This window comes from Oryza sativa, chromosome 6 (assembly GCF_034140825.1).
Source record: "Oryza sativa Japonica Group chromosome 6, ASM3414082v1".
Classification (NCBI taxonomy): Eukaryota; Viridiplantae; Streptophyta; class Magnoliopsida; order Poales; family Poaceae; genus Oryza; species Oryza sativa.
The window spans coordinates 28,215,441-28,284,415 of NC_089040.1; the positions used below are offsets into that span (position 1 = coordinate 28,215,441).

Consider the following 68,975-nt stretch of genomic DNA (forward strand, 5'->3'; position numbering starts at 1 on the left):
TAGGTATAGATTTGACAAATTTCCTTTCCTACATGTGTCGGTCAGTGTATTTCCCTGCATGGTTTCCTATCAAAAAAAGACCAAGAAAACAGGTGTTTGGTTGTGATTAGTTCACGCTAAAATTAGAAGTTTGATTGAAATTGGAATGATGTGACGGAAAAGTTAAAAGTTTATGTGTGTAGGAAAATTTTGATGTGATGGTGACGGAGCTCGTGGCTCCTCACCGGGAGACCGCGCAGGCCCCCCTTTGCCGGTTCGGCCGGGGGCTTAGGGTGAAATCTCAAGCTCTCGCTCTCCCTCTGTATCTGGAAAGATCGTCTGCCCGCAAGACACACGAGACACGACGATGTATACAGGTTCGGGCCGCTGCGAAGCGTAATACCCTACTCCTGTGTTTTTGTGGATTTGTGTATGGACAAGTTACAAAGGATCGACTTCCTTTCCTCTCAGCCTTCCGAAAGGACCAAAAATCCCCCGTTCTAAGCTCTAAATCTCGAAAAGAATCCCCCCCTCTCTATGGGCAAGGTCCTCCTTTTATACTTCAAGGGGATACCACATGCACCCTTCCCTTTCCAAACTGGACTTTTCTTCTCTTTATGGACGGAGATTGGTATGGTTGCTGTCCGAATGACACTCCGATGGGACAGCCCACACCTACCTCCACTCCCGGCGGAGACAGGCGCAACGTGGGATCGTGGCTGCCCGTTGCTGACGCGACCAGTGCCAGACCGGTCATTCTTGTCCACCACGCGTCAGCTTAACAACGTGCATGTTTGCCCTTCTTCGTGTAACACCTTGCCTGTAATGGTTAGGATGAAGCCTGGTATAAATCTGACCAGGGCTAACGTGCCATCTCTAAGAGATAACACGCTAGCTCCAGCTTGAGACGAGTGCCTAGAGGCTTTCGTCTTGACGGGATGGGGCAAGGCGTGCGTCAGACCGCCAGTCGCCACCTAACCCGTGATCTGACCGGTCTGTGACTGGTCACAGACCGGATAAAGAAACGCGCTGTACTGCGTTGCATGCAGCGTGACACGCTTGACCAGACTGCAATAAATGCTGTTAGGTGAGCACAGCTGTGATCACTTATCCCATGTATGTGGCGCAGACTTCCTTAAGGGGTCGGGGTGCCTCGGCCCTCGGGGCCGGGGCAAGCGCAACCAGACCCCCCCCCCTCGGGGGAAATCAGGAGGAGGGCGGACACCTCACCCTCGGGCCCGACGTCCCCGAAGGTGCCAGGCCACGTGGGCGATTGCGTCTGCCTCAAGCCTCTGGTCATGATACTCCCGGTCCCATATCACCGACAGTAGCCCCCGGCGTTATGCCAGAGCAATTTCCCTTCCCAAGGGAAGCGGTCAGGTGTGACGCCACCCCTAAAGCCTGGTGACAGGTGGGACCGGTCTCCGTAGTTGGGCAAAATACCCAACGGTCTCAATCCATGCACATTGGTATTGGTAACTTTGGTTGTCCATAATGGGCGGTCTATTCAAGACTGCCACGCCACTTGAGCAGCGCGCGAATCTGGGTGAGCAGATTTGTCTCGCCCGGAGATATGGTAACGCCGCTTCGGTCGGCGAGCGTAATTAACGCGCGCACGATACAATCCATTTCGATTGCCACAACCGCATATCCACTCAATGCGCCGCAAGCGGGCGAATGGGATTAGTGGAAGCGTGGGCACGGGAAACGAGGGAGCGAGATAGCGAGATACGAGGGAGCGAGGTAGTGGGCGCGAGAAACGAGGAGTCAGGCCCAGCGATGGCAAGGGTATAAAAGCATCGAGAAAAGGATTTGCTTCCTTCCTTTCGCCATTGTTCCTCTTGCCTTCGCCACCTGAGCTCTAACTCTTTCTCTGCTACGCCCTACTTTCGCCACACGCGCTCGTTCTCAATCATCTCTTCCTCCGCCGCCATGGCACGGGGCTCTGCTCTGCTCGACGGCAGTGTACTACCGCCTTCCCGCATCGTGAATGAGAGGCACGCCGGACTGCCGCGCCGCTTCATGCCGGAGTCCGCCACCGGTCGGGAGATAGTGATGCTGGGCGAGGGGCGCCCGGCACCAGACTACCCGGGGCGGTCCATCTTCTTCCTCCCCTTTGCGATGGCTGGGCTGGTCCCGCCATTTTCTCATTTCTTCATGGATGTCCTGGAGTTCTATGACCTCCAGATGGCGCACCTCACCCCTAATGCGGTGATGACATTGGCCATCTTCGCGCATCTGTGCGAGATGTTCATCGGGGTGCGCCCCTCTCTTCAGCTGTTCCGGTGGTTCTTCACCGTGCAGTCGGTGTCACCGCCGTCGGTGGTTGGCGGCTGCTACTTCCAGCCGCGGGGGCCGGTGTTGAACCGCTACATCCCCTGCGTCCTTCGCAAGAAGTGGGACGACTGGAAGAGCGACTGGTTCTACACCCCCCTCGCCAACGAAGCGCGCCTCCGACTTCCAAGCCAGCCCCCGGCGCAGGTCTCCAGCTGGCGGGCACCGGTAGATCTGGGGGAGGACTACGACGCCGTCCTCGACCGCCTGGCGGGCCTGCGATCCCAGGGGCTCACCGGGGCCATGGTGTACGGCGATTACCTCCGTCGCCGGATTGCGCCGCTCCAACGGCGCGCCCGGAACGCCTGGGAGTACACTGGGCCTGAAGACTACATGCGGACCCACCAGGGAGCCAGATGGGATTGGGCTCCCGAGGACTTCAAGATCGTGGTCCAAAGGGTGCTGAATCTTAGCTCCGCGGAGGCGTCTCGCATTCCTCAGGAGATCCTCCCCCTCTGCAGCGATCCCGACCGCGCCTCCATTCTAACCATTATGATGGGGGTCGGGGCCTCAGAGGAGAGAGCCCCTAAGGGCCACGACGGCGCGGGCGAGCGCCGCCGAGGGGAACAATCTGCCCCAGGAGGGGGTCGTGCTTCTGGGCCCCGCGCCGGGGGCTCGGGGAGCAGCCGCCCTGCCGACGCCCAGGGGAAGAGGAAGCTGGGAGGAACACCTCCCCCATCTCCTCCCCGAGGGGGCGGGGCGGCGCGTGCCAGCAGTCGGCGCCCGGAGGGGGCCGCGCCGACGTCGCAGCCCGAGGGGGAGCGCAAGAAGAAACGGCTCCGCAAGACGGGGGAGACGGAACCATGCCGGGGGAACCTGATTTCTCCTCCAAGGTGGTCATTCAACCGACCCCCTCGCAGGTTCGTCTCACTCTCATTGCAACCACCTTTCTCCCAAAGAGAAGTTTTTTCTTACTCATTTTGTTCGTCTTTTGGTTTTTTCTTCTGCTTCAGCGATGTCCCGTCGCATTCCTCCCGCCACCCCAAATCCGGCCAGTCCGAGGCCGAAGATCCAGCGGCCGCAGAGGAGCGGAGGCGAGAGTCTGACCGGCGTGAAGCCGCAGCCCGCCTTCGGGAAGCTGAAGAGGCCGCCCGGGTTCGCCAAGCGGAGGAAGCTGCTCGGGAGGAGGCCGCCCGGGCTCGCCAAGCCGAAGAAGCTGCCCGGGAGGAGGCCGCCCGGGCTCGCCAGGCTGAGGCGACAGCTGCTGCTGGCGCGTCACTTGGGCCTACTCCCTTGGGCGGCCCTCAGGCGACATCCTCCGAGGCGGCTCGCGACGAGGCCGCGGGCGCATCGCCTGGGCCTACCTCACCGGGCGACGCCCAGGACCAAACGGGCCCGGGGGACATCCCCGAGCCCAGCGCATCCTCCGGGGGGCCAAGCCGCGTCGCCTTTTCTCCAAGGCGGCTCTTCTCCTCATCTTCTGTCGCCCCGCTGAGCGCCGAGCCCCTTCTGCAGGCCCTGGCCGCCGCAAACACCGCAGTGCTGGATGGGTTCAACACCCAAGTGGAGGCCCTGCGTGCAGAACGAGCGGAGCTCGAGGCCGCATGGGCGCGTGTTGAGGAGGGGCGGCGCTCGGTGGACGCCATGGTGGAGGTGGGCCGTAAGGCTCACCGCCGTCATGTCTCGGAGCTTGAAGCCCGGAAAGCGGCGCTGGCGGAGATCGCCCGTGAGGTGGAGGAGGAGCGGGCGGCCGCCCTCATCTCCACCACCGCGATGATCGAGGCGCAAGACACTCTCCGCCTTCAGCACGCAAGCTGGGAGGCGGAGCTGAAGAAAAAGCTCGACGCCGCCCAAGGGGTCCTTGACTCCGCCGCTGCCCGAGAGCGGCGGGTAACGGAGACTGAAGCGGCGTTTCAGCGGCGCGAGGAGGCCCTTGAGGCCCGTGCCATGGCGCTGGAAGAACACGCCGGCGCCGTGGAGAGGGGCTTGACGGACCGCGAGGCCGCCGCTGGTCTCCGAGAGGCGACGCTGGCGGCGCATGAGGCCGCCTGCGCCGAGGAGGAGTGCGCGCTCCGCCTCCGCGAGGACGCACTCGCTGAGTGGGAGCGAGCTCTCGAGGAGGCTGAGGCCACGACCAAACGGCTGGCGGACAGCCTGTCCCTTCGCGAGGCGGCGCAGGAGGAGCAGGCGCGCCGCAATCTCGAATGCGTCCGCGCCGAGAGAGCCACACTGGAGCAGCGGGCTGCTGACCTCGAGGCGCGGGAAAAGGAGCTGGACGCAAGGGCGCCTATCGGCGGGGCGGCCGCGGGCGAAAGCGACTTAGCCGCCCGCCTCGCAGCTGCCGAACACACCGTCGCGGAAATGCAGCGAGCGCTGGACTCCTCCACCGGGGAGGCCGAGGCCCTTCGCTTGGCGGGCGAGATTGGGCCCGACATGCTTTGGGATGCGGTCTCCCGCATGAAGCGCGCCGGTCGTCAAGCAGGCCTCTGGAGAGGCCAGACGACGGTGCCCCCCACCAATCTGGAAGGCCTCGCTCCGCACCTCAACAGGATGGCCTGGGTCCTCGAACGACTCCCCGAGGAGCTCGAGAAGACCATCAAGTCATCCTCGAGGGACCTCGCCCGGGGGGCGGTTGAACTCGTGCTAGCGAGTTACCAGGCCCGGGACCCCAATTTCTCTCCCTGGATGGCGCTGGAGGAGTTCCCTCCCGGGACCGAGGACGACGCGCGCGCGCGCGTCGGGGATGCTGCTGACCACATCGTCAACGGCTTCGAGGGCTCGGCCCCTCGGCTCGCGTTCGCCCCCAGCTCCGACGAGGAGGGCGACGCCAGCGGCGAGGACGACGGTGGCGACGAGGCCGGCGACCCGGGCGCATTTGAATGAGCCCCCAGGCCCCCGCCAATCTTAACTTTTTTCTTGTTCTTTCTTCTAAGGCCTTCATGCCTCTTTTTTGTACAATTTAACTTAATCTGCAATGAGAAATGATGAAAAAATTTTTGTGTTAGTTTTATTTTGCTATATGTGAGATGAGGATGATCTGTGCCGTGGTCTTTTTGCGTCTTAGCTTGAAATAAGGGCCCATGCCCAAGTCCCAGTCCTCGAAAAGCGCGGGTCGGGGCTAGTGCCTGGGGAGATCCGCATGTCGAGACTGGCCAGGCCGGGAACGTGGTGACCGAGGGTTATGGGTGACCCAATTGTGGGTTTTTGCCGATTCCCCCCCGGAGTTCACCACGCCCCGGGGCACGGCTCGGTTCTGGGCCCCGTTTGGCGATTTTAGCTGACCGAACCGAGCCCCCGAGGGCAAGGTTGAGCACGAGTGACATTATTTCAAGTCAAGATTCTTCAAAAGGAAAAAACGGCACAGACACAACCTTTAGAAAATTGAAACTGCTTTTATTGAAATGCTGAAATAAAGGAAAAAGGGATATATGTGCATGTGTGGTAGCCCCCGGCCAATCCTGCACACCCGAGGGGGGTGCGGGGTTGGCCCGAGCCAAAACCTGACACCCGACCCCCCCCCTTTCAGGGGTAGAAGCGACGAAGGTGTTCGATGTTCCACGGGTTTGGCAGCTCCGTGCCGTCGCCCGTGGCCAGCCGTACCGAGCCCGGCCGGGGGACACCGATCACTCGATACGGACCCTCCCACATTGGTGAGAGCTTGCTCAATCCAGCACGCGTTTGGACGCGGCGTAGGACGAGGTCGTCGACGCAGAGTGATCGGGCCCGGACGTGGCGCTGATGGTAGCGCCGCAAGCTCTGCTGGTAGCGCGCGGCTCGGAGGGCCGCGCGCCGCCTTCGCTCTTCTAAGTAGTAGAGGTCATCTCTGCGAAGCTGATCTTGATCAGCCTCGCAGTACATGGTGGCCCGAGGAGACCTCAGGGTGAGCTCGGATGGGAGAACCGCTTCTGCGCCGTAGACGAGGAAGAAAGGCGTTTCCCCGGTCGCTCGGCTTGGTGTGGTTCGGTTTGCCCAGAGCACCGCTGGCAACTCCTCGATCCATGAATCGCCGTGCTTCTTGAGAATATTGAAGGTCTTGGTTTTAAGGCCTTTGAGGATTTCTGCATTGGCGCGCTCCACTTGGCCATTGCTTCTGGGGTGGGCAGGTGAGGCGAAGCAGAGCTTGATGCCCATGTCTTCGCAGTAGTCGCCGAAGAGTTCACTAGTGAATTGGGTGCCATTATCCGTAATAATACGGTTAGGTACTCCAAAACGGGCCGTGATGCCCTTAATGAATTTGAGAGCAGAGTGCTTATCGATCTTGACAACCGGATAAGCCTCGGGCCACTTAGTGAACTTGTCGATCGCAACATACAGATACTCAAACCCGCCCGGGGCCCGTTTGAACGGTCCCAGGATATCAAGCCCCCAGACAGCAAATGGCCATGACAGTGGTATGATCTGCAGGGCCTGGGCCGGCTGATGGATTTGCTTGGCGTGGAACTGACACGCTCTGCATCGCCGGACCAGATCGACTGCGTCATTGAGAGCTGTCGGCCAATAAAATCCTTGACGAAAGGCCTTGCCAACCAGGGTACGCGAGGCGGAATGGGCTCCGCACTCGCCCTCATGGATGTCAGCAAGAAGCTCAACGCCTTGTTCCTGAGGAATGCATTTCAGGAGGATTCCGTTAGCCGCGCGCCGATAGAGGGTCCCTTCTACCAGCACGTAGCGTTTGGAAATGCGTTGTACACGTTCACTCCCTTCGCGGTCCTCAGGTAGAGTCTTATCTGTGAGGTATGTTTGGATCTCAGAGATCCAGGCAATCAATCTAAGGGAGCTTGGAGCGCTCCCTTCGGGTCCCGAGGCCTGGACTCCGACGGGCCTCGGGGGCCGGTCAGGCGCATCCGTCTCCCCTAAGGGGTCGGGTCGCGCCGACGGCTGGGTAAGCCTTTCTTCAAAGGCGCCCGGTGGGGTCTGGGCTCGCGAGGACGCGAGCCTTGAGAGTTCATCGGCAACTATGTTATCCCTTCTGGGTACATGCCGAAGTTCTATCCCATCGAAATGGCGCTCCATACGCCGCACTTGGCGTACGTAGGCGTCCATCTGTGGGTCAGAGCACCGGTACTCCTTACAGACCTGGTTAACGACTAGCTGGGAGTCGCCTAATACCAAGAGGCGGCGGATCCCCAGTCCAGCTGCCACTCTGAGTCCGGCAAGGAGTCCCTCGTACTCTGTCATATTGTTAGTCGCTCGAAAGTCGAGACGGACCAAGTATCTGAGGACGTCTCCGTTCGGAGAGGTCAACGTGACCCCCGCACCGGCACCCTGGAGGGACAGAGAACCATCGAACTGCATCACCCAGTAGGTGGTGTGAGGCAGCTGCGAGGGGTTCGTGCTGGCCTCGGGGATTGAGACGGTCTCTGGAGCCGGGGTCCACTCTACCACAAAATCGGCGAGGGCCTGGCTCTTGATAGCGTGGCGTGGTTCAAAGTGCAGATCGAATTCAGAAAGCTCGATTGCCCATTTTACCACCCGTCCTGTACCCTCTCGATTATGCAAGATTTGCCCGAGGGGGTAAGACGTAACCACAGTGACCCGATGCGCCTGGAAATAATGGCGCAGTTTCCTCGAGGCCATCAGAATAGCGTAAAGCATCTTCTGGGCCTGAGGGTATCGGGTCTTGGCGTCCCGGAGGGCCTCACTAACAAAGTAGACGGGCCGCTGCACCTTTCGGCGGGGCCGATCCCCTTCGCTAGGGGCCGTATCCCCGGGGCGTTCTTCATCCAAGTGGCCTCTCGGGGTGCACTCGTCTTCTGTGCCGATGACCTCGGGGTCGGAGGACGACAGGAGCGGCCTTCCCACAGTGGCCTCGGGGCCGTCCTGGGGGTCGGGGGCTCCTGGCGTCATCGGACAAGCGGGCAAGGGGCCAGCTCCGGTCGTCAGGGGCCTCAGGCCTCCTTTCGGCTCGGGGGCCTCTTCTCCCTGCTCTCTCCCGGGTCGAGTCAGCACAGGGTTAGCCTCGGGGCCAAAGGGCGATAAGTGCGGCCTTCCCTCAGTGGCCTCGGGGCCTTCCTGAGGGTCGGGGGCACCCAGCACCGTCTGACAAGCGGGCAGAGGGCCGACTCCGGTCGTCGGGGGCCTTAGGCCACCGTTCGACTCGGGGGCCTCTCCTCCCTGCCTGCTCCCGGGCCAAGTCGGCACAGAGTGGGGGTGCGCAGAATGAGGATTGTCCTCATCGCGCTCCACAACCAACGCTGCACTAACTACTTGGGGGGTCGCTGCTAAGTAAAGTAACAGGGACTCATTTGGCTCCGGGGCGACTAGAACCGGGGGAGAGCTAAGATACGCCTTTAACTGAGTAAGGGCATGTTCAGCTTCCTCCGTCCAAGTGAACGGCCCGGAGCGCTTGAGGAGCTTAAACAAGGGTAGCGCCTTCTCTCCCAGCCTTGATATGAAACGACTTAGGGCGGCCATGCAACCGGTGACGCATTGCACATCCCTAAGTTTGCTGGGGGGGCGCATCCGCTCGATAGCTCGAATCTTCTCGGGGTTGGCCTCAATGCCTCGGGCAGAGACCAAGAACCCGAGAAGCTTGCCCGCAGGTACACCAAACACACACTTATCAGGGTTCAGCTTTATGCGGGCGGAGCGGAGGTTCTCAAAAGTTTCCGCTAGATCTGAAAGTAAAGTTTCTTGGTTGCGCGTTTTTACAACCAAGTCATCAACATAAGCCTCAACATTACGTCCTATTTGGCTACCCAAAGAAATTCGAGTAGTACGTTGAAAAGTAGGACCTGCATTCTTTAACCCGAAGGGCATTGATGTATAACAATAGGTTCCTACGGGGGTAATGAACGCAGTTTTCTCCTCATCCTCCCTAGCCATGCGAATCTGATGGTAACCAGAGTATGCATCTAGAAAACACAAAAGGTCGCACCCCGCAGTGGAGTCGACGATCTGATCTATGCGAGGCAGGGGGTAAGGATCCTTAGGACATGCCTTGTTAAGGTCGGTGTAGTCGATGCACATCCGAAGCTTGCCGTTCGCCTTGGGAACGACCACCGGGTTCGCCAGCCACTCCGGATGGATGACTTCACGGATGAATCCGGCCTCCAGAAGTCTCGCCACCTCCTCGCGGATGAAGGCTTGACGTTCCGGGGCCTGCCGCCGCACTTTCTGCCGGACCGGCCTTGCGCCCGGCCGCACGGCGAGACGGTGCTCAATCACCTCCCTGGGGACCCCGGGCATGTCCGCTGGTCTCCATGCGAAGACGTCAGCGTTTGCCCGCAGGAAGGAGACGAGCGCGTCTTCCTATTTGCCATCCAGAAGACCACCAATCCGTGTGGTCTTGGATGGGCCGTCGCCCAAGGCAACCTCCTTGACCGGGACCTCGTCGCATGTGGCAATCCGCTGCCTCGGGGCGGTGGGGGCGGAGGTGCCAAGCCTCTCGTCACCACCCTCGGGCTTGGTCGCAGCAGCGAGGTGGTCCGCGCGCTGCTCCATGCAAGCGAGCGCGACTTTAAGGTCGCCACGGACAGAGATGGGGCCCCCGGGGCCCGGCATCTTCATCTGGAGGTAGGCGTAGTGGACCGCCGCCATGAACTTCACCAACGCGGGTCTCCCCAGGACCGCGTTGTAGGGCAGACTGAGGTCCGCCACATCGAAGTTCACCCGCTCCGTGCGGAAGTTGGCTGATCCACCAAAGGTGACCGGTAGGTCGATGTGACCTAACGGCCATGTGTGCCCCGGCGTCACACCGATGATCGGTTGAGACGGCTGGAGCACCATCCCCGGGGCCTTGATAGCATCAAAGGCCGTGGGGGAAAGGATGTTGAGAGCCGCTCCTCCATCTATGAGGACACGCCCCAACTTCACGTTGCAGATAGTGGGGGAAACCACCATCGCAATCTGCCCTCCCCGGGCAACGCACGGTGGGTGGTCGGTCTGATCAAAGGTGAGGGCCACCTCCGACCACCGCGCCCGACGCGTCGCCTCATGAGTAGGGGCCGCGGCTAGAAGCTCTCGCTTCATAGCCTTGAAGCTCCGGCGAGAAACGTGAGCACACGCTCCCCCGTCGACAGTGGCAATGGTGGCCCCAGGTTCTTGGAAACCTAGGTCATCATCACCGTCATCGGGGTCAACGGCGGGGGCCTTCTGTCTGGCCTCACTTCGCCGTCTACCGGAGGGAACTGCCGCGGACTTGCCCTCACGGCGTTCCTGCCTCCTGTCCTCCTCCCACTTCCTCGTTCGCTCAGCCAAATTTTTGACTGCACGACAGTCCGCGAGATCGTGGAGGGAGGTGTTGTGGACGGAGCACCACTTGCTGGCTGGGCGCTCCCGGTTGGGAGTACCAGCCTCTTTCTTTTTGTCGCTCGCAGGCCTCCCCTTTCGGGTGGCCCGCGGAGCGCCCTCGACGGCGAGGACGTGCCCCTCGTCGCCGGAATGGGCCGACCTTTTCTTCCTCCTCCTGTCACGCCGCCCTGTCTGAGCGGCGGATCCGGGGGCGGCCGAAGCTGCCACACCGGAACCGGAGGGGTTCCAGGTCCAGGCCTCCTCCTTACGAGCCACTCGGTCCGCGAGCTGAAAAAGCTCTGCGGTAGTCTGGGGCTCTTTGGAGGCAATCTTTTCGAGCATGCGGTTGTGCCGCACACCCCCCCTGAACGCGTAGATCACCGCGTGTGCAGGGATGCATGGTATAGTATTGCGGACTTGGCAAAACCGCTGAATGTACGAGCGAAGCGACTCATCATCGCCTCGCTGTACTGCATGCAAGTCCGCTTCTTCGCCTGGGCGCGGATATGTGCCTTGGAAGTTCATGGTGAACTGTTGGCACAAATCTTCCCAGGAGTGGACCGACGCGGGTGGCAGGTTCATTAGCCAACCCCGCGCCTGTCCTTTTAGGGCCATGGGAAAGAAGTTCGCCATGACCCTGTCGTCACCCCCAGCGGCCTCGATCCCGGTCGTATAGACCTGGAGAAACTCGGTGGGGTTGACGCTCCCATCGTACTTCTCGGTGATGGTGGGCCGGAACCTTGGGGGCCAACGGACATTCCGAAGACTCGCCACAAAGGCTCTACAGCCAACACCACCGGCCGGGGGCACGGAGGGCTGATCTTCACGTCCGTGTCGAGGTGACATTCTGGACGAGGAGGCGCCCTCCGTTGCACGGGGAGTACGCCGGCTATTACGCCTGCGCTCGATGTTGAGGCGGGCATCCGGCTCCCCATGCTGATCCTCCCGAGTCGACGGTGTCGACGAGGGAGTGGCAGCCGAATGACGTGCAGCCGCCGCCGCTCGCCGCGCCCTCCGCCTTGATGACACGGAGCCGGTGGTAGCGGCGCCGGAGGTCTTGGTGGTGGCGGACCGTCCACCAGCACCCAGGCGCTGCTGTGCCGTCATGACCAAGTTGGCCACGTCTTCCAGCCATCGTTGGGCTGGAGACTCCGGGTCATGGACGACAGGCGGGTGTCGTAGGAGCGCGCCAGCAGCCTGAAGCGCACCCTGAGGCGTGCTGCCGTCGCCGTAGACGAGGAGGCGACGCTCCCCATCTCGCCGTTCTCCTGCATCACCTGCGACTGGTGATGCCACGGATTTGTCGACCCTCTCAAGCGCCTCCCCCTGCTTAGGGCTTTGGCGCGGAGGAGGTGGGGGAGTACGAGCTCGACGGCGTGGATTCGGCTCCCCGTCGTCGCCGCTCACACTCGGAGAGAGGTCGTGCGCTTTTCCCTGCTCGGCCATTAGGCTGAACAAGAAAAACTTGGCGCACACGGAAGAGTCTGAGAGCTCAGAAAACACACGCTGAGCCCCCTACCTGGCGCGCCAGATGACGGAGCTCGTGGCTCCTCACCGGGAGACCGCGCAGGCCCCCCTTTGCCGGTTCGGCCGGGGGCTTAGGGTGAAATCTCAAGCTCTCGCTCTCCCTCTGTATCTGGAAAGATCGTCTGCCCGCAAGACACACGAGACACGACGATGTATACAGGTTCGGGCCGCTGCGAAGCGTAATACCCTACTCCTGTGTTTTTGTGGATTTGTGTATGGACAAGTTACAAAGGATCGACTTCCTTTCCTCTCAGCCTTCCGAAAGGACCAAAAATCCCCCGTTCTAAGCTCTAAATCTCGAAAAGAATCCCCCCCCTCTCTATGGGCAAGGTCCTCCTTTTATACTTCAAGGGGATACCACATGCACCCTTCCCTTTCCAAACTGGACTTTTCTTCTCTTTATGGACGGAGATTGGTATGGTTGCTGTCCGAATGACACTCCGATGGGACAGCCCACACCTACCTCCACTCCCGGCGGAGACAGGCGCAACGTGGGATCGTGGCTGCCCGTTGCTGACGCGACCAGTGCCAGACCGGTCATTCTTGTCCACCACGCGTCAGCTTAACAACGTGCATGTTTGCCCTTCTTCGTGTAACACCTTGCCTGTAATGGTTAGGATGAAGCCTGGTATAAATCTGACCAGGGCTAACGTGCCATCTCTAAGAGATAACACGCTAGCTCCAGCTTGAGACGAGTGCCTAGAGGCTTTCGTCTTGACGGGATGGGGCAAGGCGTGCGTCAGACCGCCAGTCGCCACCTAACCCGTGATCTGACCGGTCTGTGACTGGTCACAGACCGGATAAAGAAACGCGCTGTACTGCGTTGCATGCAGCGTGACACGCTTGACCAGACTGCAATAAATGCTGTTAGGTGAGCACAGCTGTGATCACTTATCCCATGTATGTGGCGCAGACTTCCTTAAGGGGTCGGGGTGCCTCGGCCCTCGGGGCCGGGGCAAGCGCAACCCGACCCCCCCCCCTCGGGGGAAATCAGGAGGAGGGCGGACACCTCACCCTCGGGCCCGACGTCCCCGAAGGTGCCAGGCCACGTGGGCGATTGCGTCTGCCTCAAGCCTCTGGTCATGATACTCCCGGTCCCATATCACCGACAGATGGAAAAGTTGAAAGTTTGAAGAAAAAGTTGGAAACTAAACCAGCCCATTGAAGTGAAAGTCTGGGTTCTTATACAACTTCAAATTATTTTTTTCTTAGGTCTTAACCTACAGTGTATTTAGTAGTACTCGTAAAACTAAGAGGCTTGAATCAGTGTTTGTTCAGTTTTCTTTTTTACTTTAATTACGTGTGGTTGCAGTTAGAAGCTAACAATGAAGGTTTCGTGACTGCAGCTGCGCCGCAGCAACATTACCCTACCAAATAGTCTCAGTAAAAATTTAAGGAATTTAAGTTGCATTGGAGTTATACAATTCTTAGCTTCTATTTTCATATTTTGTGTAATAAAATTTTATTCTATGTGATAATTTATAGGCCGTCAATGTAGTGATTTTTTTTTTTAACTATCCTTATTATAATATAATAAATAGATGTAAAGTGAGCTACCTCAACTGGTTATATTCGTTAGATTCTTTTTTTAGTGGAATTAACTCACTAGGGGATGCTCGCATTTACATTTACTTATTGTTTCAGTGGTAGATGATATATCCTCGATAGTGATGTGTCATTCAAGCATACTCTTGTATCTCACATTCCTAATAATTTCCAGATGGGCAGTGAAAACAAAACCATACTCCAAAAACAAACTGTCAACAAACGGACACTGATTCATCTTATATTTTTCCATCTTCTTGTTGATTTCCTGTAGAACTGTACCAAGTTTGCAAGGACATCATCATCTATACAGAAAAGTCAAAAACACTCGAGCAACAACAACACTGACACATCGATTATGATGTGGATCTTCCTCTTCCCAGAGAATGGTTTCAAGTTTACAACACGAACTTTTCGTCGCGGCAGGCATCTCACATTACAAATGCTTTCCACAACGCTCCTCTCTACATACAATTGCTAGTCGGAACAGCAAGAAACCTAACGAGGTAGAGTTCTTCCGCCATCAGAAAAAATTTTAACACCAACTTTGACTCTGATCGATCTTGACAACAAGATGGATGGATGGCAATGCGAAATCGCCGGTAGCGAAAACTTGAATCGTCATAAAAAACTTCTGTGTGACTTTTATATCTTGTACAAATCCTCGTCCGGTGGATCCTTTATGCTTCCATCTCTGGAAGGGGATGACAATGCCTCCAGGCCTGGCTGCTGGCCATCAGAGTCTGGAGATGGGATGTACAGCTTGCATTCCAAAGACGGCTCGCTCTTGCTCCGGCCATTCCCTGGCCGTGTTCTCCTGCTCTGAGGCACGGGTTTTCCATTTACCGGTGCCGGTGCCACGGTGACCGTTTTTGCTGCTGGTTGTTCTTGTTTTATCTTCTCCGGCTCGACGCTCTCCGTAGGGTCCTTTGCAACCTCGTAGAGTGTCACTGCACCCGTCATGCAGTTCTGCAAGAGTATGTCTTGGCATTCAGGCATGTTTTGCACAGCCTCAAAGGTCTCAACAACCTGGCTCATGGTGGGTCGTCCTTTGGGATTCTGGCTCAAGCATCGGTACGCAAGGCCTGCCACCTCAATGGCAGCCTTGGTGGAGTACTGCCCTTCCATTCTTGGATCGATAATCCTGAACAGCTTCCGATTGTGCACGAGGAGGGGACGTGCCCACTCAACTAGGTTGTGCTCACGGCTAGGCCGGCTCTTGTCCACAGCCCTCCTGCCTATGATCATCTCGAGAAGGACGACACCAAAGCCATAGACATCACTTCGTGCTGTCAGATGGCCTGTAACAGATCAAACTGGTTAGAGTAACAATTTAACATACATGATGTCAGCTACAATGATATGCATATTCATACTTAAGAACATTAAATGCACTCAAGAATGAACGGGTTGGCATTCTAAAAATACAGGGAGATTCCATTGCTCACCTGTCATGACATATTCAGGAGCTGCATAGCCATAAGTACCCATGACCCGAGTTGATACATGGGTTTGGTCTCCACTAGGTCCAGTTCGTGCTAGGCCAAAGTCTGACAGCTTGGCATTATAATCCTGCAGAGGTGACACAGAGTGAGACTGCGGCAGTATCATAAGATAATCGTCAACATATAACATCCCAAGATCTGAAATAAGATATTTAGATCAGTATTCCTTGTGCAGAGTTGCATGGTTTAATTGGATGGATGAGGGCACACATAATATCTACTATTTAAAGTGGAACCATGGAGGAGGACCAGGGACAAATAAATGATTGATCAAGTGTTTCATTTGTAATCGTCCTTACATACTTTTTGCTGTGTCACACTAATAAATTGAGAATATTAAAAAGATTTCAGTCGAAATATCAGTGGTAAACAGGACTGTGTTGAAGAGCAAGCGGGACCAGATCCAAACTGGTACGTTATTGAGATCGCTGATGTTTAGAATCTTACTGCTGAAAGAATTGAATCATTCATTCATCAGAAGATTTAGTAGCTTTGACCATGCTGGCAGCAACTGAAACCACCATGACGGTTTGGAGGGCAAGCACACTATTCTATCACTACTTCAGAATCTTGGATTCTGTAAAGACAGTTATGGGCCTTATGGCTAGCATGTAGGCTAAGTTATCCGGTTAACTGTTAGTTCTGTCATTCCAAGAGTTCAGAACAATGTAGGAAATGGAATCTTGTCTGGGTTGGAAAGAACAAAGTTGCTAGAGCCTGATGAGATGGAATTCCTATAACAAGTGATTGAAAAAGGGTAATGATATCAAAGTATTCAGATAGTAGATGAAGTACAAACCGCATCTAACAAGATGTTTGATGTTTTGAAATCTCGATATATAATTGATCTCTCAGCTCCGTGAAGATATTCCAGCCCCCTTGCAGCACCTAGAGCAATCTTCATTCGAGTAGACCATGGCATATTAAGGCAAACCCCTGTTATCAATTATCATACGAGCAAGAAGATAAATCAACAAAAGTGTCCTTTAGCATGGAAAAATACATGTTCTCTCAATAGATCAATCAAAGGTGAGCAAGCCATGCAGCAAGAAAATCGTTTCTTCTTTTTTCACTAGTAGCGTAGTTAGCATGTGCATGCAGATTGTAGAATCAACTAAACAGTTCAACTCAGACAAAATCAACTGGCCAACTTGATGATACGGCCGGTAAATTAAATACTTCCTCCGTTTCACAATGTAAGTCATTCTAGCATTTCCCACATACATATTGATGTTAATGAATCTAGATAGATATACATGTCTAGATTCATTAACATCAATATGAATGTGGGAAATGCTAGAATGACTTACATTGTGAAACGGAGGGAGTAGCTAGTTGGGACTTGGGAGAACTTCAAAACATATGCTAACCATTATCGTTTCAAAAGAAAATCCTTTATTTTTGAAAATTACATGGAGGGAACGGGTACACAGATACAACTAAATTGTATATAGTGGTCACTACTCATTAGATTAAATTGCACCAGTAAATCGAGCACTGAAAGAAATATAAGTGTGAATGCATTTATATTAATTCTACTGATAGATCTGCTCATCTTGTTGAAAATAAATTAGTGTTTTTGTTCATGCAGCGTGCACCAAACTGACCATTTTCCTTTTTACTTTTGAAAATGCAAAAACAATAAACATGTTGCAGGTTCTGCTGCCATGGACAACGGCCATTCAGTAGGTGGGAGTGATAACTGTCAAGAAGGAAAGGGTCAGCTTACGGCGAAAAAGATGCTTTTCAAGGCTGCCGCAAGCCATGTACTCGTAAACAAGCAGTCTATGAGAGCCTTCACAGCAATACCCAATCAGTTCGACTAGATTTGGATGGCTAAGTTGCCCAAGGTAGTTGACTTCTGCCTGGAAACAAATAATAAAACTATAAGTATCTGATATATGCTGTTTAATCAAACACTAATCAGTATAAAAGTACTCTTTCAATGTCCTTGCTTAAAATCATAAAATGTAAATAAGTCAGGTAATATAGAAACTACAATAACAAACAACTATTATGATCATTAAATTGAATCGTAAAATCTAATTAGCTGATGAAGGCTGATAGACTTGTGTATAGTTCATCATGGTTTCAAAAAAAATGAAATAAAGCAAGGATACTTACCAACCATTCCTTGTCACCCTGAAATCCCTCTGGGTTTAATTCTTTCACAGCAACTTGTGTGGATGGAAAGCCCGCTCTAACATTTTCATCAATTACACCTTTGTAAACAACACCAAACCCACCCTCTCCAAGAATTTGGTCAGGCCGGAAGTTTTTTGTGGCTGCTCTTAGTTCATTATATGTGAAAATATTAACATTTCCGTATCCTTCGATTTGCAGGTCCTCCACATCTTTTGGAGGGGCAAGGACACTTGCTGTAGCTTTAGAATCAGATTTGCATTTCCTTAACCCATCTGGCCCACCAGCTTCTGCTTATAGAATTAATAGAAAAGAAAAAACATCAGGGAATAATCAATTACATACGAACATTAAGAGCTACAATGTGGCGTGATTATTTTGCCTTAGTACTTTAGTTTTTTAATTCATATAACACCCCCCATACAGCTCCTGCTGTGCAGTCTCTGTAATGTTGTTGTGCATTATGTCAAAATGATAATCTGATAAGCATAACATCTTAGTTTGTAAATACCACTAACCTACCCAAAATGGTGTTCATCTTCTAACTTAAGAAACATGTGTTCCATTGTGTCAAGCTACAATGTCATTTTGCAATAGCTCTACAGCAACAAAAGTATTCATTGATCATCCTCCACGTTCAAGTGGCAGGTTAATGTGCAGCTAAAGGCCATGACATGACAAAGGAAGGTCCCAATTTAATTTGGTATCTCAATAAAATTCTAGAATAGCTCCAAACACGCATTTGCTGCTCATGGTCCTATATGCAGGACAACATTTGTCATCTCTTCCAGTCTCTGAACAAGAATCTTCTATGCAGAACAGACCATTTGCATCTAAGTTATAGGGTTACTCGATACTTCCATCCAACCAACTTAAAATCTTCTAGCAGCTTTGCCAATGTAGTTCAAACCAAGTTATGAGCTAAATTTGACTTGCTGCAGTTTGACTTTTCAGGAACCGTGACTGCAAATTTCATAGACAACATACCAGTACATCATAATATCGTGTCCTCTACCAGCCATCAAAGAGCAAAGTTTGTACCATGCAAGTTTCGTCTTTGTCAAAGAAAAAAGAGAAACTAAGCTACAGATAGAGGCCTGAATGTAACGATGTCCAATAAGATAAAACTTTTAGCACTTAGAGAATGGCATTCCTCACACTCGACACTCAGTCACAGAAGAATCAAACATCAACCACGCGATGCCTAAAAAACCCGAATTTGCAACACGAGTTACTACATGATATAGCCCCAGAGACAAAATTGATCCTGTCGGAACTCTGACATAAACGAGACAGCAATTCTCGCTCAAAAACCAAATCTTCTGAAGCTGAATATACGCTGAAAATCCATAGCCCCCAATACGCCCAAAAACCCAACCGCACGACTAAATTCACAACCAAATTACAACAAAAACTTCACTTCCATGCAACATGCACACAGCTACTACTACTACTACAAGCAAAAACACACATCAGAGACTAAGTAAGATATATATAGCTCGAGGCAAGAAAGAACACGGACGAACCTGTCTTGCCCTGGAGCCGGTGCTCCTCCAGCGAGAAGCATCCGCCCATGGGAGCCCCCAACACCGCGCCTCCCACTCCAATCCGCCGCTCCCCCTACTCCCGCCTCCCCATCGCCAGCCTCCTGCCAGATCCACTCCCAAGAACACACACCACCACCAGTCCACCACCACCAACCCAAGCCCCGCGCACCAACCCGGAAATTTCGCCCGCACCGACTCCGCCGCTTGGTTGGGCGGAATTGCTCCGCCGCCGCCGCCCTCCGACCGCCGGTGGATGGATGGATTCGCGCGCAACCGTCGCCGAAATTTCTGGTGCGTTCTTGGATGCGGCTTTTCTTTTTTCCTTTGTTTTACTTTGGGCGTTGGAGAAGACGAAGAAAGAAAAAAAAAACAAGAAAAAGAGGAGGATTTGGATTAGCTGTGCCAGAGGGAAGCGAGAGTAAAAGGAAGCTGCTTTGGATTAATAAATGCAGCAGGGGAAGCAACTGGGGAGCTGAGCTGAGGCTTGGTTTTTTTTTTCCTTTCTTTTTCTTTTCTCTCTTGTTGCTTTATGGTTGGATTGGAGAGGCTTGGAGTTTATGGGGGTTTGATTAATGTGCTGCATGGTTGAAAAGAGGATTTGGCCGTGACAGTGGTTTAGTTTGGGTTTTAGTTAGGATGGTTTTTTTTTCTTTTTTTGACTGATGGCATCATGGTTAATTGGTTATTAAGTGATATATGGCCATATGAGTTTATTTGGTAAAAATATAGCATCATATTTTTCACTTAATTTTACTCATTTTTTTCTTTATGTGATTGATTCAAATATGCGCATGTTTATGTTTTTGACAGATTGTTTCAAATGCTTAAATTTAATTAGCCAAGGAAATATCATATACGTGACACGTCTGGCTAAAATTAGGGTTTGTTTAGATCCCATGACAAAATTTTTCATTATGTCATATTGAATGTTTGGACACATATATAGAGTATTAAATATTAAAAAAATACATAGATTACGTGTAAATTGCGAGACGAATCTTTTAAGCCTAATTGCTTAATGATTTGACAATGTAGTGCTACAGTAAATATTTGCTGATGACAGATTAATTAGACTTAATAAATTCGTCTCACAGTTTACAGACGGAATCTTAATTTGTTTTCTTATTAATCTATATTTAATACTTCAAATGTGTGTATGTATATTCGATGTGACACGTCAAAACTTTACACCCATAGATTTAAACACCTCATTTGACACGATTAAAAGACACAAGAACAAAACAAAGCTAGGTCTTTGTAATAAATTTATCAATGAGTTTCCGAGGGACAGAAATCCCTGTGCTGTGCCTGTGATGCCCTTTTGAGTTTTTTGACAATGGCACCTGAAATGGAAGACTAGCAACACCACCAGACCAGACCGTCGGTTGCATTTTGCATTGCGAATTCGCAACACGGCCGGAGAGAGGTTTGTCTCCTTTAGCTGTTGAACCTACTGCCCAAAGACTCCAAGAAACGGCAGAAAAATACCCCAACACGGCAACAGCAAACAGCAACTCCACACGAACTCTACAACTACAAGTTCGCAAAACAAGGGGCTGTTTCCTTGTCCCGGTTCAGCGCATGTCCCCGATTCCAGGTGCTCCTCGGATTTGTTTTTCTTTTCATCATCAAACCAATCGATCGATCGCCACCAATCCATCCATCCATCCACCGTGCGTATCAATCATTTTCTTGGCCACCATATGTTTGGTGTTCTGGGAGACGCAATTTGGCGTGGAAAAACAATGTGATTGGCATGGACTCGGTACGCCTAAATCCGAACCAAATCCAAGACACCACATGGGGGCGCGAGGCGTACGTCCACATGGGAGCAGAGCCATCTGTATTGTAGTACTACTAGTACTCCCCGAACCATTTTAAATGCAGTGACCGTATATCTTATTTTAAAAAATTATTAAAAAAATAAAGATAATAAGTTATGCATAAAATATTATTCATGTTTTATCATCAAATAGCAACAAAAATATTAATTATAAAAAAAATAAATAAGATGGATGGTTAAACGTTAGACACGGAAATTTGTAGATGCACTTCAAATGGAACGGAGGGAGTAGCATTGCATTTGCTATGCTTTGGGAACGAGTTGTTTTGTGGTTGCCCAAAGTTGCGAGATCCAGGTTTGGAAGGTTCCATGGAATGATTTAAGAAATGGCATTAGCGAGGAGAGGGGATGCTTTTGAGTGGGCGGCAGCATGGCATGAATCAATCAACCACCGTGTCAAAGTGCTCGCCACCACCCCCGTTTCTCCACTCGGTTTTGTTTGTGCTTAGCGGAATCCATTTCTGTACGCCTTCCAATCACATCCTCTGCCCACTAACTCCAGCAGGAGTACACAACTTGTTATTACAAGTGTGACAGCTTCATCATCATCATTGCAATAACTCGAAATCTTAGAAAATACTGGTAATTGCGGTGGTAGAGTAGATAGATACGAAACCAATCTGGAGTTGTACTTTGGTGAGGACGCGGGAACGGAGGATTTTCGGGGCGGAAAACGCCCAAAAAAGAGGTCGCCATCCACTCCACCACCACGCGCGCGCGCACGCGGTTTGTCTCTCGCCCTTCTTCTCCCGGTCCCCCGCGTGCCGACCCCTCCTCCTCGCCTCGTCTCGCCACGCGCGCTCGTTCTGCCTCGCACGACGACGTACGCCACCTGCCAAAGCGCCAACCCAGCGCCGAACCGGCGCCGCCGATTTTACATCGGAGACCTTGATCGAGCATTTCACGTCTGCCTTGTAAAAAAAAAACGTACTACTACATTTAAATTTAAAGATTTATTAGTTGTTTTACTTTTAAACTTTGGAACTAACAGTTTATTTATCGAGGAACTCTTATACAATTGCTATAAATAAATGCAAACTGGATAGTTCTGATTGTTTCGCTGACGAAGGGCATGTAGACCTCTCAAAAAGCACCTATGTAGTTCTATCTCTTCTCTATTTTTTAAAAACTTACAACCAACAAATTAATCACCTTCTCATGTTCTGTTTATGGAGGATGTGAACCAACGCATGAACAAATTAGGATCAAAGATGCTAGTGGAAGACAAAGGGGTGGTAAAGCTAACAATCAGGAGTAATCGTATGGCACAGAGGGGCACACTGTGGCACACATAGTATATGTGGTAGAGGGGCCATCAACGACTCGATGTTAACGCCACCGTGGCAGTGATGGAGGGGCTCACGTGATGGCCTGTTGCGGCTATGTGACATGGGACATAGGTTAGCGTCTATAGTGAAATGGGGTTGGTGCTAATTAATATGGTAGAGCACACCTAGCTGAATATCGAGCGGTGCGTCAGTCGATGTAATACATTTGACAGAGATACAAGATGACGACTCGATGAGGCATAGGTGGGGAGGAGCACGTGGACATAATGAGAATAATCCTACAATGATACAGGTTTTAGTGTAGATGCTACTTAACAATTCTTATTCACGGGAACCGAAAGATTCAATTCGTACTTTGTAGGGCTGGTGTTGCTGCTGTCTGCGTAGGCTACTAGTCTTTTATGTACCAGTATCTCACCGACGAAAAATGAGAGATAACATACTTTTTTTCTAACTTTTTTTTTTCTAAAACAAGACTATAGTTTAAATTCAATTGATTTTTAATTAGCAAGTGCATATATTGTTATGTCCATGCAGCGTGAGAGCTACACATGAAAGAAGGTCCACGGGAAGAACTAGAATTCGGCATTATAAAGGGGGTAGCGCACGAGACCTAAAAGTGGATGGATGCGGAGACAAGAATTTAAAAAGGTTCAGGCCCTCTCAATGAGAGGTAATACCCTACTCCTATTTAGGGATTTGAATTCGTCGGGTTGTAGTATTGATCTGACGATCGGATTGTGAATCTCTGCCCATGCCCCTTGGAGGGGGCTCCTTGCCCGCCTTATATAGGTTGGGGGGCAGGGTTACAAAGGAAAAACCTAGCCGGACACGTTATCAGTATCCTAATCTATTACTCCCTCCATCCCAAAATATAAGCATTTTTGGACCCTGACACGGTCTTCGAGATGCTACTTTGACTAACAATATCTATAGAAGTAAGATGTTTTAAATAAAAAGAGTTGTATATTATGATAGTTTGTTTAATGATAAATCTAATAACATCAACTTTACATGATTGATCGTTTTTATTGTTTTGTTATTAATGGTCAAAGTTAAAAATGTTTGACTTGTCACTATGCTAAAAATGCTTATATTTTGGGATAGAGGGAGTACATGGTAGTACCCGATTGGGGCTTTATACCCTGCCTTGGAATACAAGGCAACATAGCGACCGAGTCCTACTTTATTACATATTCTATATACATGATCTATCCCCTGTAACCAGTCGGATAGCCCAGCCGTGTGGGTATGCGGTACTCATAATCTCCGCAGAAAGCGTCGGTGAAGGATGGTGGATTGATTTTGATCGGGTGGTGGGGGTCAGGGGTGTGCTTCCATTCGCGCAGGGAAGGGGACATCATGCGTGCGAGAATCGCTCGAGAGGGCATGGGAGTCAGGTTGAGCTTAAGATGGACGAGGGACTGTAAACCACCGCTATACTTCTAGGCCTTAAGGATTTATTATTTCTTACATTTATAGTTTGGAACTAATGGTATATTTTCTAGATCCTTTGTAACACACTGACAGTGTAAGCTTCTTTTTTCTATTTAAAGTTTGGAACTAATTGCGTATTTATTTTATATCCTTTGCAATAGGTTGGTATTCTCGTAGTATTATATAAACTTTGTTGATGACTATAGCTTGGGGCCTTGGCCAACTATATGAAATGAAGCTTAACTTAGCACCTCTCAAAGCTGGCTTCGCTTCCATTCTATCCATTACCACTTATTCATGTTGGAGATATGTAACACCCTGAAAATTCGACCAACGAAATCAAAACACCAAAAATACAGATTTTCAAAAACTTTTTAAGTAATAAATTGCATCATGCCGATTTTATTCGCCTATTTCATTGGATTTTGATCTCGGAATTTATTAATCGCGGATAATGAATAACTAACTAGGAATAAACCCTAAAAATCAAGTTGGCTAAATAAATAATTAAAATATAAATTAAAATAAATATTAGGTGGGATTGGAAATATATAAAATATTATCGCGACCATATTAGCAATAATTAAATTTTAGTACGATGGAATGAGAATTAACCCTAATTAAAAATTCAAATAAATTATATAAAATAAATATGAGTGATATTAAATTAGGGTGAATTTTTAGTTAGTATAACACAAATATGGAGTAAACTTCATTTATGCAAAAGTTAGAATTTATAGGACTATATTTAAATAGAAAATGGGCTAAAATCGGGATAAATAGGAAAAGTTACTGTTCATTGCGGCATAGGTGTTCGATCGTGGTCCCCCTGGCCCCGCCCCCTTCCCTGCCGCGTGTGCCGCGTCGCCCGCCCGTCGCGCGCGCCGCCGCCGCTGCCGCGCCGTCACCGTCGCGTCGCCGTCGGCCTCGCGCCTTGTGCCGCCGCGCGCCCGTCCCCTCGCGCCTGCGCCCCGCCGCGCGGCCGTCCCCTCGCCGTCACCCTGCGTCGCTGCCGCGCCGCCCATTCCATCGCGCTGAGCCCCGTGCCGCCGCGCGCGTCGCGTCGCCCTGCCTGTCACGCCGCTCGCTCGCCACCCGCCGCGTCGCCGTCCCATCGCCGCGCGCCGTCACCATCGCCGCATCGAGCCCCACGCCACCCGTCGCGTCGCCCGTCTCGAGCCCCGCACCGTCGCCCGTCGCATCGCCGCTCCGAGCCCCGCGCCGCCATCGCGTCGCCGCCCGCGCGTCACCGTCGTCCCGCCCCGAGCGCCGCCGTCGCGTCGCCATTACGCCGCCGCCCCTCCCCCTCTCCTTCTCCCCTCTCTACAAATACCCCCCCTCTCTCCATTTTCCCCCACCCCATCTCACCCTTCCTCCCCTCTTCCCTCTCCACTGCGCCGCCACTCTCGTGCCGCCGCGCCGCCGCTCTCGTGCCGCCGCGCCGCCGCTCTCGTGCCGTCGCGCCGCCGTTCCCGTGTGCTGCCACGCCGCCGTTCCCGTGCCGCCGCGGCGCCGTTCCCGTGCCGCCGTGCCGCCGCTCCCGCGCCGCCGTGCGCCACCGTCGCTGCCGCCGTCGTCACCGCTGCTGCCGCCGGTGAGCCGCCCTCCTTCCCCCTCGTGTCCACCGCCGCCGCCGCTCTGGTGGGAGAGAGCCAAGAGAGAGAGGGAGAGGAAAAGAGAGGCCGGCAGAGAGAAAAAGAGAGAAAGAGAGAAAAGAAAGAAAAAGAGAGAGAGAGAAAAGAAAGAAAAAGAAAGAAAAAGAGAAGAGAGAATGGAGAAAAAGAAAAGGAAAAATAAATAGAAAATTAGGAAGAAATTAAGGAGGTTAATAGTTTAAGAAAATCTAAAATAATTAGAATTTAATTATAGATTAATTATGGTCATAGAATTGCAAAATTTAATATAAATTATAGATTATTCTTGGTAATTTCTACAAGAAATCAATTCGCGGTAGTAGTTTAACTGTAATTAGGAACTAAACGATTAGATGAATTCTTATAGACTATTATAGATTATTTTGGGTAATCTCTATAAGTAATCGATTCACGGTAGAAATTCGGATTTATTTACTAGGGATTTTAGCCGTATATTATATTTAATCATTTAGTCATAGACTAAATTAAATCATATAATATTTCTAGGATTTCGTCCGATATTTAGCTCGCGATAGAAATCTCTAACCTATTATATGGATATAATGCTCGGGTAGATTAAATTAAAAACTTATGACAACAAAACATTTATACCCGCAAAATAGTTTGAATCGAAATTGGGTTTGCCTTAGTTCGCGAATAATAAAGTTAAAATAAAGGAATCGACTTTCGCGTTCGACTTCCATTTGGATTTATTTGGATTTTTTATTTGAATTCTAATCGAATCCAAATCAGTTTTCGCACGTAACTATAGAGCCCGAGGGAGTTGCGGATCCAAGTGAAGGCCAAGACCCCCAAGACCTTGAGCAAGGCAAGTCATCACTATTCCTTGAACATGTTGATCCCAATTGCGAAATTATTTTGTTTATAAATAAAATTGCATGCAATGATGAACATCCTACTTGTGATTATGCCATGCCTTGATTATTGTTTATCCCTTATTCCTTCGTAACCATGTTTACGTATGAGTCCCTAGTCAATTATGACAATTGCTTAGAAATGCTATTCTAGGATCATGCATACTCATATTTATCAAATGCTAAATGCTTGGGCAATTACCTTTGGGAAGGTAATTGAGATGCGGTATGTGGAGACATGAGCGCCACATTGCCATGAAATTGATAACATGATTTGTGAAAGGAAAATAAAGCGAAAACAACTGTTTTCGACTGGGGCGGACGGATGATTTGGGTGGTATCTGGAAAAGGCTAGTACCGTCCCCAGTCAATTAAGGACCGAGCCATGAAGTTAAGCATGAAACGACCCCCGTACAACTGTACTTCTCGAATGGGTATAGACCTAGCGGATTAGATAGCCGAGCGGAGGCAGTATCCCTGCATAGATGGTTCACCCCTGAGTGAGGCAGGTGCGCTACGATGGGACAGCCGTTGAGGTAGGGCCGAGAAGCGTGCCCTACATCGGTGTCGCCATTGGTAGGACTGCCATGAGTATGTGAGAGAGAGAACTTAACTTGAACCATAATTTAATATGTGTGTGAGACTTCTCTTTCCTGGGAGCGCCAGAACTCCTCTCACTACTAGAAACATGGACGCCTAGAGTGCATGAGGATTTAAGTTCATGGAGCGGGTACTGCCAATGCGAGGTTATCGAAAAGCTTTGCCGTGACGCGTCTCATGTGTTGGGACGAGGCTCATGTGTTGGGCAGTCGCGGAGTGCGGGTAAAGTGTACATCCACTGCAGTGTGAGTAAACCAAATCTATTCGAATAGCCGTGCTCGCGGTTATTGAGCACCGGGACATGTATTACACTTGGCTAGACTCTAAATTCTTAACCTGTGTGGGATGGGATATTGCATGATGATTTTTTATGCTGATGGAGCCACTTCCTGAGAGGAGGGAAGGTGGACGTCCTCAGAAAACCATGACGACTCAATGGCGGGAAGCTATCCTTGGGATCACAATGGATGGTGGACAGAACCGTCGTTGTTTAATGTGAACACTGGTATTAAAACTTGATCAGTCTATGCTAGGTCTTAGGTTTGTGAAAAGAATTACAAAACTGGCTTAGCGCAAAAGAGCCATAGCCATCCTTTGAAATACCCCTTTTCATATGCATTGTTGTTGTGGTGGCTTGCTGAGTACGGTTGGTACTCACCCTTGCAAATATAAAATTAATCAGAAGCAGGAGATAAAGCTTTGGAGGATCCCTATGCCTACTACCAGGAGGGAGATGAAGACGATGGCGCTCAGTAGGTCTTAGTACGGTCGTTGCCTGTGGCAATGGCATGCCGCTGCGCCTGAATTCCGCTGCCTTATCTATTTCTGCATTTTGGATGTATTCCGAACTGCTCGGTCCGATGATTTAAGACAATGCCTGCGGGCTTATGATGTAATAATTAGCACTAGACTCTCGTGTATGTGCTTTTGGTATTTCAGCTATGAACTCGTGTGTACCAGACTACTTGATCCAGGGAAATGGTACTGTTTACACGAATGATTCCTGTTATAAAAACGGGGGTCCAGAAGATATGATTAGTTAATGTGACTTACATTTTGTTTTAGCATCTGAATAAGCTAAACGATGTACTGATTCTTTATACTTATAGTTTCATGTCACGGTGTGATCGATTCAACAATTTGTTCCACAAAATTTTTAAAAAAACAACTGTAAACAATATTTATGACAAGCTAAAAGGGAGAAATGGGCTACATTGATTTGGACATATATATGTACTAAAATTTTGAGAAATCAAATACACACAATCGTCTTAATGAAAGCTAACCAAATATAACATTTTTCCATACATCCACTATAAACAGCATATATTTGAAATCGTGTTCACATATAGCTCCACAACAATGTTTTGGAAGGACACATGTATGCCTTATTTTGCCACTGGCTTATTACAACAAAATAACCACAAGAAATTAATTGTTTGCTTGCTCACGCATAGCATGATCTCTTTCAAGACAAAATTATTTAGAGGTTAATAATTATCATGCAACCCAATGCAAGAATACTCATGTCTATTAATTAGACGTTGATACCACTCTTGTATTCAGAGCCGGCCGTAAAGCTTTCGGGGATGACGTCGTCGACGACACGGTAGCCGCCGTTCTTGACAAGGAAGCGAACGGAGAAGGGGCCCTTGAGCGCCGCCTCACTCTTGAGCGACCAGGTGTTAGTCGATGACTCCTTGAGTGCCACCCAGTCCTTGCCGCCCTTCTCCTTGATCTCCACCTCAGAGATGGCGACGTTGGTGACGAGCTCTAGACTTTTTCCGCTAGAACCCTCACCGACCTTGAAGGTGACCTCAGTGGCGCACGAGCCGACGACCAACAATGCCGCCACTGCCACAGAGAGCCGGAAGGAGGACAACGAGGCCATTGGCGAGCTAGCTAGTTTGTTGGTGTTATCTTTCTTGTTTCTTGAAGGGTAGAGGGATGGATCGAGGTGTTTGGTGATCCATGTTGTAGTTGGGTGCGTATTTATGGTGGCAGGGGGCAAAGAAAACCAGGCATGGACGCATGATGCAGCATAGAGATCGTTGGCCGGCTTTTTCGTCGAGCAAGTCTAATACAATTCCTATAAATAGATGCAAACTTGGTAGTTCCGATTGTTTCGCTGGTGCAGGACATGCAGACCTCTCAAAAAGTAGTTATGCATTTCCATGTTTTCTGTACTTTTTTTTTAAATTACAAATAATAAAAATTTGTGATGTTCCGTTTATGGAGGATATGGACCAAGACATGAAAATATTAGGGGCGAAGATGCTAGTGGAAAACAGAGGGGTGGTAGAGCTAACGGTCGGGAGTGATGGCCAGGCACACAAAGGGCCACCGTGTAGCATCCATAGTAGATGTTGCAGAGGGGCCATCAGCAGCTAGATGTTGATGGAACCGTGGCAGTGACGGATGGGCTCATGTGTTGGCCCGTTGCGGGTCTGCTCGATAGGGGACATAGGTTAGCATTTATGGTGAGATGGGGCTGGTGCTAAGTAAATTGGTAGAGCACACCTAGTCAGCTAGCTGGATATCGAGCGGTGGTGGCAGTTGATACAATACATTTGATAGGAATACAAGATGACAACTCGATGAGGCGTATGTGGGGAGGAGCACGTGACCTTATGAAAATAATCCAACAATTCTAGGTCTGGGTGTAGATTGTACATTAAAAAGGAGTACACTATAAATTCAGTTGAATTTTTTATTGGCAAGTGCACATGTCGTTACATCCTGCAGGTTGAGAGCTAGACGTGAAAGGAGGTCCATGGCCAAGCACCGGGGAATGATGGTTGATTGATTTTGATCGGTGGTGGGGGTCGGGGGCATTCCATTCATGCAGTGGAAGGGACATCATGCGTGCAGGACTCGCTCGAGAGGGCATGGGAGTGAGGATGGGCTTACGATGGACGAGGGATCATAAACCACCACTACATTTTTTAGGCCTTAAGGATTTATTAGTTCTTTACATACATAGTTTGGAACTAATGATATATTTTCTAGTTCCTTTTAACACGTTGGTAGTGTAAAGATTTTTTTTCTATTTAAAGTTTGGAACCAATTGTGTATTTACTTTAGATACTTTGCAATAGATTGATATTCTCGTAGTACTATATAAACTTTAGATGGATCGATGTGTTTTGTGATCCATGTTGCAGCTGGGTGTGTATTTATGGTGGTTGGGGGTGGGTGGGGGGGTAAGAAAACCATGCATGGATGCACGGTGCTGCATGGATATCGTTGGCCGGCTTTTTCGTTCGGAGCTCTTGTACAATTGCTATAAATAGATGCAAGATGGTGATTATATTGTTATTTTATATTGTTAGGTGCCAAATTCCGCTGGTTGATAAGTAAAAACCTCGGGAAAGAGGGTGATGATGCACCGAGAGTAGTATTGATCTAGAGATTCATTACAATGGCCTCGGGTGTACATATTTACACCCATGGATAGATACTAGTCCTTGTAGGACAAGAAAGAAACTTTTCTAAAGTTAAAACGGAAACATAAAGTCCTTATTGGACACTAAACACACTTTCCTAAAGATAAAAGAAAACTAACAAACTATTCCTAATTAATAGATAACTTGCCATGTTGTATCCTTCTTGAACTCGGTCACTTCTGGATAAGCTTCCTTTAATTCGATTAATTTCCTTAACCGAATATAGCAGGAATCCGACTATTGGCGATGTGATAATTTTGATTGGCCGATTATAGGATTCTGAAGCCAATTCTGACTCTAGTCCGATGATGTCTTCGGGGCTTATCAAATTTCGCTGCTAACAGATGTGGCAATATTACCAAATTCCTAAAATTTTGGCATTGCCAAAATTTGTTAAGGTTTATTTCGAAAATTGCGTGCATGCATCAGGCACCCGCACCTCCCACGCTTGCGCGCCGCCTCCACCAAGTGCACCATCACAGACGTTGTTGCAACAAATCAACTGCATATTACGGAAACGCTATAGTAAAGGAATCCGTTTCATTTTTTGTTCCACCAAAAATGTTTCAGCTAGTGTACTCGTGATGTTTCACTATGTACGGATCAAATGTTGCAGTGAATTGAAATAGTATTTTGCTATTTGTTGAAATATTGTTTTTATATAGAGTGAAACAACGTCTGATTTTTTGGAAACCGTTTGTATCATACGTTGTAGCAAAATGTTCCACGAGGTGATTTGGTTGTATTTCAGCTTTTTAAAAGACTAAAACATTTTCGAACTACTTAGTGAAACATTCTCGATCTACTTGGTGAAACAACGCTCGATTTTTGAAAAAAAAAAGGTTTATTTTGAATACAATCTGAACATGCCTTTAGTCAATGGCTCACTGCTAAATAACAACTATACCCCTATTTTTTCCCCTCTAAATTTCTACTACCGCTAACTAGGATGACAGTAGAAAGCAACATGAACCCTTCGATCAAATGAGATCAACGGTTCAGATTATTTTCTACAACTAAATAGCACCAAAGTGAGGCTCGCTTTTTTATTGGACAGATTAGTAGAGGCGTCTGTTGGTTGGTGTATGGAACTGTACGGGTAGAGCTCGTCGTGGACTGTCCGGGTGGATGACATTGTAAACGCGTGACCTGTGTACACCGAACTACGCGTACTGGAGTGTGTGTGGAGGACCATGTTTAGCCTGCCATGGACGATGCAAGTCAACAATTTCACACAAATACGGAGTATATATACACAGTGCTAGCCAGCTAGAGAGTGGACTAGTCCCACTGTTTTGTTCCTGCTCATCGGTTTTGTGGTCGGTTGGCAACTTGTCGTGCTTGCTGGTACAGTACGTAATTAGTTTACCGGCGACTTTAGGAGGCTATTCATGTCAACGCCGGCTGCAGCCTGCAAATGCCAGTACCGTGTAATTCTCGTGTAGTTCCAACGTCGTGTTTGTCAAAACGTAGCACTGGATAGCAGACATGCCCCAACTGCCATAGTACTTCAGAGAGAATCCAAATGGTTCAACCATACGGGCTCCTTTTTCTTATTATATATGCCTTGTTCGGTTCGGTTATACGATTTAAATGATTTTTTTTTCTATAGGAATCATGTGCTAGATCTTCAAAATGTATTGGTTCCATAGGAATAAAAACATCTACTCCATCTTCTTTGTTCAGCTCACTAAAAGAAAAAAAATATGTCTTGATCCTTAGTATTGCATATACATTCCTACGCAATTCCACTGTTTTTTAAAAAAATCATGTGACTTGAAAATCCTGTGTTTGGATTTTGTTGCTAGGTCTGTTTGGATGCTTGGTGGTGCGCTGCAACCAATACAAACAATGTCGCAATTTATAGGTAGTCGCAGCCTCACCTGCCAAAATGATTTTTTGAGTTAGAACTGCTTATTAGAGTGAGGCATTTTTTTTCATGTTTTAGAATTTACATAAAAAGTACTAAACTGTGGTACTTTAGTTTAATCTACAAACTATTTTCTCTAGAACTCACAGCTTAGAGCCGTGCCAAAAAAGGGCGTAATTTTGGATTAGTTAATACTGCTCCCTTCGTTTCTTTTTTTTTTTAGAGTTACATAGTACAACGCAGACACTCACAGCGCACGTGCACTTATCTCTATGAACGTACGCACACAAACTCTACCCATATAAGCATCGTCGAAGACTGCTCCCTTCGTTTCTTAATAACTAGCACTAGGTAATATTCGCTTTAGAAATTTGATCACTTGTTTTATTTGTTGATAAGTGGATAGCCCTTTGAAGGTGAGGTTTTTGCTTGTGTTGTAAAGGCTTTGGCCTGTTTTGGATTAGGTTGGTGGACACTTTTCCTTTCGTGTTCTCTTCTTTTAATGAAATGATACACAATGAAATCTATTAACATTTATCTAACAATGTAAAAATAATTAATGAGAAAGTCAAAATTATCAATTATTAACAAACGGAGGGATTATTATTTTGTGTTTTCCTCCAAAAACCTGAAAATTTGAGTGTCAAATTTCGGCCTGTTAACCTTCAAACAAAATTTCGGCCTGCTAAGTATTTGTGGGGCTTCGAAGTGCCAGCTCATTAAGCTGCCCATTGACATGACCTTTTCGTGCGACAAGTCAACGTGGAAAAATCCGGCCTGTTAATCTGCGGGCCGTTTTAACTTACGGCCCGTTATACGTACGGCCTATTATGTTTCGGCCCTAAGATTTGGGCTTATTAATCATGCGGCCCATGTAGGCCCATTTAACAGGCCAGAATTCCGGCCCATTAGTCTTTAGATAGGTGGGATTTGATGATCTCTCGCAGTCTCATCATCAGCCTGTATTCCTTTGTTTCTTTTGGGCTATAATCATTTGATTTTCTTTTTGAACTCAAATCGTTTCAAATAATTGCATAAAATCACGCAGATTATTCGCCGATGCGAATCAGAATCGTCCCACGCTCACTTTAATTAAAGTCACACTAAAAAAATACTCCCTCTATTTCACAATATAAGTTATTTTAGTATTTCCCATATTCATATTGATGTTAATGAATCTAGATAGATATAGATGTTAATGAATCTAGATAGATATAGATGTTAATGAATCTAAGACATATATATCTATCTAGATTCATTAACATCAATATGAATGTGGGAAATGTTAGAATGACTTATATTGTGAAACGGAAAGAGTACTAAACAAGAACAAAGATTCCAATTTGCATCTGAAGTTGTATATACTTTATTAATCGGCGTCATGGAGAAAGAGATTTGCGATTAGGACCTGACGAAACGGAAGCCGCCAGCCGATCGCTTTTGTTGACTTCAAACCCGGGGGAAAATCGCTGGCCGGCAAACGATCGACGACGTGCGCGTCCGGATCCAAACACGCGTAAACAATTATGGATGATGATACGGTACGACGACGACGGTGGTGGCAGAAGAAATTCGGCGAAATTTGCTTGATTTCCCTAGTTAATCTACTCATCAATTGGGATGAATTGGACCACATGGTTTGATGAATCTAATGTGTGTGCTCTGGTCAGTAGGTTCGAGACTTTGGGTTGACTGATAAAGTGCTAATGCAGCCATGATGCGAGATGATGGAATATTTTACTATCTTCATCACAAAATATATAAAAGATTTTCTACAATAGTAAAAAAATACTTGGATCGTCTTCTATTTAAGAGTTTGGTAGGATAACATTAGCATTGGTTATTTTTCAGTTACGTTAGATAGGGTGGTATGACTAAAAGTTCATATTAAAAAATAGTCTACTTTAAAATTAGATATTTAAAAGTTCAAAAACAATACAAATTCTCAGATTAAGTCGATTCCAAGCGGAATTTTAATACAAATTCTCATATGAATGTTGTTGTGTTAGTATACGTATCCGTGATGTATTTGAACAAATACCAAGTTAGGCATCTAGAATAAATTATTATGTTTTACTAAATACAAATATGTAGTACATATTGTGGACACTCGAGTTTGCTAACCGTGTTTAACACGTAAGGTTAAACAATATCATCGTCGAAAATAGAGAAAAATGAGAACAAAACAAAATAAAATAGCGAAAGAATACTGAGATATTTACCCCCAGTATAGAGAAGAACAAATTTATATTAAAATTATGAAATTTTAATGATTCATTAATCTCAAGATATATCAGCTCAATCTTCCGAAGGTACTCGTAGACATGGATGTACGTGTGTACGAAGCGTACACACGTTAAAATAACTTATATTGTGGGAGTGAGTTTGCAGGTGCCATGAGCTTCTACGTTTTAATTGCATTCCCCGTAAAAGATAGTAGTACCAATGTTTCATAATCAGCATCCTTCCTAGCGTAGTTGTGAAAAAAAAAGGGAAAACAAAAAGGAGATCGTTGTGCGGTGCCTCGACGAGACGACGATATTTCCCCTTCCCCTCGTCGTCGCCTCCGACTCCGACTCCGACTCCTCGTGAGCTCGCCCCGCCGCCTGCGCCGCCGATCCCGCGAGGCGCGCCGCCGCCGTTCGTCCTGCTGCTTCCGCCGCATCCCGGTGAGCATCCATTCATCCTCTTCCTCATCGCTGTGTACCCACTCACTTTTTTTTTCCCTCCAATTTTGCGTTGAACCCTTTGGTTGTTCCTCTTCTAGACCTCGGAGGAAGCTTTTCTCTTAATTTGCCTTGAAAACTTGACACGAATAGTAGTTTGCTTGTTCCCCAAATTTTGCGTTGAACCCTTGTTGTTTCTCTTCTAGACCTCGGAGGAAGCTTTTCTCTTAATTTGCCTTGAAACTTGATACGAATAGTAGTTTGGTTGTTCCCCAAATAGTTTGGGGGTTCAGTTTATTAGATCCGCCCCTGTTTTAGCATAATTTTGATGGTATACTTTACTATATGCGTATTTAGGCGCTAATCAGTTTTTTGTTTTGATTCTAGATACCGTGGGAGCACTGAAGAAAACTGAGAAATGGATGTTTTTCAGCGATTCTACTGTTTCGTAAAGCAACCCTACTGTTAGTGTTGGTTGTTTGAAGATGATTGAGGGGTCAAGGTTTCAGAATATGTTGGGCGGTGCTGGAATTGGAGGTGGTATAGGTTGCAGAGGAAGGCAAGAAAACGAGATGAATGGCTTCCACAATATGCCCTACTACCACAAGGTCGGGGAGAGCTCCCACATGTCCGTGGATAACGCCGACAACCTGAACATGATGAACTTTGTTGGTGGTTCGGTTGCCATGTCGGTGGATAACAGCAGCGTGGGATCAAACGAGTCCCGCACGGTCATGCTCAAACACCCTGGCCTCCGTGATATGCCGGCGCCGAGTTATTCGGTTCACAATAGCGTCATCCATCCGAACCGGGCTATGGCGCCTACTCTGAATGAGGATGCATTGGCTCGGGTATTGATGGATCCAAGCCATCCGACGGAGATACTTAGTAATTACGAGGAGTGGACCATTGATCTGGGTAAGCTCGACATGGGAGCTCCTTTTGCTCAAGGGGCATTTGGGAAGCTTTATCGGGGAACATACAATGGAGAAGACGTTGCTATTAAGCTGCTGGAAAAGCCTGAGAATGACCCAGAGAGAGCTCAATTGATGGAACAGCAGTTTGTGCAGGAAGTTATGATGTTGTCTACGTTGAGGCACCCAAATATTGTAAGGTTCATTGGGGCGTGCCGGAAATCAATTGTTTGGTGTATCATTACTGAATATGCAAAAGGTGGATCTGTTCGGCAATTCCTTGCACGAAGGCAGAACAAGTCTGTGCCTCTGGGGCTGGCTGTGAAGCAGGCACTTGATGTTGCTCGGGGGATGGCTTATGTGCATGCCTTGCGATTTATCCATAGGGATCTAAAATCAGATAACCTTCTAATTTCAGCAGACAAATCCATCAAGATAGCTGACTTTGGAGTTGCTCGAATTGAGGTACAAACTGAGGGAATGACCCCAGAGACAGGAACCTACCGTTGGATGGCACCGTAAGTCATAATCACGCATTCACGCTCATTGCCTACTGTTTACCTTTTTAAATCTCTGTCAAATATGCTTATCTTGCCATCATGCAGGGAGATGATCCAGCACAGGCCTTATGATCATAAAGTAGATGTTTACAGCTTTGGGATTGTCTTGTGGGAGCTTATAACCGGCATGCTCCCCTTCACAAACATGACAGCCGTTCAGGCTGCATTTGCTGTCGTAAACAGGGGCTCTCGTCCTGCAATCCCGCAGGATTGTGTGGATTCTCTGAGCAAGATCATGACTTGCTGTTGGGACGCAAACCCTGAAGTTCGCCCATCATTTGCCGAGATCGTTGTCATGCTTGAGAATGCCGAGATAGAGGTTATGAGAAATGTCCGCAGGGCACGTTTCCGCTGTTGTATTGCGGGGCCAATGACCACAGACTGAAACTAATGCAGGATAGAGTACAGAAAAGAAAAAAGAAAAGAGAGAGGACACCATGATATCGGTCGCGTTTGCGTGCCGATATGGAAGTCTCATCCCTGGCCTTCAAGGTTTAAAATTGCTGATTTCTACTTTATCAAATATGGATGGTACCTTGTATGATTGTATATCTTAGCAAAGAGCCGTGTTATGTAATTCTCCGAAATGAGCTATCTTGTGAAATAATAGCAGCTGTATTTGCTGGTTGATCAGCAGCTGTTGTGTGTTCTTTGTCTGAAGCGTCGACCTACTTGTGGTCATCATCTCCTGGTCTTGTTGATTTGAGTCGGTTGTATATGCTGCCATTCTTTGCGCCTCCAAATCCATTTCATATTATTCTCCTTGTGTTGTTTTCCATATGGATCCATGATACTTATCTATGCCTATCATCTATGTCGAAGTCAAATCTAAAATGTATCTGCCGGTTCCACTCCGGTTTTTGATTATCCAGGTAAATTATGCAGATTTTCCAAGTGGTTTTGTGTCACCAAATTCTAAACACCTATAGTCTGTTGAACTTCCACTTATTGGAGTACTCCGTTCTAAAATACTTTCTCTGTTCCAAAATGTTGGCATTTTTTTTTGTAGGAACAGATATTAAAAAAGTAGGTGAAAATATTGGAGGAATATTATGATTGATTCACAAAAAGAATGTAGATGAAGAATTATTATGATTGGTTGAGAGAAGATGATGGGTGAAGAAATAGCTTTATTTTGATTCATTTGGGACAAGATTTTGTGCTAAAAATAAGAAACCTTTATTTTCCATAAAATCTACATTAATATTTTTTTTAACTAATATGAATTAAAAATGTTTTTGGTGGCATGTGTGTAGTATCATTATTCGTATTTTAAAATATTTATATATGATGTTAATTTTGTAGTAATTGATAATGCATTATGACAGAAATTAATGATAAAAAAAATATAACGTTAACCACCGTGTAAAAAGCTGGTAAGATGCACATAGTACACCGCACCAGTCAGAAAGAAACCATATGCTGTCCAGGCGACCAGAAGTCAAGCGCAACGGCATATCGGGGTAAAATCTCTCTCCCTTTTTTAAAGAGGGATAAAATTACTTTAAACATGTTAAGATTTCAAATTATACTATTAGACACTGAAAAACAGTATGCACAGGGAAAAATCATGTCTTGTTTCCCGAAAGAGCTAATATTCTGACAAATGGTTAGGCAGTAGATTGTACAACGCCAAGAACAATGAATAATTTGTACAACACGAAGAACAAAGAATTGCACAACAGCAATTACATTTTGACAGAAATAAGGTTGAAACTAGCACACTTTGTGAACGCTTGATACTTAGATGTTGGCGTTCACAAGGTTTATCTGAATTATGGGAAGGTAAATAAACACACGGATATAGCATTGACACTCGGCAGATTGGGGCAAGTCTTGGACGATCTTGGATAGTCCAGGACGTGTGCTTATTCATCCATACTAGCAGCGACCGTGCTGGTGATCATTGCAGGCTTCAATGTATCTGGTTCAGACCAAACATTGAAGACTCGTAGGAAGGTTTGATCCGCTCTAGATCCGGAAACACAGTGTTACCGGTGTCCATTGTGAACTGAAACACCTGAGGCTCTACTGCTTGATGTTGTCCATCAACCCAAAAGGGTACATTAGAGTTTCCTTCGCTTGGTACACTGGGCAATGTGCTGTTTTGGTTCGAATTCGTAAATTGGATGATAGAAGATGTTTGGTGTCCGGGGTCAGTCAAACCCCTTGAACTAGCTGACAGAAGAGAGAGAGCACGCTGAACATCTAGTGCTCCATCTAGTTTTGAAGCAGTTTCAGATGCATCTGCACCTGCAAAATTGGACCATCAAAGCATTAGAGCGACAGTCGAAAGAAAATAAAATAGTGGTAAGTGATAACAGAAACGTATGAAATGAAAAATCAAGCATACAGCGCCAGTAAATAAAACTAGAGAAAATACTACTCTCAAGACACGGTATCTGATTGTATTGAGCATATCAAGGGGCTCGGAGGATGGAAAGCATTTAGCAATAGGATGGATCTCATAAGTTCACTCGTGCATAGTGGTCAATGGTGTGATACCTAGGCTATAGGTATCTGCCATGATGCCACAAGTGTAACTGGAATGCTGGATTGCTAGTCCTACATGGGTTGTGAATATTCAAATATACATAGTAACTAGGAAAATTTTCATTTCAAATGTTCCTAACTTCAAAGATGGGGGGAAAAAATCTGCAGCCAAGATTTTGGCACTGCATAAGAAACTTGCAATGTTGTGAAACAACAAATTGGGAGTTTGGTTTACAGAAAGAATGCTGAACTATAAACCTCAAAATTCAAATATCAATGTACCTACACATGTTTAAAGTTCGTTTCGGGATAGATGCCAGTATCAACAAACTTGATGTATCAACCCATTTTGGGTAGTGGCCATATGGATTTTACTGTTTTATTTCTTCTTTTTACTAGTAATATGCCAGTGCTTTGCAACGTACCAAGCTCATACAATTGAGGATTGGGCGATTGGCTGGGTGGATGGATTAAGGATAAAATACTGGATGCTACGGTGGTTACGCACACATGAAGGAGCAGGCGACTGCGCACAGTGGGAAGAGGACAGAAGGAGAATGGTTGCGCTTTTAAGGTAGTAGAGATACATATTATGCTGTCAAATTTAGCATTGTAGCCTATCTTTTAAGCCTGTCACTGCACATGGCATGAATGCTAAGTGAAGTAAACTAACTTTGTCAGCATAAGTAAAATTATTCGAGTAGATTAATTTTCCATTCATGATATAAAAAGATCATGGAGCCATACCTTTTATTGGCAAGAGCTCATTTGTGTCATGACAAAGAGTTGGCAAAGCATTTGACAAACGGATATTTGCACTGTCTGCCCCAGCTTTTCGTGACCTTTTGCTTATGTCCATCACTTGGGAGAGCTGTAAGTCAGATGTCCACGAGGAACTTGAAGTGGTGTTTGCATGGTTAAGTGGAGCGTTATTATCCCATGCGAAACTTATTTGCTGCCTATCATCTGCAATAACATTTGAAATTAAGAAAGAGAAACTTTTAGAAAATTACAAAGACAAGGAGGGAAACTACCCAAGCATTATTAAGGTCAATGGTAAATGATTTTTTGATTCCTCAAAGAAAACATGTCAGGAGAACGAATAAATGCATGCTCTTTGTTTTGATATACCGTCCAATAGATTTTGCATTGACAAAATCCCAAACTAAAGTGGCATTAATATAATACAGTAGTGGCTAAGGCTACTATCCCATATGGCCATACATGCTATTATTTTCATAGAAAATAGTGAAGGATCCAGCTAAGCATTATTTCAGGGAAATACAGTGTATGACATCGTGAGATATAATCTTGATTTTTTTTCAGATATTAAATATGCATCACATCAGCCAACCACCAACAATTTTCTCCAATATATTACTAGACAGAAACTACAAACAACACTGTGATTGACTTTTGTAGTTTATATAGGTCACGAGGGTATTACCAAACAGTGATCGCGGTAGTGTTCCAGAGCCAAAAGCAAACACATCTGTCTGTGGTTTCCGTCGACGGGCATTATGATCAGAAAGTCGTCTCCGGCAGCTCCGTTTCTCCTGATCAAACTCCGAAGGCGCGTGGAACCTTGATAATCCCAAGATAGAACAAAAAAAATCATCAAAACGACATAAACATGCCGCAAAACGTAATGAATTATTGTTTATAACCACAATTAAAAGCAGAATTTGGTCACAGGGAGTTTCTGGCAAAAGCAGATGCAAGAATGCAACTATGCAAAATACTACTATCTACACATAGCAATCACTCATTGTACTAACACACACCTCTTTGCTGAAAATACACATTCACATAGACACGCAAGCCACAGGCCGTCCTACCAGAAATTCAGGAAGCCTTGCCTTGCACAGACAATTCACTGTCTTGGCAGCTTTCCAGATGCAGGGCGTACAGGCAAATTCTAGCACAGTACTATCGACGGGGAAACAGGATCTTACCTCCCCAAATCAGGCAAGGGGCAGAGAACCTTGTGACCAATCAGTCATGCACAGAGTTTCACACTGTACCAGCACAAAATGGCCACATACATATTTATACCCTATCTTTTACTGCACAGGTAGTATAGTAATAGTCGTACTAATGATTACTACTATGCACTTAGGCATATCGAAGCAATTCAAACAGGGCGCGAATTCGCCCAATCGAATCACTAACGGGGCGATTGAATCAATTACTAGTAGAACTTTAGGGCTTGTTTAGAGAGCTTCCTGACGGCCGCAGTTTCTCCAGTCTCCTAAGAGAAGTCAGCTTCTCCAGATTCTCACCAACTATGCTTCTCAGAATCTTAAGCGCGGTATTGGAGGAGAGGAGAGCGAGAGGGGAAGGGGAGGAGGGCTGAGTGGCTGACCTGCTGCACTGCTGGCAGAAGCGGCGGTCCTGGCCGGCGACGACGACGCGGAGGCACTTGGTGTGGGGCTCGCAGACGCGGTGCTTGCGGTAGTACTCCTTGTAGCCTCCCAGCTCCAGCCCGCAGCCCTCCACCTGGCACCGCGGCGCCTCCGCCGCCACCGCCGCCGCATCCCCCGCTGCTGCCGCCGACCTCCCACGCTTCGCCGACGCCGACGCCGACGACGAATCCCTCCCGCCGCGCTTCCCGGGCGGCGGCGGCGGCTCGGCGGAGGCGGTGGCGTCCCAGTCCCAGAGCAGGGAGGAGGAGGTGGTGGAGGAGACGGGGTTGCACTCCATGGGCGGGATCCCGGGGGTGGATCGGAGTCGGAGGAGGAGGAGGAGACTTGGGGAGGGAGGAGACGACGCGGGTGGAGGAGGGCGAGGGTGTGGGGGTTATAGAATAGGGCCACTACAGTGTGGGGAAGGACCGGAGGTAGGGGTAGTGGGGTTGGTCTCTTTGTTTTCCTTCTCTTTTTTTCCATCCTATTTGGTGATTTTTGATATGTTTGGAGTAGTGTCAATTTGTGCCAAGCTAATATTTCGGTAGTTTTAAATAGTACTTTGATAGTATTTGGATTGTAACCAATTTTTGCCTAGCTAGTAATAAATCTACGCTTGACACTACCAACATTTTGGTAGGGCCTCAAACCAAATCAGCTCTTTATATTTATTACTCCCTCTGTTTTTTAATAGATGGTGTCGTTGGCTTTTTAATACATGTTTAATCATTCGTTTTATTCAGAAATTTTATGTAGCTGCATAAGATATAAATCATGCTTAAAGTACTTTAGTGATAAAACAACTCACGACAAAATAAATTGTAATTACATAAATTTTTTTAATAATAACACGAATGGTCAAATGTGTGTTCAAAAAAGTCAACAGCGTCATCTATTAGAAAACGGAGATAGTGTTAATTTTACTCCCTCTATCTCCAAAATAGACTACATTTGTTCGGGAAAATATGTAAGTGTAAATCGCAATGTAGTAAATACTTGAAAACTATCATTGGATTAAAAAAATAGATGCTTGAGATTTGTTTTTAATTCTTGGTGATGTGGACAAATACCATGCGTCTATTTTTTAATACAACGGTAGTTTTCAGTTTTCACTGTGTATATGGTTTAAACTATATATTTTCCTTGGTATAAACCATCCATGTATGCATAAATAACACGTCTCTATCTTCTAAAATTATTTTTTAGTCCTCTACCCTCGAGATCTTTTATTCTATTAGATGCGTACATTGAATTTATTGAGATGATTCAAACAAGGATGCAGTTGACTAGTTTGTATAAATATTTAATGTTTATGATAATATTTGATTAAAATTTTAAAGCTTTTGCTATAAATATTTTCTTAAATGTTTAGTTTTGAAACAAGAAAACGATATGCCTATATTTTTTTTCTTCAAAAGTAATACCACAATATACAAACTTATTAGATTTCATAAACTTACTTTAATATAAAATTGATGATAAAAGTTTAAAAGTTTGACCGAATTTTGCTCTAAACGTTAAATATTTGTAAGCAGTGACAATTATATAGTATTTGTAAGCAGAGATTGTTATATAAGGTTGTATTAGTTTATGCATATAGCATAGAGCTATAGAAGGAAAATAAAAATGCAATAGGCCATGACAAAACCATAAAAAAAAAACCTTCAAACCGTGTGCCGACGCTGATGTGCATATGATTTTTTTTTGTCAAATACTATATTATGCATGTCAACGAGGAGCAGTAACGACCTAACCAATATCTATATTCTGAGCTCAGTTCTCAACCCGTCTCTAAACTTTGAAAACCTTCTAGAAGGTCATGCACGGTGCTACCACATTTACCTTAAAATAAGTTAATCTAGCACTAGATATGATATATTCTAGTATTGTAAATCTAAACATGCAATACATGATTTCGAAAGGAAGTATATTAAAACATGTAGACAAGGCAGTATGCTCATATTTAGACACAGAACTATATGGTTTAGTATTTTCGTTGTCAACTAGGGTTGCGTGTGTACTTGATAGTATGGAATACCCAGAGTATATAACTACAATTCTACAACTATTAGGGAATGTCTATAGTTAAAAAAATGTACCCTGCTATATTTCAGAACCTATTGCCTTATGTAGGAATGCTACTAACCTTTTATTGATAATGGTACTTGGTAGGATGTAAAGGAATATTTCTCATGCTAATGAAAAAATACATTATGAGAGAGCATAGATTTTTGGTTGTGTAATGTATTGACCTATACTAGTGTTGGAGCTCACTTGTCATTGAGATTTACAATCCATTCTTTGTCGTATGGGCGGTTTTTAAATATTATCTCTGTTTTTCAATATGTAACGCCATTAATTTTTTTATAAATGTTTGATCATTCATGTTATTACAAAAATGCAAATATAAAAAAGTTATGCTTAAAGAGCATTTGATGATAAATCAAGTCACAATAAATTAAATGATGGACAAATGATCAAACATATCTCAATAAATCAACGGTGTCATATATTAAGAAAAAACGGATGGAGTAACTCAGAAAGTTCAGAGAACGGAATGCATCTTGCATTATATAGGTGCCAAAAAAACCCTAAGATGGAGCCGGTCAAGACTCAAGAGATGGAGAAAATTTTCAATTCTTTTGACAAATGACAAGTACAGGGGCTACGACCAATTTAGGGAGGGAATGTCTGTGCGAACAGTACAATAACTAGGATGTTTCATGACTTCTCGAACAAGTATGTACACAAGGGAAGGTGGACATTAGAGCAATTTTAATAGTATAGCCCATTACTAACTTTAAATCATCTATAGCCAATATAATAGCCAATTCATACAATAATTGCTTACTATACTATTAATACCTGGTCCCACCTATCATACACACATTATGTCTTGAAACATGTGCTGCAGCTGGCTACAGATCTGTAACCCGCTGCTCTTCTCTCTTTTCCTTTATCTTTTTAAAATATGTTTATAACTGGCTTATAGCCTGCTATTATACCTGCTCTTAGGACTTGGGACTTGGGAGGCTCTGGTTCAGCTACTAGTTGATCAAATGCGAAAGATTGACTTGGTAGGATTTTTTATTCTTTTTTTCCTTTTTGAAAAGAAGATTGACTTGGTAGTTGCTGATCGTATGCCTCTCAATGTTGCATGAGCTACTAGTAGTTAGGCCGATAGTCATACAATACTTTGACCATCATTGAGACGCATATGAAAATCCGCTAGCTTTTATTAAGAGCAAATTCCCTGACTAGATTATCATGAAACTACAGATTTCAAAGGGTATATTATAAAACTATAGATTTAGCTCTAAATTTATCACAAAGCTATAGATTTAGATCGTTTCAGAAAATTAAATATTTAGTGATGAAGTTATCATATAACTATAGATATTTTCAAATTTAGATCTATAGCACTATTATTTTTTCAAGTTACAGAAGCTAAAATTTTGTGGTAATATTGATGTTAATTATTTAGTTTAGTGATAATGATAAATTTGATGCTAAATCTGTAATTTTAAGATACATTTTTATATATAATCTATAGTTTTATGATATTTTGATAAAAAAAACTGTAATTGCGTAAAATTTACTCTTTTATTAATAACGAGTCTTTTTGTTTTTTTCTCTTTCTTGGTTTTCATGGAAATATAATCTCGATGGTCAAACACAACACTGTTAATTCGAACATCAAATTTCTGCACGAGTTTTGTATCATGTTTTGTACTAGGAAAGAGGGCTTTCACCACTTTTTTTTTCATGCATCCTATAGAGACATGAAAATGATCATGCCGATCGACTTCTCTTATTTTCTTAAACGTGTAGAATTTGCTCATGTGATTGTTGAGAAATAATTGCCTATGTCAGCAGTAGAGTATAAAATCATTGTCATCATAAAAGGAGGCATTGGTGGTCGTTTTCCGTTTCTTTCGGTTGTCTTTTCGTCGTGAAAAATAAGAACAATTCTTTGATAGGAGGGTTTATGTGTGATAATGACGATGATAAGATGATCAACCCATTGTCACAAGTTTTTCCCTTGCTTCTCAATTACCCTACAGTTTTCTAATACCTATTCAAGTTTTTAAATATTTTTTGTGCCCTTAGTATTGCACACTTACCATTTTGTTGTTTGCACCAGAAAAGTACAATTCTAGATATTAAAAGGGAAAAATAAGAAATCAGTACTAGGTTTCTTCTGCCACTTACCCAATAAACTAACTTTAATTATTTCCTAAAGAAGCATAAAGAGAAACATATATAAATAGACCCTGAAATGGGAATGATGAATTGATGAGTCACTGTCCAGCGTCCACTTGTCCAGTGTAGATGATTTGAACATTTTGAATTCATTATTGTTTGAATTTTGATTGGCCTGGTTGAGAAAACCAATGAAACGTGAGTCTACTTTGATTCGGCAAAATCAAAATCTGCCAATAGAGGCAACACATGTGTACATGACGCAGCTACCGCTTTTAGGTCAGATCCGAGGTGTAAGCGGATCCAAATTTTGGTTATAAAATATTGCGATTTTCGGTAATTGAATCTTCGGAGAGATCTGTTGACATGAACGGCAACCACGTCATCCACGTGAATTTTGCTCGTGGGCATTTTTAAATGGTGAGACAAGGTTGCTCATTTTTTAAGAGTAAATTAGTCATGAATCAGAAGCAAATCAGAACCAAAAACTAGTATATCAACGTGACAGAATCCGGATTTCCAGTGACGCAAATGAGCTGCTGATTCTCATCTTCCGTATAGACTCCTTCGGTTTATGCCGTAGCTTAAATTTAACTTCAAAACCATAGTCATACAGTTGATTTTGATGTTTTTCATTTTGCAGTACTAGCTTTTAAATGCTAAGAATACATATGAAAAAGGTTTTTCCTTATAGATTTTTTTCTTTTGCCGCTAAAAAACGGTACGTTTTATAAGCCACTATAGGTTTAACGATAAAACTGTGTTCAAATCGATAAAACTGTGTTCAAATCGAACCTTTTCAACTCTACTTTTTCATTTTTTACATGCATATTTTCCAAACTATTAAATTGTTATTTTTTTTGCAAAAAAAGTTCTACTTAATTAATCATGTGATAATGAGCTACCACGTTTTCCAAAAGGTTCCAAATCTTTATCCTCGAATGCAGCTAGGGTCGGAACAAAACTTCGTATGGAAAACATGAATAATTCTCGCGATTCTCTGAAATTGATTCCCGTTTTGTAATTAATCTCAATCATGGCCTACTTACTTAATTTCCATTTCATTTTTTGCAGATTTTGGTGTCAAATCAAGCTCTTAATTTAGCCAACATTGTAGGCCAAGACGATGGAGATCCATACTGCTACTCGATGCAGCAGCAGAATTGGTAGAGGGGCGGCACACACTGCCCTCCCTGTGGGTAGCCTCCGGCCGTCTTGCACCAGTTGTCGCAGTCACGTATATCCTCGCACTTGCCTCGGCACACGAACTTGCCCTCTCCTGCATCCATCAGAAAAGAAAAATGCCAATGTTTAGTTCACAAATCAGCCACATCCAAACAGAGTAAATCATAATTTGAAACTCCGATGTTCTCTTTCGATACTGAGTAATTATGAACCGTAAAAATCAGAATCGTAATAGTGATTTGAGAGGAACAATATTATCTATATCTATACTAATATAAAAGATAGTAGTGGTGGTGATGAGTCTGCCACCACCACCACCCAACTACCATACGGGACCCATGAACGGTGAGTTGCTTATCTCTTAGCCCCCACATGCTATAGATCTTATAGAAAGAAAAATATAACAATAGAATATTATGAAAATTTTCATCTTTACAAAATGATAGAAAAATAAACAAAATGATAATATATTAGACAATTAGAAGAAAAAAGCATGTTGCAACACACGGGCATTATGCTAATCTTAGAAAATCTTGCAATGTGTACCTGAAGGGATAAGGAGAGCAGCAATGGCTACAGCAATGACAAGGATCTTCCACATAACAGAAGAGAAGGTGGCAGCCATCTCGCTGTTAATTGCAACCCACTGCTGAATGCTCTTCTGATTGGATTTGTTGGAAGCAAGATGGTTTGAGACTTTGAGTGATGCTGCATCGCAGTCATCTCTGATCATGTGTATATATAGCAGCACGATAGTAAATAAAGAGGGTAATTTTGGTGAATAGTAGCATTCAGCTAATCTAAGCCTCTAGAAGGATATGCATTTATGACTCTTCTAAGTTTAACATGCCATAATGTCTCTATTAGTTAGATTAGATACGACAAGGATAAGGCACTTAATTATGTGCCAAAGATAACCATGCTAGGGCTCTTTTACCATGTGACTATTTGTGACCGTTTTTAGACTCATTGACAATTTGACACATGGCAGAGTAAATCAACCACCTATTTTTATATTTAATTTAACAAATTAGGTTCACATTTATTTTAGAACAACTAGGTTCATATTACCTTTATGGAATTAAGATGCCTGCACTACATCAGCACGATAATATTTGGTTTTACTATTGCGTTTCACAGAATTAAAATGACTTCCAAGTTTATACACACCCCCAGCTGGTTTATGAGCCACTGTTTAGTATTGTAACAGAGCAATATTTCTGCAGTCGTAAATTGAAATCTTTGATTAAATTAGCTAACAAGTGTGCGGACATCAACAGCTGAACAGATTTCAGATTGTTCAAAGGTGACCTGCAGTCTATTTTACAAACAACACTGACCTGACAAGTGACAATCACCCTCATGTACAAAAAAAGGAAAAGAAAAAGAAAACGACGGCGCAATGTGCAATCTATTACGATTAGAAAGAGCTGCGGAAAAGTTACTTCATGCTGTGGAAAATTTGACTCAGGTAGAAGATAAAACTCCCATTTCAATCTTGTTATTACTCTTCAAGTTTTTGGTGCTTTTGAAGGAACACCTTTGATCTTATATCAGCCTAGCGAAGGATGAAACGAAACGTCAAATTAGTACCCAAGATACAACGTGCTGACAAGATGAAACTTGAGGTATACTATTTACAAAATTCTACCTGGCGAATGGGCTCGGGAATGCGATAATTACTACAGAACTTCACTATCCCAATGGCTGAGTCAAGTGAAATGCGATGCCCAACTGAGATGTAGATCGGCTTCGACAAACTAGGGCAGGAGCACATTGCCTGGGATAAGTTAATAGTTTAGTTCCAACAATAGAAACCTTTTCATTATCAGGAAATATATGACAGAAATGAAGTGAAGGATGCATTCAGAGGTCCAATATAGAATCTCCTACAGCTCCCCATGTTGTCCCAGACTGTCCAGTCAATAAAATTAACTCCTTGTTGCAGTTTTCTTTTGCTTCTAATTGTCTTCTCAATTCAGATTGGTTAAGGCCATCCACATGGTGCAGCTGGGGCATTCAAAACACTGAGGACTTAGTCTTCTCTCAGAGGATCAGAACATCAGAAAACCATCAAGTACTTGAAATGGTCGGAAAACAACTAGATGAGAGAACTTCCATAGGAGTAGTTGCAATGGCAGTAATATTAATACATTTTTTCCAACTCCAATGGTCGGCAGGTCTGCAAGGACACCAAGATGACAAGCTAAACCAAAACCTGTTGAACATATGTAAGTTAGAGGGTCATGCATTCAAGTAGTTTATTGATGCAGCTTGCAGTGTATATGCATAACTAGACATGCTGTACGCTATCACCAAGTCAATTGACTAGGGACTACAAGGACTGTCAAGGTAGTTCGTTCTAAAAGAATATAATATAATCATGTTATGTGTGTGATTCTGCAGTTTTTTTCTAATCACATGAATCATCTTAGTCTTACAAACTAAGATTGCCATGATACTAATCACTAATGAGGTATACCTCGTGGATGAAGTAATCCATTTCCATCAACCATGAGTACCTGTCAGTTCATCAAGTTAAACCATAGAGAAGGCACTGGCATAACTAGTGTTAAATGTAAAACTAGAAGACGCTAACATATCTAAAATTTAATGCCAATGCTTATGCCATTAAGCATTCCAGATCAAAATTCTAGAATAAATGATATTTATGATGACAAATGATTATACATCAGCGCAGACAATTCACACTGTTTTCACAGTCAAAATGGAAACAACATATGACAACATGGAATGCTACAAAGCATAAAGCCACAGTAAACCTATTTACAGAAGGGTAAATTGCAACGACAAAGCAACCTGAGGGTAGAAATGCTGGTTGTTTGTCTTCATTTTTTCCAAGAGTCCTAGAAGAATTGGAGCCTGTAACAAGTAGTGCATGTTGACACTTTTAGCTGTATAACAATATACTTGATGTATATTTTAAACCATCTAACAAAGTAGAATAATTAAAAGAATAGTTAGCATATAACAACAGTTTATCCACGTCCAATCATAACTTGATTTTGCATTGAACATGCTAGACCCATATATGGTTATACAGATAAGAAGAAAGAATAGTTAGCAAAAACACAATAAATATGAATGTACCCATCTTGATTTTGTTTCATTGTTTGCTTGTCTGCCTGTTCATCACTACAGAAAATGAAAATGTCTAGGCCCCTGAATAATAATACAGAAGGCATGGATAAACTGTTGCTCATGATCTAGCAAACATATGTTTTGATCAAACCAAACACGCCAAAATAAGAGGACACACAATACCTCTCTGAAAGCAAGAAATCCTGGAATATATGGCACTTGCAGCCGAACAACATCGAACTCTTCGTGGACAACTTCTAAGGTACCAGCATCTAAAACTACCAGTGCAGCACACGCCGTGGAAGGGTCTTCTTTCGAGAAGCTAATGTCAACACCTCCTATATACTTCAGGTTGCCCTTATTATTAGCATTGCTCTGATCTGAATTTGAGCCCATTGAAGGTAAATTCCACCCAAAATCATCCTCAAGAATGAGCTTGCTCTTTAGCATGTCTTGTGTTCTACAGCACAGGAAAAAACCAGCATGAGATGTGAACTGACTCCTCTTGATTGGTGAATGGTTCTGAGGGTATACTTGGCCCATTCTTGTTTCTGCTGCATCAACTCACAATCATCTCCTCCTCCTGAAAATCGTGGGGTATTATCCATTCCTCTTGTGTTCCTCACAAGCCTGCAGAATCTTGCACAGCGGTCCGGAAATCCAAAAAAAAAAAAAAACGGCTGCAAACCTGAAAAATTCTAGCTGCGTTCTGCATCAGCATAATGATTTGTCTTGAACCGTAAAATTTGAGCACTGTGGAATTGCGGGGCGTACTGACAGGGAAGAGAATCGAAGAATCGGATGGCGAGAGAACTCGCCGAGATTCTCTCACCTGATACGTCGCCGTCGCCCGATGCCGCCGCCGGCAAGCCTACCCTCTCCTCTTCCCCTTCACCGGCCTCCTCTTCTCCCCGCAACCGCTACTCCCGTCCTCCACCTCGCCGGCGCCCGCCTGCTCGTGACCGTGGCAGCCCTCGTGATGACGGCGGCGGCGGAGCCGGAGAGGCGACCTTCGCCGGCGAGGCGGCGCGAGAGATGCAGAGGAAGTCAGCGAGACACGGAGACTGACAGGTGGGGCCCACAAAAGAGAGTTGACAGATCGCAATCTCGGCCCATCTCGCTTTGCCCGGGAAACTTGCGACGGATGGGCCACAATTGCGGCCCGGATATGTCATACAATGGGCCTTTACTTCGAAGAACTTTTCCTGATGGGACTGTCTAGGCATGTGGCGTGTTATTTTTGAGAAAAAAATCACCCAATTTTTTTCTCCCCTCGTATCTGCATCCAACGGTAAAAAAAAAAATAACAATACAGAGAAACCGTCCAAGTAGCATGTGATTGTACTTATTAGTAGAGTAGTATTCAATAAAGATTAACACAAATGTTGCATTTATAACTAAAATTACCGACAAATGTTGCATTTATAACTAAAATTACAGTGTTTTATAACTAAAATTACATTTATAAAAACAATAGATATGGCATGTAAGTGCACTATAATTTATTTGTCGTTTTAGTATAAATACATTGCTTGAGAAACCATGCAGATATCTGAAGTGTTAAATGTTATATTTATAACTAAAATTACAGTGCTTTATAACTAAAATTACATTTGTAAAAACAGTAGATATGTCATGTAAGTGTACTGTAATTTTAGTACAAGTGCGCTGTAAATTTTGGTAACTAGAATATTTGTCGTTTTAGTATAAATACATGGGTGTAGCTATATTTATGGCGCCATATTTTTCATCAAAAAATAGTCGGTATGTATTTACATTGTAAGTCCCTAAATTACATATGTAATTTTAGTGTATTTACAATGTAAGTCTCAAAATTACATATGTAAGTACTAAAATTACATATGTAAATTGGGGTGTAAATGAGGTGTAACTACTGTGTAAGTGGCTGAAAAAAAATCGACTGTAGCATATGGCGCCATATTTCTAGCAACTCCGTAAATACATTGCTTGAGAAAACCGTGCAGATATCTAAAGTGTTAAATATTGCATTTATAACTAAATACAGTGCTTTATAACTAAAATTACATTTGTAAAAACAGTTGATATGGCATGTAAGTGCACTATAATTTTAGTACAAGTGCGTTGTAAATTTGGGTAACTAGAATATTTGTCGTTTTAGTATAAATACATTGCTTGAGAAACCGTGCAGATATCTGAAGTGTTAAATATTGCATTTATAACTAAATACAGTGCTTTATAACTAAAATTATATTTGTAAAAACAGTAGATATGGTATGTAAGTGTACTGTAATTTATTTTAGTACAAGTGCACTGTAAATTTTGGTACCTAGAAAAAAGAAAGAAAGAAATAGATAGAAGAAGTAAATGGCTACTGACAATCTGACATGCGTGATGTACATGAATCCATCGATATAAAGTCAGGTTGACTTGGTCATGGACTCAACTGACCCTGCTTTTGCACAAATCTTGGAAAACATCGTGCGGCTAGAAAAACGTCAAATACTATGAAAAAAAATCACCCGGCAAAAATTTAGCAAAATCGTTTCATTTCCGGATTCGTTCATACTACAATTTTCAGATAAAATTCTTCGAAAATCATCTGAATGAGAACTCGTACGTATAACCAATCATTGAGAGAATATGAAAGCTTGATGGTGTGGACGATCTTGCCGAAATCAGTCACCAAAGTTTTTTTTGGGCATTTTGGCAATGTTGTTCAAACTCGCTCAGCATGGTCGTGTTCCTAAATTCTCTCCCTAAATGTTTTTAGGCCCGTTTGAAACTCCTTATTAGATTATAGCATATTAGCACATAAAATGAGACGGCCCATGAATAATTACTAAACATTATAAATTTCAAAAATAGATTTCTTTGATTTTGGGTAATCTGCATTTCAGTAAATGAAATGGGAGAGCGCTGCTCTCCTTCTTAAAAAAAAATATTTCTTTGATTTATTTTTAAAAAACTTATATACAGAAATATTTTTTTTTACAAAAACACATTATTTAGCAGCTCGAGAAATGGTGCTAATGAAAAAGGATAATGTTGTAGTTTGGAATTGAAGTTTTGGGCATGATGTGCTTGATCATGCCCAAACTCACCAAAGCTTTTGGAATTTTCACAATCTATAACCTATTTCAAACCCGTAGACCACGATCGTGCTGCTTAAATCTCTCTGCAAATGTTCTCAGTCTGAAACTCTCAACTCGGTATCGATATATACTCTGAACATTCTGCATACATCAATCAACACAAGAAACCAAATCTGCAGGGAGAGATCATCCGACTGCTCTGCCGACGTACTCGACGTCGAAGAGGAGAGTGGAGTTGGGCGGGATGACGCAGGAGGTGGGCTCCCAGCCTCTGCACCCGGCTCCTCTCGCGCCGTAGGCCAGCTCCGGCGGCAGCCTCAGCGACCTCTTTCCACCTGAACATTCAACCACATTTCCATTCAGCTTCACCATTTCTCTAAATTGATACAAAATCGAGGTGAATCTGATCGAGTATGGTGAGTTCATTTCAGATTTTTGTCATTTTTCAGGGTTCAGTTCAGGCAGGGAGACGCACCGGCGAGCATCGGCGGGATCCCTTCGCCGCCCACTATGCCCTGGTCCCATCCTTTGATCACCTGAAGAATTATCAGTGAATATGCAATGTGAGTGATCTTGGTATCAGAGATGAGTCTAATTCATCGTGTAGCTGCGTAATCTGTTGCCGATTAGTACAATGTTTGAATATCTTGCAGAATCTGTTAGTGTGCTTGATTGATTGATCGTGTTTACCTCGCCGACGCCGACGCGGAAGGTGAGCGGCTTCCCGCGCTTGTAGCTGCTGTCGAACACCGTGCCGTCCTCCAGCCTCCCGGTGTAATGCGCCTGCGTGGGACGAACGAAACACACGGCGAGGTTAGCAAGAACCCCGAGACCTCGCCTCGCCGGCGGCGGCCGGTGGGCGGGCAGGTGCGTGCTGTCGTGCTGACCTTGATGAGCTGCCCTTGCTCGGCGGCGGCGCCGGTGCCGACAACGCGGTCGCAGAAGGCGAGACCGTTGGGCGCCACCTCGAGCGGGCACTCGCCGCCGGACGCTTCCGCCGCCGCGGGGAGCACGCGGGAGAGGATGGATGCGGACAGCACGGCGGCCACGGCCTCGCGCCGGCGGAGGGCGACGACGGGGGTGCTGTTCTTGGCGGCCACGGCGGCGCCGGCGTTCCGGCTCGGAGAAGACACGGGAAGTTTCACGCTGGGGTTTGGGAGGCTGAGCAGGAGACGGGACAGCGGCGAGGCGGTGGCGGCGGCGGCGGCGGCGGCGGCGGCGGCGGCGGCGGAGGGAGCCATGGCTTGCCGGCTCCGTCCTCTGCTGCTGCCTCAGTTCATTCCAAAGCTCCCCAAACCAGAGAAACACAGCGTAGCGTTGCAGAAACGGATAAGGTTCAACGTCTTCTGAATCGTGGACGAATCCTTGGACGACGTGGGTCAATCTCGACCATCTGTATTGGATCCAACGCGCCCAAAGTAATGTTCTTTTTCATCCTTTTGGAGAGCGTCCTGGTAGTTTTTCCCCATGAGGGCCTCCTGAACCGTACCAAAAACATATACTTCCTTCTAAAAAAAAACATATAGTTCCTCCGTTTCAGTTTATAAGACTTTCTAGCATTGTTCATATTCATATAAATGTTAATGAATCTAGATACACATTCATATAGATGTCTAGATTTATTAACATATATGTGAATGTGGGTAATGCTAGAAAGTCTTATAACCTGAAACGGAGATAAATTTGGAGAATTTCTATATTATAGGAAAATCGTAGGAAAGTCTTCGAAACAAAGATTTAATCCTATACTTTTGTTTTAAAATCATATAAAATGGACAATTCTACAAAAAAAATTTAGAGGAAAATTACAAGAACTCTAAACCCTTGAAAAATTTCATGCGAGTCTATTTATCTAATTCGATTCATGTGTTTTTTCCGCGGTCTACACAAACCACTATTTCTATATTTTTCTTATGTTTTGTTGTACTCTATTTTGCATTTATGTTCACGTTTAAATCCTTTGCTCTTTTTCCATTATTCCATTTTTTTTCAATACTACGTTTCAAAGAACCATGTAATTTGGATTAAAGATGATGGATTTGTTTATGTGAATTAGTCAAATATTATATATTACAAACCTTAAAAATAAATTTAAACACAAAGCAGTCTAAACAATGAACAGTTCTAACGTTTAAAGTTTACGGAGAAATCGTGAAGTAAGCGTTGCTCAATTGTTTAGATTCTTCGTGGTGGAACCAGCCTACCTGGGTACAAGTTCTAGATTTGACACATGTACTCACATTCACGGCTAATTATTCTTTCAGTGGTAGGTGCTGTACCTGCCGACAGCGAGACAACATGGTGACTTCGTCAATCTCGAGATATGTCGACATAGTCTTCCGAAAGGTCATAGCGGTAGGGTGTGCGTGTGTGCATTCATAGGAGTGAGAGTACACGTATTGTGAGCAAATGCGTATGTATGTTTCGAAAAGATTTTGTAGAAATCGAATTTTTTTGGAGCATGGCACGAGTAATCCACAACCAATAATCTGAGGTCTGAGATTTTGTTGACATGGCAATTGGCAAGTTGATCTGTTCCACTCGTGCTAACTAGGAATTTATGTGGCAAAACCAAAAGTGGCCCCCGCATGTCATCATCACTGTCCTCCCCTCTTCTCTCTAGCTTCTCTCTCTCTCTCTCCTAAGGGGGCGCGCGGTCAAATTGGAGCAAGGGCTGCCGAATCGAAGGAGAAGTCGCGGCCGTCATCTATGTTGGGACCTCCCCTTTGAACTTATCTAGCAAACAGTGTGAGTGTCTTACCGGAAGACGGCGGACCATGCCGATGCTACCTTTACCTTCGACCTCATCAGCTCTATCGCTTCTGTCGACCAGTCGAGGAGCGACAAAGAGGTGCCTGGCCGGACCGCCACCGTTGACTCGCTGTGGAGCGCGTCCCACTGGTGGAGACGAACCAAGATTCGGTGAATAAGCCAAAGAACGAGCGGCTCGGGACGGGAACTAGGACATGGTGACGCAACCACCACTCAAAGCTCAAGTTCCACCTCCACGGCTCCTCCTCCTATTCTCAACATGATTGGGTGGAGGCGGCGAGCCCACCCCTAGTGGTGGGGAGGAACGTCCCACGAGGATGAGCATGAGTGGTGGGGAAGAGCCCACTCCAGCATCACAGGACCGCAGGAGTACCTAAGGCGGAGTTGCTGGGGCATTGGATCCTCTCCTTCACTGATGCCTTCTCGCGGATGGCTGGCTCCCTCGCCTCCCTTCTCTTTTCCTCCACTATGGCTGACCACCAGAGCCACCTCATCACCGACCTCCCACCGTTGCCTCGTGCGGACGGTCTAGCCAGCTGTCACCGCTCTCCTTGCCGACGAGCTCCTATGAAAGAGAGGGGAGAGATGGAATAGGTGGGGAGATGTGGAAGTCCACTTATATGTGGGCCCACTTGTTTTTTAATTTCCTTTTTGCTGAAACACGTCAGCAAAAACAAGTATCCATATTGTCACGGGATCTGACTTGAATGGTTTTACTATGATGGGGTTGAAGATGTCTGATATTGCAGTTTAGAGTTATCAATTAAACTCGACGGAAAGTTGAGGAATGAAAATGGACTTATTCCTCCCTAGATCTCTGAAAATTTCTGGGCCAAAGCCTTCCTGGCCTGCTCAACATTATCCGGCCCATCTACCCAACACACCTCATCTTATAGCCCATACAACTACCCAAACCTGACATCCTTCATCAAATTTCTGCAGGCAACCAACGTGATTCTGAACAAATGCGATATAATAAAACCCATCGATATCCTCGTATACAGTACACTCATGGCGATCCAACACCGTCGCTGTCTTCAGTTACACGAACGCACGATCTCGCCGGAAAGACCGCCGCTTCGGCCGGCGAGCCACCGGAGTTCGGCGTGTGAGCCTTCAAATCCGCACGCACAAATGGCGTAGCAAAACTTCGTTAGGTTTCGGTCATTTTCACAGGCAATTCTGATCTCTCAATCTCTTCCACACACGCCGCCGCCGCAGTAATGGCTCGATCTGCAGCATGTGCCTGACCAAACTCTCGATCCACATCCATCGATACATCGGTTAATAAGTCAGGTTTTGTACTTTCGTTTGAACTGGTCTGCGAGGAAAAACAAAATAAAAATCTTTGTTATTGGAGAGACAGTTTGATCACAAATCACTCCTGTGATCGTGGTCCAAAATCCAGTACTTGTCGGTGTCAGTACTACCGTTCTGTTGACAAGTAACTCATGGTGATTGATGCTCATCTTCTCTTCTGATCTTCTCCTTGACAATTGTAGGAAATGATTAATTCCCAATTTTAGACTTTGTTTAGATAAAAAGAAAAGAAAGGAGAGACAATCTTGCGAAGTTAGGTTTCATGCGTTGCAAACAGCGGCACCATTAACAGGAGCATATCGTCATCTCTGACATCTAGTGAGTCAAGTGACACAGCCCAGGACTTGGGCCAGATTACCAGAATGGATAATTGGAGTCGCTCACCTGCTCGTGATCCATCATCTCTCTTCTTCTGTTGCTTTAGGTTGCTTGCTTCACTGCATCTTAAGCTTGTACTAATGCAAAACTTGCACTCAAAAAGATTAGTGTTGTTGTTTTGCTAACCACACACACAGACATGAAGTCAGAAGCTCAGATCATCTGCTCTTCTCCTGCATATGCCAAAGCCCTCCAACTCCATGTTTCAGAAACCATGACAGGAGCATCCACACAACCAATTTTTAGCTTAGTGATCAGCAAAGCAGCATTGTGTATGTCATGTCAAAATCCAGTGATTAATTAGCGGAAGGTGACTTAATCCAGATGCACCAAAGCTATACTATCCTTATCCACTGAAGCACCCAAAAAAAGTCTTTCAGGGACAAAAGTGCAGTGCAGTGCAGACGGCAGGCCTGCTCAACTGTATTTTGACCGGCTGCTGTTGCGACACTACCAAGTACACCAAACCACTTCAATCTCAAGCTTTCTTTTTATGGTCCTGGATCTCACTGGCGTCATCTCTTGACATCTTAATTTTATTTTGGAGCTTGCTAGGCTGCTAGTTTCCCTTGATTTGCTCTTTTCGACTTATTCACCGAATTATTAAAACATATTATTTATTACATGCTTAGAAACATAAGTTTTCTAAAAAAAGACATTCTTCCACCACACATTATTTAAGGTGCGTTCGTTTAAGCGAATGACTGGAACTCTTCAGTCAAACACAAAACAGATACTCCCTCCATTGCAAAATGTTTGACACCGTTGACTTTTTAGCATGTGTTTGACCGTTCATCTTATTCAAAAAAAATTTGTGAAATATATAAAATTATATGTGTACATGAAAGTATATTTACCAATAAATAAAATGATATAAAAAGAATAAATGATTACTTAAATTTTTTGAATAAGACGAATGGTCAAACACGTACTAAAAAGTCAACGATGTCAAATATTTTGAAACGGAGGGAGTATATCGTTAATATATGATTAATTAATTATTAATTACTTTAAATTTTAAAAATAGATATGCTGAATTTTTTTGCAAAACTTCTATATAGAAATTGTTGCACAAAACACACTGTTTAGCAGCTCAGGAAACTTGCTAGCAATATATTTTCCTAAAAAAAAACTCAAGCTTCTTTTTTTTTGTCCTCGATTTCTTTGGCGTCATCTCTTGACATCTTAATTTTTCTTTAAATTTGGTGCCAGCTAATTTCCCTCGATTTAATTTTTTTTCTGAATTTTCTTTTGATGCCATCAGGAGAGCTAATTTTTTCTTTGGTGTTGACGTGTGAAGGGGGTATCAGTACAGTACGAAGGCAATTTAAGGAGCCGTTTGGTTTGGGTGATGCCTTAAAAATGAGGCCTATTTATTTAATTTTCCTATCACTAGGAAGCCATGTGCTAATGGTACCAAGACAGTATTAGTGCTGGGCGTGTTGTAATTGTGGTTTTTCTAGGACCATATTGTGTCCTCTCCTAAAAAATTGATTATCCATAATGGTCTTTGGGACAGAGGAAGCTGTATCCTGGTATATATGTCGTGCATTGCATTAATGCTTTGCCATCAACTGAATAAGCTAGCGCTCAAATGCGTTGGTCACCATGTAGGTAATGGAGTGAAAACAGTGGTTTGCACCGAGCACACTGCTTCTTGAGTTATCAGCAGTTACTAAAATTTAAGTTTTAAAACTTAATTTTGGAGGCTTTTCATCAAAAATTATTTTTCAGTATCAGCTTTTAAGAACAAAAGAAAATAAATTCTATAGATTAATTTTTGTTGTTTCGTTTATTTCGTACAGCTTATCATTCATCGCGTAAACAATTAAAAACGCAAATACTAGAAAATGACATAATATCAAATAAATAGAAAAGGTGAGACTTTGAACTCAGGCAATGTCTTAGTAGAGCTAGCTGGAAAACCTCTCGACGTTTTTCAATGCATAAACAATCTGAGACTAGGATTTGTTGGAATGGCTAATTTTCTACTGTAAAAAACGAGCTAATTCTCCTTTGCCGCTGCAACTTACCTCTCACTTCAATGACAAACCAGCGACCTAATATGGAAATTTTTTTAACACTCTGTTTTTAAAAGGATGATGTCCTAAATGCATGCAGTCAAATCTTAAACTCTTAGAACATTCAGAGATTAAAAAACATTAGTATTTGATATGGAAAAAATGGTATTAATATATTTTTCATAAAAAACACTATATGGGAATATTTTTAACAAGTTTTATAAACATATAACTAGAAAACGTAATGATGAATGAAACATATACATTAGAGAACCATGTCCATGTCCATGTCCAAAACTAAAGGTAAAAAAGAATAGAGGGGTATCATTGCATTCTAGTGACAGTTATAATCTTTTTTTTTCTCATGGATAATTTATTGAGCAATGAAAAACATTAGCAGTTTAGCATCCAGTTAGTAATACTTTTTTTTTCTTATTGTTGTTTGTCTTTTCCTAGCATGTTTCTTCAGAACATAAAAGATGCTACTTTTCGCTTAAAAGAAGGGGACCAAAGACCAAGAAGAGGAGGAGAAAGAAAATATGCTGCTCGATGGAGTGGAGATCCCTTGAAGATACCACAGGTTGATTCAGTTTCAGTTGGCGAGTTGCATCGACACGATTAAAAACGGCGAGGATTCGGTCCGCCAACTCCATTCTTTTCACTGCCAATCGATTACGTGCCTCAATGTGGTTTCTATTCAACATGGTTCGAGTAGCAACAGATGATAATTTTCTAGCAACAATTCTAATAAAACGCGAATATTAGGGAATGATCATTATCAAATAATTAGAAGGGGGTGAGGCTTTGAACGCAGGTCGTCTATCCCACCAACTTGTGGAGCTAACCGGAAGACCCCTGCGCATTTTCTCTGGCAACAATTCTAATATCCAGGTTTCTACGTAGACGAGCGATGTAATGGGTTGGTGTTGCATAAGAACATAGTAAGGTTGAAGCAAATATAGCTTAGTCTTGTAATAGCTTTTTTATCCTTAGTTACAAGGTTTGGGGTCTAAGTATTCCAATTATAACTTTAACTATGTATGTATATCTATTTATGAATGTCTATTATTATTAATGGAAAATAATTTCTCTGCCATACATGATTCTTCAGTTAATTGGCGACACAGGTTCAGTACAAGCAGTACAACATCAGCAATGAACAGCAAAAGGTGCAGTACTAGTACAATAATCCCTTTGCTTAACTCTGCATACTAATTACTTTTCAGGTTAGTTGATGCCTTGATGGCACTGTTAAACTTAACTAAACTACCTACCTAATCCAACTTGCCTCTTCTGCATGCCATATTGCCATGCATGCATCGTTGCCATCGTCAGCCGTCAGAGTTGAATAATGGACAGCAATTTGTATCCATTCTCGGAGAATGGAGATTGGGAGAGGCGATTTGGATTAGAATTTGTGTCGTGTTCATGGTGCACGTGTCAATTCGAAACGGTGGTTATTTAAGGAGTTTCGTTGATTTTCGTCCTCGAATGGGAGCTCTGTCAACTGGCTTTGAGCCTGAAAACGGCAGGACACCAAACCATGGATCGATGTCTGATACTATAGCTGAATACTCGTTCATCCACAATTCAATAGTATTCTCGAAGAAGCTTTCGGCCCCATTATTTGGCCAAACAGCATATTTACAAACGAGAATTAATTTGTGAATAAAACTTTTATATACATGCTTTTAGCGACCTAAAGATAAAGGTTGAAAATAAACTTCAATAAAAAAACCTCAAAATCAGCTTCAAATTTAAGGTTGAAAATTTGAATTTTGGCTGATAAGCATGAGCTTAAGCGAAAAGATGGGGCCGTTTGCCATCATTCATACGTGATCTTTGTGAAATTTATTGCTGGAATCAATGTGCGAAATAATCTTTTCTGGCTCGCATTCAGCGATCATTTCACCAAAATTCTTCCAAAAAACAAAAATCTTCGACCTGGGTGAGCATCTGGACAGAGATTGATGGGAACATTTCAAGAACCAGTCTTGTGAATTATTGATGAGAAGAAGATATCAGAACAAGAAGAAGAAGTAGTAGAAGAAGGAACAGTGCTACGGATGCAATCAATAGTGTATACTCGTGGTATGAACGACGTATTCAATGGATCCGCGAGGTAAACGTCGGCGATCTGCACTGTGCAGGACATGTGAATCTTCTCATATCTGAATTAGATATGGGAGTTATTCTGATGAGGATTTATTCTGATGATCCGGTGAGAATGCTACAATTTGTCCTTGCTTCTGCTTTCTGTGGGGTAAATGCTCCCATGGGATTCGAAATTTGGAATTTTGAGATACGAAGATTTGGAATTTGAAGTTCCCAACTGTGGAATTTGAGTTTGAGATAAACGTTATCTTACTGTAGCCGCGCCCAATATTCCGAACAACTCCTGTACTAACGGAACCAGTTTTTCTTTTCTTCTTTTTCCCAGCATCATTGATTGATTTTGGTTGATAAGCGGTAGAAAAAAAAAGAAGTAACGAAAAAATAGAATATAATTTTTCTTAAAAACAATTAGAATAAAACTTTTTATATTTATATTCTTAACGGTTCAGAAGCCAAAAAAATGGTGAAAATAAAACATCTAGGATAATTTAAAATTAAAATTAAGTTTGAAATTTTAAAGGTTGATGCGGCTTCTAAGCCAACAAGCAAACCTAAGGGAGTGAATCTTTTTTTCCTGCTCGTGACTTGTTTACAAATCTAAAGTATCTGTATTCTGTAAAGTGACTTCACTTACAATTTCAACGGTATCGCTGTTATGATACACACTCATTAGGTTATTCAAAAAAAAAAATTACTGGGAATAAGCTGGCATATCCAAGTAAAAAAAATGATAGTATCTCATTCTCATGCGATTTTCTCATGAAATCCTTAGACAAAACCGTAGTATGATACATTATCTTCAAAGAATGGAATGGTTTAGGCAAGCTTTCCAACTGAACCTTGATTGCTGCCACGTTTTAGAGCAAATCATGATCCATAAACTTTGCCGACTTTCTACAATAAAATAGTCCACTGCATTTTCATTGTTCCTTTCAATACACATGCTTGAGTATAATTTTGAAATTTGATTTTTTTAAAAATAATTTCAGGTATAATTTTTACTCGTCTTCATCGCAATTATGAAAAGAGAGTTGGGTAACAAAAAACAAGCGAATAAACTTATAAATTTGGTTCTAAAATTGAAAATCTGAAGAGGTGGAATTGTGAGAAAAACCAGATCATCACAAAATCTTCCAAGGCCTCACCTAAAATAGAGCCATAGCAAAATTAGCAAAGGACAATAAATACTCCACTGGAAGAGAGGCTCTCTAATTTGAGAGATATTTATCCTCCACACCTACCAACCCTACTGTCACTAATAAATCATTGTTTATTACTTAATCACACGACATCAACCTCATTGTCCCCTAACAGCAACATCCAATCCCATGCACCACGACGATTAATTACTGAACAGGAGGAGGAGTAGTAGAGTACAGAGATAACACACACAGACAAAGACACATCCAAATCCATTCTTTCTCCACCACCAACCAGATGATCTCCTCTTCTCTTCTCCAAGAGAAACCATTCCATTATTACAAAGCTCATTTTTCTAATTACAAAGTCCATTTCTTTTTATGTTTTCTGAATAATTTTTCTTCTTCTCCCTTTGGCATGTTGCTGTAGGTCCCCTACAAAGGTCTAGAGGTCACTAGTAGTACACACTCCTACAAAAGGTTGTACCACCACACCACCAGCCTCATTGCTCTCATTGCATTGTCTCCTCTTCCTACTGCTGCTGCTGCTTTCTCTCTCTAGGCTGCTTGCTTTGCTTGCCCCTCTCTCTCTCTCTATCTACAAATGTTCTCTTCTTTTGAGAGAAGAGAGGAATAGCTGCAACACAAAGGAAGGCACTGCTTGCACTGTGCAGTGTGCAGGCACAGCCAAGTTTTCAAAAGAACCCGCCATCTTCTTTCTCTCTCTACTGTCCTAGCAATTCTCTCTCTAGCTCCAGTATTAATTTCTTTCCATCCTCCATTTTCTTGGGCACCGTGCGAGCTTAGCTCTGCACTGTTTGCCTCAGTTGGGTTGGTTTGGTTTGGTTGCTTCTTCTCTGCTTCAACGGTTGGTCGACTTCAATGCAAGAAAGCATCGGCAGCAATTGCTCCTCCCGTTGAGTTTTTCGTCGTCGTTTGAAAGCGAAGGAGACGGCGACGGCGACGAGGAGGAGGAGGAGGGATTAATGTCGTCCATGGCCTCCAACGAAGGTATTCTTCTCTTCTCTCTCAAATATTCTGTTTCTCGCATACAAGTTTGCTCCTCTTTTTTCTTTCTTCTTCTGCTCTCTTCTCTCTTCTTCTTCTGTCCGTCTTGGGGAAGAGAGAGAGAGAGAGAGAGAGAGAGAGAGAAATTCAGAAGAAGAAATTGTTGGTGATGACGAAACTGAAGGAGTATTTGGTGATTGAATCTGCAGAGGTCGGTAATGAAGATGGGAGGCAGGAGGATCTGCTTGTTAAGGAAGGTTAGCTGTGGTGATTTTGATTATTTTTTTTACTGCTTAATTTCCTCATCTCTTTGCTGCATGTGTGGCACAATTAGTGCTTGTCTGTATCTTCTCTTTCTTTCTTGCTTTAGTCTAAGTGCTCCATTAGTCCTGGAAAAATCATGGCTTTTTTTTCCAGGCATGCTCACAGCTTTGAAGCTCTAACATGTCATTTTCTAAGAGGGCAACAAGAGATTAAAAAAAAGAGAGATGTCAGCTGCTGGATTCTGGTCTTCTTTGTAACTTTTAAATATGCTATTAGGTTGGGCAGGCTTCCATTCCCTATCATCATATAGAAGATGGGTAGATTGTCAAGTTCTTCCAATTTTTCTCACCAAACCAAAATCTTTGAAATCGACATTTATGTTGATTTAAGCACCCTCTTGATGATCTTTCGCAAATTGCAAGCAAATCACAGAGATGCACAGGTTATTTTCAGACTTAGTTGTGTGTCTGTCTGTGTGTGATAGATAGAAAGAAAGCATCAATTTTGGAAGGGTGCAGAGGGTGGTGCGCATGTCAATTCTTGGTGCAAATCTCTGAATTATAGAAATGCCTCAGATACTGTCGACTGGCAGCATGTGGTTTTCATGGGAAACGAGACAAACACAAGCCTCTCCCCCCTTATCATCCACTGTCAAGGGATCTGAGAGCCTGTGTTTGTGTGTGTGATGATGATGTGTTTCTTGCCTTGACTTGCTTTGCACTTTGTTTGTCTTGATGTTTGTAGTAGTAGGTAGTTAATTTGTCTTCTTGATAAAATTCAGTTTTGTAGCATAACAAACCTATGATAATAGCCCATGCTATGTCTACATCTCCTTTGCTGTGTTCAGGGCCAGGGGAGCACCAAGAAAACACCATCAGAGATTCCGACGAAGCGAAAAATGAGGATTGCAGCAATAGCGGGTCAGTAACCGAAGCCGTCGTATCAAGCGAAGAACCCAGTGACAGGAGCAGCACTGAAGAACCCAGTGACAGGAGCAGTACTGAAGAACCCAGTGACAGTAGTAGTGGTGGTGACAGTAGCAGCCAATCTGCTGATTCTGATGGAGGTAGCAAAGAGGCGCCTAAGATGGATTCGAAGGCCGGTAACGATGACAGCAGCGAGTGCACCGATCAGAGCTCTCCTCGCGCGGTGCTAGACATCTCGGTATCCGGTAGTGTCGACTCCGATGAGAGCTCCTCCGTTGAGCAGCCAGCGGAGTCGAATCACAATACGCAGTGGAGGAACCTGATCAGTGGATTGATACTCAGGAGGAGGAAGTCGATGGCGAGAGCGGGGACATTCCCTCAGAGAACCAAGACCACAGGGCTTAAGAGGTACCTGGAGAGGATGCGGAGCGGCAAGAACCAGATCGATTGCGGCGCCATTGCTCCTGAGATCCTTCCTGAGATCAGCAAGTGGAGGCCATCATGGAGAAGCTTCGACTACAGTGAGCTTTGTGCTGCAACTGACAAATTCAGTTCAGGTGATATGCAAAACTTACTTCTTTGTTGCTGCAATGCTGTCACTCGATTAGGCCATGTTACTATCATTGCAGAACTTATGGGATGTAGCTTTAACACTAAGCTATGAATTTATAACTGCAGCAGTATAATTTCACCAAGGAAACATAGGGCTTGAGATTCAAATCATGAACTGTTATTTAGTGTAATGATGACTGATTACTGATTAGAAGTTAGAAAAGTGAGAAGTATTAAAGTATAAGTGCATAACACTGTAATACCAAATCATTAACAAATAGGGCCTGATTTTGTTCTACATTGCGGTAACTCTAGCATATAATACAGAAATCTTAGCTGTTATGCTCTGCCTCTATATCATAGCTCCAAGGGTCATGTGATACAAAGTACAGCTTTTGGCCTAATTATATTATCTTCATCTATGTTAAATATTCTCTGAATCTTTTGCTTCATGCTTGATATTACTAGAAAATTTGATCGGAAAAGGCGGGCATGCTGAGGTGTACAAAGGACATCTTGCTGATGGACAATTTGTAGCAGTGAAGAGACTAACAAAAGGTGGTAACAAAGAGGACAGGATTAGCGATTTCTTATCTGAGCTTGGAATAATAGCTCATGTTAACCATCCAAATGCGGCACAGCTCTTGGGGTTCAGTGTGGAAGGGGGCTTGCACTTGGTTCTTCAGTTCTCACCTCATGGAAGCCTGGCTTCTGTTCTTCATGGTATGGTTTCCTCTAAATATTCTTTACTTAATGAATCCAATTTCTGAGAGATATGCTGCATTGCTGCTATGTGGTGGCATGTTACATCATATATCATTTTTTAGAAAAGTAAGAAATATATAGACCTTACTATTAGGAATCAACTAGAGAACAGATATCTCTTGACATTCATGCTACCATGTAGTACAACATATTCATTTAGGCAGTATCTGAACTATGAAATGTAGTTCTCCAATAAGTATGTGCGAATTTGTGATTTCCATTTTGGTAGGCTTCATACAAATTTTACATTATCACTTCTTGTAGCCCTCATTTCAATTGCCTCTTAAATGCATATACTATAGGCCGTATCACATATCTGAACTCAAGCATCATCCTCTTTCTAAAAAAAAAATCAATATAAGAGAATACTTAGAATACCCTTAGTCTGGTGATAAAATGGAGTTCAGCTGAACAGGCACAAAGGGAGCCCTCAAGTGGAAGGCTAGGTTCAATATTGCTCTTGGAATTGCTGAAGGACTGCTTTATCTACATGAAGGCTGCCATCGACGCATAATTCACAGAGACATCAAAGCATCAAATATCCTTCTAACTGAAGATTACCAACCTCAGGTATGTATTCTACTACCAGTCTCTTGCCGTAGTCCTATCTGTTATATGATTCCTAGGGTTCTTTTAAATGCAACAGTTTTTACTCCCTCATTGCACAGATCTCAGATTTTGGACTTGCAAAGTGGCTTCCTGACAAATGGACTCATCATGTTGTGTTCCCCATTGAAGGGACATTCGGGTGAGTTCGATAAGTTTTTTTCAGTTTCATCACAATGATTTAATCGTACCCAGAAAAAGAAACAATGCCATTGTTGGTTTTAACTTAGACTTTACACCCTTTCTTAGGTATATGTCTCCAGAGTATTTCATGCACGGGATCATAAATGAGAAGACTGATGTGTTTGCATATGGAGTTTTGCTTCTTGAACTAGTGACAGGACGGAAAGCCGTGGATTCCTCCAGACAAAGCCTAGTAATATGGGTAATAAAAGCAAATCTCTAATATGCTCCATTATACAAAAATTCAAATCAGCTCATTTTATATCATTGTCTGGTCATATTGAGAGAGGCAAGTGATGATCAAAAGTTAATTCTACAATACTTGAATGGATAACATGAACTGGTATAATCACATACATCTGAAGCCCTTGAATTCACAAGCTGTTGTTTGTCATGTGCATAGGCAAAACCATTGCTCGACTCGAACAACATGAAGGAACTAGTGGATCCTTCTCTTGATGTTGGATATGATCCAGAAGAAATGGCTCACATCCTAGCAGTGGCATCCATGTGCATTCACCACAGCTCAAGCTCGCGGCCTAGCATGAAATCGGTGAGTGCGATGAACACGCTAACTATACGGCCATTGTAAAGGCTAAAAAAGAAACAATTTGGATTGTAAACTGACCTGTTGGTTTGATGCCTGTAGGTGGTCCGTTTCTTGAAGGGGGATAGGGAATCACTCGAAATGATGCAAATGCAAAGACCAAAACTCATGAAACCCCTCATGTTCGACTCCGGCGATTCAGAGGATTATACTCGCTCAAGTTACCTCAACGATCTCGACCGGCACAAGAAGCTTGCCTTGGAGCAGTGATACTTGAGTTGATTTTGACTGCCATCTTTTGTACATCATCATCATTATCAACATTGTGATCCTCCTCCTTTCCAAAGGTGTAGTAGTATGCAGGCTGTATGGATGGATGTAAGGGTTCAGTTTATCAGTTGCTCCCTTTGTTGCTGATCACCATGGTGTCATTTTGGCCAAATGCATGTTGTGATACCATTATTCGATCGATGGACCATTTCAGCCCTCGCCTGTGTGTTCTATCTCTGCATGAACCTTGTTCACCATGTCAAACAAAAAAAAAAAGCTCCTAGATCCAATCAAGTAACCTGAATTTCAAAAAGGTAAATCAGTTCAATAGAAGAGATGCACTTGATATTGTAGCGGTAAGGGGGGTGATTCCGTGTTTAATTCTAAACACACTCATAATTTCTTCTAATTATTGGATAAAAAAGCTCCTTCTCGATTTCAATTCTCTAGAATGCTAATCAACCAACCATGATTATCACAGGCAACACCAATTTCGAATGGATATTCTGAATCCTAGGTTGCACCTGTACTCCACTGTACCTTTTTTTGTCGCCGCCGTCGGATCCCCCAGCTGCCCCGCGGACTCCGGCGCAGCAGGCGGAGGCTCCCCCGTCGCCTGGAAGCCTCTCCGGCGGACGAGCAGGCGAGGCGCAGCAGGTAAGAGTGCGCTCGTTAACCCTGCATGGCTGCATCGATTCCCGTGGACCGGCCTCGCGCGGCGGGGTTCGCCGGAGGTCCGCCGCCGTGTGGAGTAGAGGAGAGAGGAAAGGCAAAAGGAGGATCGAAATGCAAAATGCGAATAGTTGGAGGGTCAGTCGTGCAAATATCGGCCCAAGTAAAGGCCCCATTAGCTTCTGATTAGGATACAGATTCTATGCGTGCGAAAAAACTTTTTGTATGTAAATTTCTTTAAAACATCAAATAAATCTGTTTCAAATTAAGCTTGTAATGATTAAAATTTAATTAATTATGTGTTAAAATTTAATTAATCATGTGTTATTGGTTTGTTTTATCCATATCCTAACTTTCATTTTTATTAGAAACGAATGGGGCCAAGGCTCATCTTTTATTAAAGGGTAAATTTCACATCTGGTCATTTATTTTGACCAAGAGTTAAACTAACATTTTCACTTAACACTATGCATCATTTTGTTTGGATTAAGGGTAAGGGTACCGACGAAATATGTGAGGGAACTTCATATGAGATTTACACAGGGATACATATAAAAAACAAAGCATTGTACTATGTTTTTACATTCTATTTAGTTTGAGTGGTATCTAATTAAGTTATACTTTCTATTCTATTTTTATTCAGTTGCCCTCCGTATAGATTAATTTGTGACACTTTTAAACATATTCACATCACCATTTTAGTGTGATTTTTTTTAAAAAAAAGGTTGTTTTCTGATTTTCTAAAAGACCATTTGATGGGATTTTCTGAGTTTCTAAAGATATTTATCGTGATACTACAACACTAAGAATGATGGTTTGAACCATTTCTTTGACATTCTCTGACAAACACCTATGATATTCCAAACTGCAACTGTAAAGATATGTGGTGTCAAGTGAAAATGTTGGTCAAATTCCAATGTGATATTTACTCTTTATTAAACTTCAGTGTGATGCCGCCCCTGGGATAGGAATTTTCCAAACAGACCGTGTTCAATTTTAAGCTTTGAAATGATGCGATTACTGTTAATTAGTCCAACCAAACTGCTCAGGGCATTCAAGCAAGCATCTGAATAACTGTACAAATGCAACC

At 44.4% G+C, this 68,975-nt stretch overlaps 7 protein-coding genes and 2 long non-coding RNA genes across 15 annotated transcripts; 3 read left to right on the plus strand and 6 right to left on the minus strand.

Moving 5' to 3' along the window:
- Positions 1-13,891: 13,891 nt before the first annotated feature.
- LOC4341761 (probable serine/threonine-protein kinase PBL17) lies at positions 13,892-19,165 on the minus strand. The gene is made up of 6 exons (XM_015788693.3): positions 18,731-19,165; positions 17,187-17,494; positions 16,792-16,927; positions 15,862-15,998; positions 15,006-15,129; positions 13,892-14,858 (listed from the first exon to the last, which is right to left on the minus strand). Exons 1-6 carry the CDS (start codon positions 18,777-18,779, stop codon positions 14,203-14,205), a joined length of 1,410 nt encoding a protein of 469 aa, XP_015644179.1. The 5' UTR covers positions 18,780-19,165; the 3' UTR covers positions 13,892-14,202.
- Positions 19,166-27,734: 8,569 nt separating this feature from the next.
- Positions 27,735-28,479, minus strand: LOC4341762 (pollen allergen Lol p 2-A). Its single transcript, XM_015787190.3, has one exon. The coding sequence runs from the start codon at positions 28,318-28,320 to the stop codon at positions 27,967-27,969; it is 354 nt and encodes a 117-aa protein (XP_015642676.1). The 5' UTR covers positions 28,321-28,479; the 3' UTR covers positions 27,735-27,966.
- Positions 28,480-34,145: 5,666 nt separating this feature from the next.
- On the plus strand, positions 34,146-36,777 carry LOC4341763 (serine/threonine-protein kinase STY13). The gene is made up of 3 exons (NM_001425684.1): positions 34,146-34,414; positions 34,799-35,843; positions 35,931-36,777. Exons 2-3 carry the CDS (start codon positions 34,897-34,899, stop codon positions 36,268-36,270), a joined length of 1,287 nt encoding a protein of 428 aa, NP_001412613.1. The 5' UTR covers positions 34,146-34,414; positions 34,799-34,896; the 3' UTR covers positions 36,271-36,777.
- A 686-nt stretch (positions 36,778-37,463) lies between these two features.
- On the minus strand, positions 37,464-41,186 carry LOC107276066 (squamosa promoter-binding-like protein 11). The gene is made up of 4 exons (NM_001428267.1): positions 40,744-41,186; positions 39,826-39,962; positions 39,126-39,344; positions 37,464-38,138 (listed from the first exon to the last, which is right to left on the minus strand). Exons 1-4 carry the CDS (start codon positions 41,079-41,081, stop codon positions 37,801-37,803), a joined length of 1,032 nt encoding a protein of 343 aa, NP_001415196.1. The 5' UTR covers positions 41,082-41,186; the 3' UTR covers positions 37,464-37,800.
- A 6,202-nt stretch (positions 41,187-47,388) lies between these two features.
- Positions 47,389-50,330, minus strand: LOC4341765 (uncharacterized). Of its 6 annotated transcripts, none has more exons than XM_015785752.3 (9): positions 50,106-50,330; positions 49,808-49,856; positions 49,457-49,733; positions 48,992-49,054; positions 48,654-48,693; positions 48,325-48,389; positions 48,065-48,181; positions 47,823-47,951; positions 47,389-47,729 (listed from the first exon to the last, which is right to left on the minus strand). In XM_015785752.3, exons 2-9 carry the CDS (start codon positions 49,831-49,833, stop codon positions 47,676-47,678), a joined length of 771 nt encoding a protein of 256 aa, XP_015641238.1. In that variant the 5' UTR covers positions 49,834-49,856; positions 50,106-50,330; the 3' UTR covers positions 47,389-47,675. The 6 variants fall into 6 exon arrangements, with proteins under 6 accessions (XP_015641238.1, XP_066167464.1, XP_015641235.1 ...); XM_066311367.1 differs by having other exon boundaries at positions 49,808-49,903; XM_015785749.3 differs by having other exon boundaries at positions 49,808-49,961.
- A 2,058-nt stretch (positions 50,331-52,388) lies between these two features.
- Positions 52,389-53,666, minus strand: LOC4341766 (peptidyl-prolyl cis-trans isomerase FKBP13, chloroplastic). The gene is made up of 4 exons (XM_015786376.3): positions 53,235-53,666; positions 53,038-53,130; positions 52,823-52,883; positions 52,389-52,682 (listed from the first exon to the last, which is right to left on the minus strand). The coding sequence occupies exons 1-4, from the start codon at positions 53,586-53,588 to the stop codon at positions 52,534-52,536; spliced, it is 657 nt and encodes a 218-aa protein (XP_015641862.1). The 5' UTR covers positions 53,589-53,666; the 3' UTR covers positions 52,389-52,533.
- LOC112939244 (uncharacterized) lies at positions 52,574-53,433 on the plus strand. Its single transcript, XR_003242756.2, has 2 exons — positions 52,574-52,910; positions 53,001-53,433. It is a non-coding gene; the product is annotated as an uncharacterized lncRNA (long non-coding RNA).
- Positions 53,667-62,880: 9,214 nt separating the features above from the next.
- Positions 62,881-67,429, plus strand: LOC4341767 (receptor-like cytosolic serine/threonine-protein kinase RBK1). Of its 2 annotated transcripts, XM_015787384.3 has the most exons (9): positions 62,881-63,103; positions 63,310-63,357; positions 64,212-64,847; positions 65,311-65,565; positions 66,023-66,177; positions 66,276-66,355; positions 66,463-66,598; positions 66,800-66,949; positions 67,046-67,429. In XM_015787384.3, exons 1-9 carry the CDS (start codon positions 63,079-63,081, stop codon positions 67,211-67,213), a joined length of 1,653 nt encoding a protein of 550 aa, XP_015642870.1. In that variant the 5' UTR covers positions 62,881-63,078; the 3' UTR covers positions 67,214-67,429. The 2 variants fall into 2 exon arrangements, with proteins under 2 accessions (XP_015642870.1, XP_015642871.1); XM_015787385.3 differs by lacking the exon at positions 63,310-63,357.
- On the minus strand, positions 64,454-68,010 carry LOC112939332 (uncharacterized). The gene is made up of 4 exons (XR_010742025.1): positions 67,754-68,010; positions 67,025-67,512; positions 64,703-66,935; positions 64,454-64,609 (listed from the first exon to the last, which is right to left on the minus strand). It is a non-coding gene; the product is annotated as an uncharacterized lncRNA (long non-coding RNA).
- Between the last annotated feature and the right edge of the window lie 965 nt (positions 68,011-68,975).

Bases quoted from the DNA above. Each gene is read 5' to 3' on its own strand.
- LOC4341761 (XM_015788693.3), bottom strand. From the start codon at position 18,779: ATGGGCGGATGCTTCTCGCTGGAGGAGCACCGGCTCCAGGGCAAGACA. The intron at 17,495-18,730 runs GTTCGTCCGTGT...TTCTATAAGCAG, and splicing joins CCGGCTCCAGGGCAAGACAG to AAGCTGGTGGGCCAGATGGG. The intron at 15,130-15,861 runs GTTTGTACTTCA...TCACCTCTGCAG, and splicing joins CAAACATCTTGTTAGATGCG to GATTATAATGCCAAGCTGTC.
- LOC4341762 (XM_015787190.3), bottom strand. From the start codon at position 28,320: ATGGCCTCGTTGTCCTCCTTCCGGCTCTCTGTGGCAGTGGCGGCATTG.
- LOC4341763 (NM_001425684.1), top strand. From the start codon at position 34,897: ATGATTGAGGGGTCAAGGTTTCAGAATATGTTGGGCGGTGCTGGAATT. The intron at 35,844-35,930 runs GTAAGTCATAAT...GCCATCATGCAG, and splicing joins ACCTACCGTTGGATGGCACC to GGAGATGATCCAGCACAGGC.
- LOC107276066 (NM_001428267.1), bottom strand. From the start codon at position 41,081: ATGGAGTGCAACCCCGTCTCCTCCACCACCTCCTCCTCCCTGCTCTGG. The intron at 39,345-39,825 runs GTAATACCCTCG...ATGTTATTGCAG, and splicing joins ACTACCGCGATCACTGTTTG to ATGATAGGCAGCAAATAAGT. The intron at 38,139-39,125 runs GTATGGCTCCAT...CCAATTTTGCAG, and splicing joins TGAGCTCTTGCCAATAAAAG to GTGCAGATGCATCTGAAACT.
- LOC4341765 (XM_066311367.1), bottom strand. From the start codon at position 49,881: ATGGATAATACCCCACGATTTTCAGGAGGAGGAGATGATTGTGAGTTG. The intron at 49,734-49,807 runs GTATACCCTCAG...CCTGTGCTGTAG, and splicing joins CAGAAACAAGAATGGGCCAA to AACACAAGACATGCTAAAGA. The intron at 47,952-48,064 runs GTAGGAGATTCT...AACTTATCCCAG, and splicing joins CTGGGACAACATGGGGAGCT to GCAATGTGCTCCTGCCCTAG.
- LOC4341766 (XM_015786376.3), bottom strand. From the start codon at position 53,588: ATGGCTCCCTCCGCCGCCGCCGCCGCCGCCGCCGCCGCCGCCGCCGCC. The intron at 52,884-53,037 runs GTAAACACGATC...ATAATTCTTCAG, and splicing joins TCCGCGTCGGCGTCGGCGAG to GTGATCAAAGGATGGGACCA. The intron at 52,683-52,822 runs GTGCGTCTCCCT...TTGAATGTTCAG, and splicing joins GATCCCGCCGATGCTCGCCG to GTGGAAAGAGGTCGCTGAGG.
- LOC4341767 (XM_015787384.3), top strand. From the start codon at position 63,079: ATGTCGTCCATGGCCTCCAACGAAG. The intron at 63,358-64,211 runs GTTAGCTGTGGT...TGCTGTGTTCAG, and splicing joins GGATCTGCTTGTTAAGGAAG to GGCCAGGGGAGCACCAAGAA. The intron at 65,566-66,022 runs GTATGGTTTCCT...TCAGCTGAACAG, and splicing joins CCTGGCTTCTGTTCTTCATG to GCACAAAGGGAGCCCTCAAG.